The 60,948-nt window shown below is 36.0% G+C and overlaps 2 protein-coding genes and 4 long non-coding RNA genes across 7 annotated transcripts in view; all 6 read right to left on the reverse strand.

Annotated features, from left to right (window-relative positions):
- Positions 1 to 1,858, reverse strand: part of LOC110864646 — a 4,993-nt gene extending 3,135 nt beyond the window's left edge. Inside the window, exons 1-4 of the long non-coding RNA XR_004860032.1 lie at positions 1,436 to 1,858; positions 1,033 to 1,169; positions 832 to 899; positions 620 to 672 (exon numbers count right to left, since the gene is read on the reverse strand). This is a non-coding gene — a long non-coding RNA (uncharacterized LOC110864646). The remainder of the gene's footprint in view (positions 1 to 619; positions 673 to 831; positions 900 to 1,032; positions 1,170 to 1,435) is intronic.
- Positions 1,859 to 4,612: 2,754 nt separating this feature from the next.
- LOC110864640 (3-hydroxyisobutyryl-CoA hydrolase 1) lies at positions 4,613 to 11,478 on the reverse strand. Of its 2 annotated transcripts, none has more exons than XM_022113754.2 (14): positions 11,226 to 11,478; positions 9,125 to 9,205; positions 8,890 to 8,958; positions 8,716 to 8,767; positions 8,552 to 8,631; positions 8,321 to 8,404; positions 7,866 to 7,950; positions 7,596 to 7,681; positions 7,340 to 7,464; positions 7,184 to 7,244; positions 6,496 to 6,594; positions 6,259 to 6,360; positions 6,054 to 6,095; positions 4,613 to 4,938 (listed from the first exon to the last, which is right to left on the reverse strand). In XM_022113754.2, the coding sequence occupies exons 1-14, from the start codon at positions 11,241 to 11,243 to the stop codon at positions 4,801 to 4,803; spliced, it is 1,122 nt and encodes a 373-aa protein (XP_021969446.1). In that variant the 5' UTR covers positions 11,244 to 11,478; the 3' UTR covers positions 4,613 to 4,800. The 2 variants fall into 2 exon arrangements, with proteins under 2 accessions (XP_021969446.1, XP_021969448.1); XM_022113756.2 differs by having other exon boundaries at positions 4,937 to 5,071.
- A 5,605-nt stretch (positions 11,479 to 17,083) lies between these two features.
- LOC110864645 lies at positions 17,084 to 18,118 on the reverse strand. The gene is made up of 2 exons (XR_002549968.1): positions 18,080 to 18,118; positions 17,084 to 17,273 (listed from the first exon to the last, which is right to left on the reverse strand). It is a non-coding gene; the product is annotated as an uncharacterized LOC110864645 (long non-coding RNA).
- A 5,791-nt stretch (positions 18,119 to 23,909) lies between these two features.
- LOC110864644 lies at positions 23,910 to 24,944 on the reverse strand. The gene is made up of 2 exons (XR_002549967.1): positions 24,906 to 24,944; positions 23,910 to 24,099 (listed from the first exon to the last, which is right to left on the reverse strand). It is a non-coding gene; the product is annotated as an uncharacterized LOC110864644 (long non-coding RNA).
- Positions 24,945 to 45,741: 20,797 nt separating this feature from the next.
- On the reverse strand, positions 45,742 to 47,986 carry LOC110864643. The gene is made up of 5 exons (XR_002549966.2): positions 47,774 to 47,986; positions 47,638 to 47,682; positions 46,840 to 47,553; positions 45,989 to 46,082; positions 45,742 to 45,892 (listed from the first exon to the last, which is right to left on the reverse strand). It is a non-coding gene; the product is annotated as an uncharacterized LOC110864643 (long non-coding RNA).
- Positions 47,987 to 51,155: 3,169 nt separating this feature from the next.
- Positions 51,156 to 57,621, reverse strand: LOC110864641 (3-hydroxyisobutyryl-CoA hydrolase 1-like). The gene is made up of 13 exons (XM_022113758.2): positions 57,503 to 57,621; positions 57,277 to 57,345; positions 57,101 to 57,152; positions 56,939 to 57,018; positions 56,708 to 56,791; positions 55,960 to 56,044; positions 55,692 to 55,777; positions 55,172 to 55,296; positions 54,979 to 55,039; positions 54,320 to 54,418; positions 54,082 to 54,183; positions 53,877 to 53,918; positions 51,156 to 51,588 (listed from the first exon to the last, which is right to left on the reverse strand). The coding sequence occupies exons 1-13, from the start codon at positions 57,503 to 57,505 to the stop codon at positions 51,451 to 51,453; spliced, it is 1,026 nt and encodes a 341-aa protein (XP_021969450.1). The 5' UTR covers positions 57,506 to 57,621; the 3' UTR covers positions 51,156 to 51,450.
- Positions 57,622 to 60,948: the final 3,327 nt, after the last annotated feature.

Consider the following 60,948-nt stretch of genomic DNA (forward strand, 5'->3'; position numbering starts at 1 on the left):
TCCGGAACCTCTTTGTAACCTTATTATGGACCTTTGGGAACCTTTTTATAGTAAAAGTCCCAATTATTAAAGTCGTCGAAAAACTCCTTTTACGCCGAAAAGCTTCTTTTTTGCCAAAAAAAAACTCAACTTTTTGGCCGGAAAACTCAATATTTTCGTCCCAAACCTTTTTGTAATCTTAGATCGGACCTTTAGAAACCTTTTTATGGACAAAAACGGTTTTCCGGCGACCGAAGACTAACGGCGTTAGGGTTCTGTTAGTCAGGGCCCATTGGTGGCCAATGTGTAAATAGGTGGGACTGTCAGTGGTTATTTTTTAAGTTGGGACTATTGGCGGCCAACGGCGGATAGTTGGGATTATTAAAATCCAATATTCCTATATATTGAAGTTACATTTACAATGTACAGATGTATAACTACAAATACAAATTACAAATTTATGAAAACCTTGTTTATAAACAACATTAGATGTTAACTTTCAACCCACTTTACCCGTTGGAGATAAAATGTAAACAGAATCGACCAGTTCATAGTAAAGAAAAGTGGTCTGATCTAGTAACAATATGCATCTTATAATGGTAGAAAAGGAAAATAATGAATGGAATAAAAGCTTACTTACCTATGCTTTCAATTTGGATTTCTATTTGCATACAAATTCCTCCCTGTTGCAAACTGTATTAAATTTTATAATAAAAGTATATTACTAAAATAAAATATCTAAAAAAATAATGAATTGCTTATTGGGATAACAGAAGAGTCATAGTGTAGACGGTCAAATGGAACACAAAGTTAAGATACATCAGATGATTAGTCGAAGTGGTGGTACCAAACCTGTGGTCTAATAGTTTGTCAAAGGCGGTGGTATTCCCTGAAGTCGATTTGTAAAGAACCGACATAACCTGAAATCGAAAGAAAAAAGAATCAAAGTAGGGGTCGCTTGTTAAAACGAAAACAAATTTGTATATTATAAGTTGAAACTGAAACATCCTTTAAATAATCATAACCTCGTTAGGATAAATCGACTTCACTTACCTCTCGAAAACTTTGAACTTGTCCGATGAGTTTGGTACAACAACTAACTTTTCATTCTCCAACGATCTCGTTGTCTTCAAAGAAGGTTTCGCACATACGCAACACCCTTGTAGAAGCATTTTCATCTCCTATTCCTCCTTATAATGAAAAATTAGAAAAATAAACAACATATATACTATAAACATATCACTATAATCAACTATCCAAGGCCATATATCCTAATAAAATTGTCTGATAATACAGAACTTGTTCATTAGGCAAGTAAAATCGAATCGAAAACAATCCTTCAATCGACACCATGTCGGCAATTCCATTCATAACGAACAAATATATAATTAATTAAGCATACATAATTTCTCAAAAGCAAACTTAACACAATGATTGAGAAAAAAGGAAGGAGTACCGATGTTGAATACAACATTAAAGCGTTTGGGAGATGCTTTAATGAAGTGGAAAGTCTACCAGTAACGTCATCAGTATGGTTTTTTTCTTTTCCGGTCGCGTTTGGCCTGTGGTCTCCATCTCCATCTCCGTTTGGTTTCCTCAACGAAGAATCGTCAACCATTACCTGTCTTTTTTTCCTCTGGACAGAGGATGAGGGATAGGAGAAAACTGATGGAATGCTTGAGATGGCAGACGAAGATCACTAAATTAACCAAAATGAAGAACTTTAAACTCACAATGACGCCAGGCCCCACTTAATCGTACACACCTTCGCTAGGTACAGACGACTATAAAACGAATCACACCACAAAATGAATCACTGTCAACCTATGCAAACAAATATTCAATTGGAAAAAAAGTAAGAACGGAAACAAACCACTGAATGCATACCTGGATCGCATATTTTGATCGCCATCTTCTTAAATTCTAGATCAACGAAGTTCTGCGTAAAGATATAACAAAAAATTTTAAAATTGTCCTAAGTAAAAACAACATATGTTACAGGAATCAAGTAAAACCCCTAGCGATAATTTTAGATAAAACAATCTTCAAATGGACTCGACTATCCGAGCCACTGCTTGAAATATCAAATTCGTATTCATCATTTTCTTCATGACCAGTTGGTGGTTCAAGAACACTCAAAGCATTCCTTTGCAGCTTCACTTCAACTCCATTCTTCAGAACCTAGTAAAAGTTGGACTACTTATTAGTCAAATACATAAAATGGCTTTATAATAATCACACAATACAATTATCAATCTTGTTGACTAAAATTAGTACATTAATATGTGTTGACTAAAAATGTAATGTTCGATTTTCACTCACAAAAATGATCATTTATATGCAGCGTATTAACAAAATATGCAAACAACAATTTTTCAAGAATGGATCGTATCATGAAGCATAGCGTCTAAAATCATCATAGTAGTAAAGATATTACCAGTTGAATGAAGCCAAGAATCTTCAACCGCGTTCTACAAAGTTCTGAAAACATCATCAAGATTGTTGCTTAAGTAGCCCTGGCCATCATCCAACAGTTCAGATATGCTTGCTGATTATTTTATATGGTTCCCAATGTTGAATCATCATGCTTTCTTTTTCACCGTCTTTCACAAGATTTAAAGGCCTCTTACAAAATCCAAAACGCGCTTTATACAACCGATACCAGTTTAGAGTAGGCGAATATGTAAAACGAAAGTGAAAAGAGTGCAAACACATGTTGCCAAAACAAAAGCGCAGAGGCTTCACTAACAACATAACCTCTCATTGAGAATCAAATGTTGAACCCTAAAAGCGCAGAAGCTTTTAAACAATCAAAGTAATATTGTCATCATCACCTGTCCAATTACAAAATATTGAATTCAAAAAAAAAAGTTTATTTATAAGTTTAAATTGGCAAAAAAACAAACAAACAGACAAACCTCTTATAAGGCGAATTTGATGTTCTTAGTTGTGTACCCTTTAAACTTTTACTCTAAAACTTTGGTGTCAGGTGATTATTCACCGTCCGAGGCTGTCGTATTGAGCCGGAAGATGTTCCGGCTCAATGAACCCTCACCATGTTCAACCAAGTTTTTTTATCTTTTTTTGTCCTTTATTAATACTGTCAAAAAGTTCTAAAACAACTAAACAATTATTTGCAAATAATGATCATTAGAATATTAAGTTGAATAGGGTCTTGTTAATCGCCAACATCCAGGTACTGAATTCACCTATTGTAGTCTAAGAAGTCAGATGCAGGGGATTCTTCATCATCTCCGAACAACATTAGAAGCAAAGTCAACCAATATTCTTTCTTAAAACAATCATCTCACCAATCGAACTAAAATAATTTTAATTTCTGAACATTAACAAAGAAAACCTAATTTATGAAAAAAAAAAAACCCAATTCTTCATAATATCATAACCATTAAGAAAAAAAACGCTATTTTCTAAACATATTCAAGACGCTGCAACAATAAAAAAAATCAATCTAAAAACAATGTCGCGATCAATGGAATTAAAGGTGTTTGTGACATACATACCAGTTGAAATCGATTAATGGATTCCTTGTTCATAGGACTTGGTAGAATCAAAATGAGTGAAAATTAGAATAATAATCAGCGAAAAAAGAAGAGTGCTTGGTTGCTTAGCCCACAATGTTCATTGTTGTAAACCACCAAAGGTTTGAATGGTAGTGAGTCACGAGAGTTAGGCTGGTGTCGTTAACCCTAGCCTAAAATACCAATCATTGCCGCCAACAACCACCGCCTCTACAAACCTTTATCGAAACTATAAACACCACGATCGTCCTCCATGTCGGCCTCCATGTCACTGCTCCCCAATCCTCATATCGCTGCCATCGCCCCGTCACCTAGAAACCCTAATTCTTGAAAGAAAAAAGCAATCTGGTCGCACAAGTTTAAAGGGCAATCAAAGACGAATTAGAAACACAAACTTACCTCGAATCGAAGATAATCAGTAGAAGATGTTGGCGTCCCTAAAGCTGGTAGAAATCCTAGTTGAACGTCGTTGTAATGAAAGATGTTGATGAGGACCAACACAGACGATTAATGGAAGAAGATGAAAGGCACAGAACAGGGAGAAGAGAGAATGGGGAAGACAAAGATAATTAGGGTTACAAATAATTGCAAAAAGAAGCGTATGTGAGAAAATAAAAAGGAAACGCTTGAATGAATGAGAAACGTGTGAAGAAAGGGACATAAGCATCTCTCGTTTTAGCGCTCATTCTTTTCCATCAGGGAGTAAGGATTTTGGCGGTCAATTGGGAAAAAAAGAGAGTAATCAAATGCCACGTGGCAAGTGATGGGTTAAACTAATGACAAGTGGCTAAAAATTATTTTGTTTTATTAGAAGTAGTAGATATAAATTTAAAAAATTAGTAAATGCCACATGACATCCACCCATTGGCCTACAAAATTTATCAATCAATCAACAACATTCAAAAATAAATAGTAAAACAGACTCACATTGAGATTTTGGTAAATTATAGATGGGTAAATGTGATCTAATTTCCATTGACAAACATTTCGAAAACTGTGTGTGTGTTTTTTTTTTTTTTTTTCTGTTTTTATCGGCTAACATACACATCCTCTAACCCACCATGAAAATTAAACCCTCAACATCACACGGAGAATTCACACCTTAGTATCGCTAGGCTAAAAGTCCTTTGGTAGATAAAATACATGTGTATACAAATCAGATTCCAAAGATTCCAAATACAATGAGAATCATGTCAAAAGGAAGTTTACCTGATTATCCTTTTGACATCAATAATCATAATTATAGAGCTACTAACATCATAAGGTAGATCACAGGTTTCCCTCACAGCTTACAAATGACATAAGAAGTTAAGTTTGGCCTAACAGGGAGTTTGATGTCTTCCCAATCTTCATCATCAAGTGGTGCAAAGTAAGAGTCAACCATCTGCTTGCTCACAAGCTCCAGTTTTGAAGGTTCCCACTAAAACAACGAAACCGAAAGAAAGAACATATCAATAGAGGTGGCACTCCTAAACCCATTTTTTTACAAATGGGTTGCTTTCGGTCATATTATATCTCAAACGTAGGCTGTCCTTTTTTATCCGAAACCCGACCTGAATTTGAAGCCACCCGAACGCGAATTAGAGAATATTCAAAATACTCGAACCCGACCAACCCGAACCTTAAATGGGTCAGTTATCAGGTCAATTTTTCTCAACCAAAAACCTAAGCAACCTAACCCGAAAAACCTGAAACTCGAAGCCAGTATAAATACCCGAACATTAATTGTCTTTTTTTATGGATGTGATTTGATTTAGAGTGTTTTGTATTTGAAACATCAAGTTTTGAGACTTTTGAACATTATCATACCATATTGTTAAATGATGTTTAAATTGTAACTATATTTATTTTAACATGATATATTTGATGATATTTTGTGATTTTTTTTTCATTTTATATCTAAACCCGAAAACCAAACAACCCGACCCGAACTAACCTAAATAACCCATACCCGAACTTTAAATGGGCCGTTTATCGGGTCACCTTTTCCTATCAAAAAACCCGACCCGAACTAACCCGCACCCGAATAACCCATACCCGAACAACTCGAACTTTAAATGGGTCGGTTATCGGGTCACCTTTTCCTAGCAAAAAAAACCGAACAACCTGACCTGAAAAACCCGAAACCCGAAGAACATCCCTACTCAAATGGATCAAATAGATCAAAGCTAATAAATTTAACCAAAAGAGTTGAAAGTTGTTCAAAATGTATTCAAATGCATAAAACCTTCTAATTCACTTTATTAAAAAAAAGGTTTAGATTATTATCGCAACGGTATAGTTTTTTAATCATATTTAAAACAATAACATTTTTTTGTTATTAAGAAAACTTTAAACAAGAAAGTGTTTGCAAGCAGGTCCAACCTGACCTGTAATCATATCTATAACATTAACATTTTTTAAAGAACAATGAAATAAGATAGTGTTTGGTTAGCAACTTGCAAGTAGGTCTAACGTTACTTGAGCTACCTGAACTCATTTTGACCCGTTACCCAACCCGCTTAACACACCCAGATTTTCTTTACTATCTTTTACCTTCGGATTTTTATCTTTATCGACCAGCAACGCCCTACATCCCTGCATTAGAAAAAGAGTTATGGTCTCATGAAGGAAAAACTCAAGTATAGTTCCATCTATATCGGATACAGTACATGTGCCATGCATAAATATTAAGACATATGGTTGATGCTCAAATACTTTGAAGCCTTTTTATAGAACGGATAAAGTAATAAATTGGTACCTCAAAGAAATCCCTGCAGACTTTTCCTCGTATGACGGTACAACTCATTCTGTATTCACGAATAAGACATTGACCCACGCCTTGAAGTCTCCCAGTTCTAATCTGCACACCATAACTTAAGAAAGTTAGACCATAAGAAGGGCACCTAAGTTATTGTATAAAGATTGGCTTATAATCGAGATGAATTAATAAAAGTACATATTGAATATGTAAATCAAGAGCACGGTAAATACTTACAGAGCGAAGAGAAATTTTGAGACTTGTTGGTGATGCTTTCTTTAAGGTTTTGATAGTCCATGAGATCCAGTCATCCTTGTTTTTATCAGCCTCTTCCTCCTGGAAAAAGTGAAACCGTTTGATCTCAAATGAGTGGCGAGTAAATTATTCTCAAAAGTATATAATACTTCATTCATCCATTTGCTCCTTGAGGATTGGAAAATAAGAAAATTTCAAAAGCTGTAGAAACTTACAAAAGTACAAAAATGTGTATTCATGCAGGATGTCCCGCTTGCGGTATGCGCATATAATGTATATATGTGTGGGCACTCGGGGGGCAAAAGTGAAAGTGCACTAATTTTAACGTTATTTTACTAATTTCGTGAAAATAACATTAAAAGAGGGGGATGGTTAATCATGCATCATGTGGTGGCGTTGATAGCTGAAAGACAAGGGAGTACATGCACTAATCGGCCTTTGTCTTAATTGATGAGTGTTGTGTGCCTTATGTCCAAGGCTTGATACAAAACTACTATCGAGCCGTGGGTTTCACTGGAAGCAGCCTCTCTATTTCTACGGGGTAGAGGTAAGGCTGTCTACATCTTACCCTCCTCAGACCATACCTTAGCTTTGCTATTGGTGGGATTTACTGAGTATGATGATAATGATGATGCAGGAAATGAGTACATTTCATGTTTATGGAACTTACAAGTGCAGAGATAATCTCCTCAACAGTTCTGCGAGAGAAACAACTATTAATGGTTTTTAACCTGCAACATGCGGTAGCAAAACTAAAGTCATTGGTGGGGTCCCATGAGTTTTCCTAACGGGTTCTCACGGTTAAAAAATAATAATAATCACATACCGGAAAAATTGACTCTTTTCTTTTAACTTAGGATTTTTGTTCGAGAAGTCATGTATAATATTGTTGATGATTTTTGGATCGCCCGTATTTGCTTTGCATAATGCATCTTCTAATGCGGAAAATTTCTGTGCATAGATAGAATACATACATGTCAGTCAAGCATTGATAGCATATTTAACAAAAACAATATTGGGATCATTGAAACAACTTTAGGATGAAGGGAGAAATAAATCTAGAAAATCAAAATAAAATGAACCTCTAACGGGATAAAGTGGGTTGCAAGACCACATGCAAGCATTTCAGCACCATCCAATCTCGCACCCGTAAGACCCACATATTCCCCTGCCACAATATGAACTAAAATATCAACATGGTGTTGCATTCAACTTAAATTGCCCATGAATATTATAAGAACCCAAAATGTTGCAGATATATGATATTTACCCACTTAATATTCTTACATATAATTCATTAATTTATATTGTATAATCTAAGACGCAATCAGATTAAGATCAAACTCAATTACCGAAGAATCCAGGCAGTCTTGATAAGTAATAAGAGGCACCTACATCTGGGAATAACCCTAATGCAGTCTCTGGCATTGCAAAAACCTGCAAAATTCAAAAACGATTGTTGTTTTTAGAAAATTCACCATTCTTATAGTCTTATGAAACAATATACATACATGCATATTATAAAAAAATTTGATGCTTGAGACTTTCTTGAAGTTGAAGGGGCTGTTTGGTAGCCTCTGAATGGTCATTAAGAGGCTACCTCTTAATGGAACCATTAAGAATTTTACCAATGAGAAGGTAGAAGAATGTGACATGTGATGATTTACCATTCAGAGGTTACCTCTTAACCATTCAGACTTGAGGTTACCTCTTATTCATTCAGAGGTTTTAAACCATTAAGAGGTAGCATCTGAATGGTCACCAAGAGGCTACCAAACAGCCCCTAAAAATATGACAAAAGGCATACCGTATCATCTGTAACAACTCGAAATCTACCATGTACTGCAAAGGCTGCACCACCTCCCATAACAATTCCTCTAATAAGTGATACCTTCAAGTATGGTCTCAGGTTAACATAATGATTATCAATATATTATACATAAATATGAATTTGTGTTCAACGTAAGATTTTCGTACGCTGTGAACAAACAAACTTGGTATAAAGATAGCATTGGTTTTGACTTTTGAGAGCTTTTACCTGGGTTTTGGCGTAAGTTGCAATCAGATAATCCAATGTATATGCCGTATAGAATACAGTTGCAGCTTCTTTCCAGCTAACTGGTACAACAACCAAGAAAAATAAAATTAATCAGATAAGCAATAAAGCACCATCAAACTCATTGCAACAACAGTTATATATACCATTAAGAAAAACTGAAACAGCACCACCAGCACAAAAGGCCTTTCCTTCACCCTACATCCAAATTTTAGTATAAGCCATAAGTTAACAAAAACCGAATCCGCAACCAACAGAAAAAAATATTATAATTATAATAACAACTTTACCGAGAAGATTTTATTTTAAATGAAAAGTACCTTTACAATTACCAGCTTGACACTGGGATCCTCTTCATAGGTATTTAAGAGTTCCAAGATCTGGGATGCCTATAAAAGGTAAATAAGTTAATATTTTCTTTTCTTTCAAGTTACACAATATAGTTATATCATAATTAAAGGAAAACTATGGCAGTAACTAAATAAAGCATTGGAAACATGTTACATGTCATCACAATATAAACTGCGTATTAATATGATGGATCGAATAACATACCATTTCAGGGGTAAGCGCGTTTAGTTGCTGAGGGTTGTTTAATATGATGGTTCTCACATTTGATGTCTGTTTAACCAATACCTGAAATATCAAGAAAGTTACCAACTTATCTTTCAAATTCTATACTTCGCCGCCTCCTGTTACAAACATTTTCTAGCTCAAATACTGACCAGATTTTTGTTTAGCAAGGGGGCCCGGCCTATTTGGAGGCCTAAAGCGAAACTAAAATTTAAGGCCTTTTTTTCAGTAATACGGTAATTTCTGATCGTCTGAACTCATAATCATACTCCGATTTCACTACTTTCGGTTTGCTAAATCATTTCCAGGTGTCATTTTTTGAGAAATTCCAATTTTCAAGGTAAACTTTTTTTTGATATCATACAATTGATCAAATCAAAATACAAGAAAAATATGCACCTAGAAATGGATTTACCCGAGACTGCCAAACGGTAGTTTCTTAATCTCTCTAGCCATTCACCTTGAATATAACACAGTTTGAAGAGCAGTGTGAATGTGGAACAAGTGGGTTTGCATTCTTTCTTTAGGCCCATAAATCTTTATATTCACAAACCAAAATTTAAAGATGTGAAGTTTTTACTCACATCTTATACAACAAACAACAACAATCGTACCCAGTACAATCTCACCCATAGCCAAGCTACTGTTAGGGTCTAAGGAGGTGGGATGTAGAGAGATTGCTTCTAGTGAAACCCCTAACCAGGGCCGTTCCAACCTTTTTGGAGCCTTAAGGCGAAATGAAATTTTGGGGCCCTTTTTCCTTCTTTGATTATTATAAACGATTCCCTTATCCGTGTGTGAAACCAAGCAAAAATCTAACACAAGTATAACACAAAGTGGTTTGCTTGTATAAAGAATCAAACATATCTAAAAACAATAAGTTTGCACTATTTTTATAGTTAGCATACTAATTTTCTTTTAAGTGAAGACCCTAGGCCGAAGCCTAGGTTACTTGTATTGGTAAAAGATCAAATAAAAATAAAATAAACGTACGAACTGTACGAATTGAAAGAAAAGTCAAAAAGTGGCGGTGGCAATATGGTAATTATCAGCAATTTCAAAAGTACTGTACTGGGGAAAAGCAAAAAGTGGCGGTGGCAATCTGGTAATTATCAAAAACTTCAAAATTACTCTAGTAGGGTAATTTTAAGCATCTGTAGGGTAATTTTGAGCATCAATAGGGTAATTTTGAGCATCTGTAGAGTAATTTTGAGAAATGTAGGGTAATTATCAAATTACTCTAGTAGAGTAATTTTGACTTCTGTAGGGTAATTTTGGGAAATGTCTTGTAGAGTAATTTTGTTAGCATTTAGTTATGGGGTTTAGCTTTATGATTTAGTTTTTAGCTTTTAGTTTGGGTTGGGGGGGGGGGGTTAGGTTTTTTTAGGTTTTTGGGGGTGAGGGGGGGGGGGGTTAGGTTTTTTTAGGTTTTTGGGGGGTGGGGGGGGGGGTTAGTGTAGTTTTGATAATTACCCTACAATTTTGATAATTACCCTACACGACCAAAATTACTCTACTTGAGCTTTTACAAAATTACCCTACAGAAGTTCAAAATTATTGTACTAGAGTAATTTTGAAGTTGCTGATAATTACCAAAATGCCACCGCCACTTTTTTGACTTTCTTTCACTTCGTACGTTTCGTACGATAATTTTATTTTCACAAGAACTTAACTCTACTTGTATTATAGGTCCGGCTTTGCCCCTAACTCCAAATTCATATCCAGACACAAGAGTCAAATAAAAACATGTATCATATAACCACATAAAAAGGGTACCAAAGATCTTCTTAGTAAGCTACCAAACACGAAAAATGATGAAAACATATAATAGGAACAGATAACACATCAAATAGACACACATGACACGTGCAAGCTATCACACAATATCATCCGCAAAAAGCAAAAGCAGGCACCAAAGAACCACCTCTTGCATCAACTATGACAACTCATCCATGACAACCGCAAAAAGAAACGGGCTCAAAGCATACCCTTGGTGGAGGACACATTGACAGTTACGACACATGGTGATAAAAACAACCAATTTCTTTGTATAAACAACCAAATATGTCTATAAAAACAATACCTGACTTGTTGGCGCCATGATGATGATACACAGAGAACCGTAACTGTTATTTATTAACGACGAGTGTTAGCACCAGATGATCATCATCGGTAAAATGGGCTAAGACCACAACTACTTTAATTTTGTTTTATAACTTTATTAGGTTGTCCGGCGTCGATTTGTATTAAATAAATAGATGAATCAATGATTACCGCTTTTCTTTGAATTTTCAATTGAAATATCGTCTTACGTTTGGTGTAATCTGTTGGCGGATGACCCACCCTATGGCTGCTATGGTGGGTGCATAGTGGAGCAAGAAACGACAAATCTTTAAAGAATAATTAAGACAAAAACATCCACAACACATGTAAAAAAATAAAGGTGGAGGAGGAATTTCTGAAGTCACGTTCATAACATACGTGGTTCTTTGTATGTTTCCTATGGCTATCTTCTTACTAGAATAGATAATATAATTAATTAAATTCTTCATCATATAATTATTAATTAATTAAATTTTTCTATCATTCGGGAAAAGCCTAGGCGTGTAAATGAGCAGCCACTCAAAGCTACTCAATGTTGACCAGTTCTGTTTAAACATTATGGAAAACATGAATAACATACATATTACAGCAGACAGGTCAGCAGAGAATTCAGTCAGAGATGCAGCCATTGAGTTCGACATACTTGTCAGGATGATCTGGTTCCTCCTTAGGGTGTAAAGTTATGATGGTGATGAACCGAGACTAGGGAGAGAATCGGTTAGGGATAGAGAGCCGATTGTGATGTTATGAGGGTTGTGTGTATTGTGTAATTGTCTAACCCTTAAACTCTCTAATAATCTCCTTATATATACACCCAAGAGGAAACTCAATTAGTTAATAAGGGTAATATGGTCCATCAACAATTACCAACTAATTATTAATAGGTTATTAATATATTTTAATCTATATAATATAAATGATTATAATGGCTACAAGATTAAATATTATAATATTTATATATTTAATCTCACATTCTCCCACTTAGCCGAGTAATCATTTATCATGAGTATTAGATGAGCCTGGCCAGGAGTTAACACTCATTCTAGCCTTAAACCAATAACTATAGCAGAGAAATACGGCCGTTGAATCATCATTCGACTCAGGACCCCCATTAGTCATACTATAGCCTTAATTTAAAACCTAATAGTTACGATCAAAATACTTATAAGCCCTTTAGCGTCTGATTTGTATTTATATTTGTCTATATGTCATTACACCGGCAGAACATATGTTAGAGACATACAAAATCAAACTGAGGAAATTTTATTAATTAAAAACATAAGCTAGTACAATATGCCATTAAATAAGGTCTTTAGTAAGTCCCATATTCGATACATGTTCTTCGAAAACTTTAGGTGGGAGACCTTTAGTCATCGGATCCGCAAGCATATCTTTAGTACTAATATACTCAATACAAAGTTTATTTTCCTCAACTCGTTCACGTACGAACAAATATTTTGTATCGAGATATAAACCAGCTCCAGTCGAACTGTTACTGTTCGAGAAACTAACGGCAACTGAGTTATCACAGTAAAGCTTCAATGGTCTAGAAATGGAATTTACGATTTTGAGTCCAGTGATCAGATTTCTAAGCAACATTCCATGACAGGTTGCGTTGTAAACAGCAATGTATTCTGCCATCATTGTGGAAGTTGTAGTTAACTATTGTTTATGACTCTTCCATGAGATAGGTCCGCCTGCTAACATAAAGATGTAGCCCGAAGTGGATTTCTTGTCATCTTTGCATTTGGCAAAGTCAGAATCAGAATAACCTACCACTTCTAAGTGATCACTTCTTCTATATGTCAGTTTATAGTCTTTCGTCCCTTGCAGATATCTAAGGACATTCTTAGCTGCTTTCCAGTGATCTAGACCAGGATTAGTCTGATAACGGCCTAGCATTCCAGCAATATAAGCGATATCTGGGCGAGTACAGACTTGAGCATACATCAGGCTCCCGACTACTAACGCATAAGGTATCTGGCTCATTTGCTCCTTTTCAACCTCTGTTGTCGGACACTGGAATGAACCGAAAACATCTCCCTTAACTACTGGAGTGACGAAGGGTTTGCACTGTTGCATGTTGTAACGTGTAAGGACACGATCTATGTAAGTCTTTTGAGACAATCCTAAGATCCCTTTGTGTCTATCTCGGTGAATTTCGATGCCAATGACATAAGAAGCATCTCCGAGATCCTTCATGTCGAAGTTATGCGAGAGTAACCGCTTCGACTCATGCAACATGTCTAAACTATTACTTACCAATAGAATATCATCTACGTAAAGGACAAGTATAGTAAAATTACTCCCACTCATCTTGAGGTAGGTGCATTGATCCACTTGATTCTTCATAAAACCTTGCCTCTTCATGACTTCATCAAACTTAAGGTACCATTGACGTGATGCTTGTTTTAACCCGTAAATGGATTTCTTCAACTTACAGACTAGATGCTCTTGACCTTCAGGTTTAAAGCCTTCAGGTTGTTTCATGTAAACATCTTCGTCTAAGTCTCCGTTAAGGAAAGCAGTGTTAACGTCCATCTGATGCAGCTCTAAATCAAAATGAGCTACTAGGGCCATAACGATCCTTAATGAATCTTTACGAGAGACAGGTGAAAACGTCTCTTGATAATCAATTCCCTCTTTCTGAGTGTAGCCCTTTGCAAGCAATCTCGCTTTATAGCGTTCAACGTTCCCATTCGGATCCAGTTTTGTTTTGAACACCCATTTACAACCTACAGGTTTGACACCGTTGGGTAATTCTACCAAATCCCAAACGTTATTTTTCTTCATGGATTCAAGCTCATCAATCATTGCTTTGTTCCATTCAGAAGACTGATCACTGGTAATGGCTTCATTATAAGAGATAGGTTCATTGAGCTTTCCAGCATCCATTTCAGTCAGGTAGGTAACATAATCATCCCAATTAGTAGGCCTTCTTTGCCTAGATGACCTCCTGAGTTGATTATCGGGTTCAGCGTTGTCTTCGTTTTGAGCGTTTGATGTGCCTTCGTTATGAGGTATAATGGGTTTTGGTTGTGGAGATGGAATTTGTGCAGTTGCATGGGGTACAAGAGGAGTAAACGGAGTAATGGTAAGCGACGAGTCTACCCCCCCCCCCCCCCCGCGTCTTGTACTTCTTGCAATTCTTCGTAAGGGTTGGTACTACTCCCACTGACCTTGAAATCCTCCAGGAACGCAGCACGCTTGGTTTCAACAATACGGGTGACATGGGAAAGACAATAGAAACGATAACCCTTCGAATGATCAGGATACCCGATAAAGAAACATGTAACTGTTTTAGGGTCAAGTTTCCTTAGGAAAGGATTATAGAGTTTTGCTTCAGCAATGCAACCCCATATTTTCATATATTTAAGACTCGGTTTCCTTCATGTCCAAAGTTCATAAGGAGTTTTAGGGACAGACTTAGAAGGAACTCTATTGAGTATATGAACAGCTGCTTTTAACGCTTCAGTCCAGAGGAATAATGGTAAATTAGTGTTGGCTAACATACTGCGCACCATGTTCATAAGGGTACGATTTCTTCGTTCAGCGACACCATTCTGTTGAGGTGTACCAGGCATGGTGTATTGGTTCACAATCCCCTGGCCCTTACAAAACTCATAAAATGGACCAGGAGCTTGACCCACATCAGTATGTCTTCCATAATATTCACCGCCTCTGTCTGATCTCACAACTTTAATCTGACGATCTAATTGCTTTTCAACTTCAGCTTTATAATCTTTAAAGGTTGTAAGAGATTCAGACTTTTCCTTAACAAGATACAAGTACATGTAACGAGAATAATCATCAATGAAAGTGATAAATGAAGTATGTCCTGTTATGCCAGCGATTTGGTAAGGACCACTAATGTCAGTGTGAATGAGTTTTAATAAATTAGAACTCCTAGTGGCACCTTTCTTATTCGCTGATGTCATTTTGCCTTTAAGACATTTGACACGTGTTCCAAAATCAGTGAAATCGAGAGGAGGTAAGACTTCATCCTTTACGAGACAATTTAATAGTTCTCTTGAGATGTGGCCTAAACGTTGACGCCACAACATAGATGAAGTCTCTAAGTCTCGAATCTGTTTCATCTTTGTGAGTGATTCATTAATATTATATGACAACAAAGATTTGGAAAAATTATCATCTAGTTCTAATCGATAGAGACCACCATCCAGAATGCCAGTACCATAAACAACGGAATCATAGAGAATAGAGAGTTTGCGATGACCATGGGAAACAACAAAACCGTCCATGTCTAACTTTGGTCCTGATACTAGGTTCTGAGTTACCTCAGGAACATATAAGGTATCATAAAGTTTAATACATAAACCAGTTTTCAAAAATAATTGTAATGTTCCTATGGCCTTCACTTCTAATTCCCGATCATCCCCAACTTTAAGTGTTCTTTGGTTTCTTCCCAGCTTCCGGATTGAAAGGAATCCCTGAGTAGAGTTAGTTACATGAACCATAGAACCAGAATCAAACCACCAAGAATTAGCAGGAACATTTAAATTAAAGGACTCAAGTATCATGAAAAAATCGTTACCTTTCTTAGCCAGCCACTCCTTGAAGTCAGGGCATTCCTTTTGCTTATGTCATGTTTTCTTACAGAACTTGCAATAGGGTTTGCCTAAGGAGTTCTTAGAGCTGGAAGGTGCACTTGTATTAGGATTTGGCTTTTGGACCTTGGAAGCATCCTTTCTTTGATAGTTATTCTTCCTCTTCTTAGAGTTGGAGGTGGTGAAGTTAGCAACATCAGTAGTGCGATCCATCTTCATACGCTCTTCCTCCTGTACGCACATAGCGACCGGCTCACTCATCGTCCATTTGTCATTCTGAGTGTTGTAATTGATCTTGAATGCTTCATAGGACGAAGGAAGCGAAGTGATGATGAAGTGAACAAGAAAACCATCACTAATTTCCATCTCTAGCCCTTTCAGCTTATTGGCCATGTCATGCATCATCATGATGTGCTCGCGAATGCCGCTCCTCCCATCATACTTAGTCGTCACCAGCTTGAGGATAAGAGTGCTAGCGTGTGCTTTTGATGTCCCTTTAAATTGAGCCTCCACAGAAGCCAGGTAGGTTTTCGCATCTTCAGAATCAGGAATAGCGCCTCTAATAGCATTGTGAATGGATTGCTTCATGAACATGAGAGACATGCGGTTACACCTAGTCCATTTTTCATGAACTATCTGCTCAGCAGCAGCACTTTGAGTGGTAAGGTCCGCTGGCTTATTCTCTCTAAGAGCATAATCGAAGTCTAGCAATCCTAGTGTAAGCATGAGGGCATCCTTCCATTCAGCAAAGTTATCACCAGTCAAAGGTGGAATCCCGCAATTGGGTGCTGATAGTGGAAATAAGATGAGCAAGTTATGATACTAAGAAAGAAGTCCTAATGTGATCTAAGGGCATGTTATACTAAGGCAGGTATAAATAATGACCATTTTAATTATGAAGCTGTGATATTGTCTATTACTAACATTAAAATAATTGACTTAGTTAAAAATTCTACTTAAACGAAGACAAATCAGCTTTGGCCAGAAGTGTAATCATTTAAGTATGTGTGCAAACTAATCGTGACAAATCAGCTTTGGCCAGAAATGAGACAATCACTTTAGTTATGCACTTGTCAAGCATGCTAAACATAAATGAATTAAATCAGCTTTGGCCAGAATTAAGACATTTCACGTTTGTAATGCATACTCAACATAGCTTTTATAATACTTGAACAATAAATAGATGTATTAAATCAGCTTTTGTAAGACCCAGTTTAATATACCCGTTTTTAACGGCAAATAAGCTTTACATAATATACTAAAAGTAATCTTTACAAAAACTTTCAATATTCGAAAACCATTTAATAAAACATTACTTGTTTAACCTACTAACAATATTCCAAATTAAACTACTAGTGTTTACATAATAACAAAACATGGATCAAGTGCGGAAGCGTAACGTTAGGTGTTCGGTTCGAATCGATTGCTTGATCATCATCCTTCACTTGAGTACCTGAAAACTAATGTTTTAAACAGGCATTAGTGTTATTAACGATGGGGATTCACGTATTGGGATTAGGATCGATAACTTATTCAAATCAAGAAGTAAAAATTTCATCAAAACTGGGCTCCACCGTAATTTACGGTGTCACCGTAAATTACGGTGGGATCTGGGCATTTTGGGTACCTACCGTAAATCAGTAGATCCCCACCGTAACATTTTAATAGCCACCGTAAATTACGGTGTCACCGTAATTTACGGTGGGCCCTGCACTTGTTTTCTTGCTTATTGATCTTGAGCATTCAAGTTCCATTACACAGCAAAATGACTTTGAACAGGTTTATTATCCATCCAAGGCTAGTTACCCAAATTTAGGACTATCACCCGTTATCACTTTTGCTATCCCAAAAAGGGAAACACTCCCACATCGATCTATATATGCTTAAATCCAAACTTTCGTATTCGTCATCTATACAAATATTCAAAATTATCAATCAAGATCACAACTCCTATATAAGGAATTTAAACTTTACAACTATCATGGCATGTCAAAATTACGACTTACACAAAGGTTATATCCAAGCATTAAGTAATAGTGTCTAGCTTCATGTTTAATACAAGACTTGTTTTGACCCGTTTGGGTGCTGAATTAAGCACCATATAGGGCATGTAAGTGTCCATGTTTGTCACTCTTTTTGACCTATTTCGCTTGTTTAGGTCACTAATCATTTTCATGGCATTTTGGTAATCTTGATTGTCATGTTTCAGAATTTATTACATAAGCTAACAATTAGGTATAATGTAACGAAACAATAAATTTCGTACCTTTTAGAGCGCGTCTTTTCCTCGTGAACTCCCTCCGGCTTGTCCGCTAGATGAACCGGACTCTTTGCCTAGAAGATTCAGTTTTATAACATGTTTAGAACTCCTTTTTATGACCACAATCACATAATTATGGACCATTATCAAATCTGCGTTTTTATCCAAATTTCACATTTAAATCCCCACTTAGGCATTTCTACAAACACCTAGCGGGTCAGATTTTTCTACCTTCATAAACAAGTTCATGACTTTATGATTCGACATCAAATTTCACTATAATAGTAATTTTTGCATACATTTAGTATCAATATCACAGGAGTTACTTCCTATAATGAAATTTATACTAGGATTACACTCAAAATCCTAATGTTCATCATCAACATATAAAACCCATAACCTAACATCCATGGATTCATGGAACTTTCCAGAATTGGAGCATGATTTCATATATAGTTGTCTAGGTTTTACTCCTAGACACTATATCATCTTTAATCTAACTAATTACTGTCATGCATCAACAAAATTTCAGATTTGCTTAAATTCATGAGGATTTCAAGTAGTGAATTCTCATAAAATTTTACATACCTCTTAATCCTCTTGCGATGAGGATCACAATTCTAAGCTCGGATTTCGTTTTGGTTAGGATTTGAACCTCCAATTGCAAGAAATTGTGAACTTTAGGGTTTTGGAAAAATGGGGGTCACCCCTTTCTTGCTTCTGTCGACCAGACACACCAATTTGGTGTGTTTGGCTTGGTTTTGTTACTAGTGAAATTAAACTTTTGATTTTTGGCAAGATTAGTCCCTTAACTACCATTTCTTTTTAAATACTAGAGTTTTAACCAAGTGTAGGTTATTTTCAAGACTTGTAAACTTTAACTAGGTTAAAGTTTCTACATGGTTATTTCTTGTTTATGAAATCCTTAAATTTCATATATAAAGATTTATATTTTCGGGGTGTTACAAGTCCACCCCCCTTAAAAGGGTTTCGTCCCCGAAACCGAATTACGTACCAAATAATGTCGGGTGTAGACGTCGCATTTCCTCTTCGGATTCCCAAGTAGTGTCTGACCCTTTTCTGTGCTCCCATTTGACCTTGACTTGGGTTATCATTTTTCTCCTCAAACTTTTCTCCTTACGATCTAAAATCGCAATTGGTTTTACTGCATAGTTGAGGCTGTTATCCACTTCGATATCGTCGTAGTGGATATGAGCAGTTTCGTCGGCCAAACATTTTCGAAGATGTGATACGTGGAATGTGCTATGAATTCCACTCAACTCTTCGGGTAATTCAAGTCGATAAGCCACTTTACCAACCCGTTCAACGATTCTAAATGGCCCAATAAATCTTGGGCTTAACTTTCCTCTTTTTCTGAATCTAATAATACCCTTCCATGGGGAGACTTTTAGCATGACCATATCGCCAACCTGAAATTCAATTGGCCTATTCCTTTTATCCGCATATGCCTTTTGCCGGTCTTGAGCCGCTTTCAGGTGTGCCCGAACTATGTTGATTTTCGCATTTGTAGTTCGGATTATATCGGCAGGTGCTAGCCCCCCGCGGACCCACTTCTCCCCAACATACTGGGGTCCGACATTTTCTGCCATATAATAGCTCATACGGAGCCATTTTAATACTCGCGTGATAGCTATTGTTATATGCAAATTCGACCAAGGGTAAATGGACATCCCAACTACCTCCAAAGTCGATAATGCAAGCCCGCAGCATATCTCCCAATGTTTGTATTGTCCTTTCGCTCTGCCCATCCGTTTGTGGATGGTAAGCAGTGCTAAGGAACAATTTAGTCCCCATCTGTTCTTGGAATTCACGCCAGAATTTCGAAGTAAACCGAGTATCTCTGTCTGACACAATGGATATCGGTACCCCATGCCTTGCTATGATTTCATTGGTGTATACCTCCGACATTTTCTCAGATGTATAGGTTTCACGAATCGGAATAAAGTGGGCGCTTTTAGTTAACCTATCCACGACTACCCAAATAGCATCAAAACCACGACTTGTTTTAGGTAGTTTGGTCAATAGGTCCATCGTGATTTGCTCCCATTTCCAAACCGGGATTTCTAACGGTTGAAGTTTACCATATGGTTTTTGGTGTTCTGCCTTGACTTGTAGGCACGTTAAACACTTTTCCACGTATTTCATGGTGTCCCGCTTCATTCCGGGCCACCAATAGTTTTGCTTTAAGTCATGATACATCTTGGTCGCTCCCGGGTGAATGGAATAACGGGATTTATGAGCTTCATCAAGTAGAAGCTTCTTCCCTCCACATGTGTTAGGGACCCAGACCCTATTAAAACGAGTCTTTAGGCCGTGACTGCCCACTTCAAGGTCTTTAACTTGACCAATAATTCTTTCCTTTTTCCAGTTTTCCGCCTTTACAGCTTCATCTTGTGCTTCTCGAATTCGTTCTAGTAAACTTGAAGTCACAACCAGTTGCATTGATCGTACCCGTATCGGGGTATAATCTGTTTTGCGGCTCAGCGCATCGGCCACTACATTGGCCTTACCGGGGTGGTAATGTATTTCGCAATCGAAGTCCTTGACGGTTTCCAACCACCGTCTTTGCCGCATGTTTAATTCCTTCTGGTCGAAGAAATATTTCAAACTTTTATGGTCGGTAAAGATGGTAAACTTTACTCCGTACAAGTAATGTCTCCATATCTTTAAGGCAAACACCACCGCCGCTAATTCTAAGTCGTGAACCGGATATTTATTTTCATGAATCTTCAATTGCCTCGAGGCATAGGCGATGACCTTGCCTCGTTGCATTAATACACACCCGAGCCCCAATTGAGAAGCGTCCGAGTAAACCACCATGTCTTCAGTCCCTTCCGGTAAGGTCAGTACCGGAGCGTGGGTCAACTTTTCCTTGAGTGTTTGGAAAGCTTCCTCTTGCTTAATGCCCCACACGAACTTTTCCTCCTTACGAGTTAATTTGGTCAAGGGTAAGGCAATTTTGGAGAAATCCTGTATGAATCTCCGATAATATCCCGCAAGCCCTAAAAAGCTTCGGATTTCCGAGGGATTTCTTGGAGGGCTCCATTTCGACACAGCTTCTATCTTTGACGGATCTACTAGTACTCCATCAGCACTAATAAGATGCCCAAGAAACTGTACTTCCCGTAACCAGAAAGCACACTTCGTGAATTTTGCATACAACTTCTCTCGTCTAAGTGTGTCTAATATTTCCCGCAAATGACACACGTGCTCGGCTTCACTCCTTGAATATACCAAAATGTCGTCGATAAATACAATTACCGACTTATCTAGCATGGGTTTGCAAACCCGGTTCATGAGGTCCATGAAAGCCGCGGGCGCATTGGTCAATCCGAAAGGCATTACGAGGAATTCATAATGCCCGTACCTCGTACGGAAAGCCGTTTTGGGTACGTCCTCCTCCTTGACTTTCAATTGGTGATAACCGGATCGGAGATCAATTTTGGAAAACCAACTTGCTCCTTGCAGTTGGTCGAATAAATCATCAATCCTTGGGAGCGGGTATCGATTCTTCACCGTGAGTTTGTTTAAATCTCGGTAATCGATACACATGCGCATACTGCCGTCCTTCTTCTTCACGAATAAGACGGGTGCGCCCCACGGAGACACACTCGGTCGGATAAACCCCTTGTCAAGAAATTCCTGAATTTGAGACATCAATTCTTGTAACTCCGATGGTGCAAGCCGGTATGGCGCCTTGGCCACGGGTTTTGCGCCCGGAATCAATTCGATTCCGAACTCTACCTCCCGTTCCGGCGGTATCCCCGGTAGTTCTTCCGGGAACACGTCTTCATAATCTCGCACGACTGGTACATCCCCAATTTTGAGGAGTTCTTTTTCCGTTTCGCTTGCGTATACCATAAAGGCCTTGCATCCATGTTTCATGAGCTTATGAGCTTCTAGCATTGTGCATATCGCTGGGTTACCTCCTTTTTCTCCATATATCGTAACTTGTCTTCCACTAGGAGACGTTAGCTTTATTTCCTTTCGGAAACAAACCACCTTTGCGTGGTAACGGGATAGCCAATCCATTCCCACTACCACTTGAAATTCTCCCATCGACATCGGGATCAAGTCTATTGTGTATTCCTCGTCATCAATATTCATCGTGCAGTTTTCACATACATCACAGACAATAAAGCTTTTATTATTACCTATCTCTACCTCTAAAGGCATAGGTAATTTTGTTAGAACAAATGAAGGGTGTCGAATAAACCCATATGAAACAAAGGATTTATTCGCACCAGTATCAAATAACACACGTGCGGGAATTGAATTTATAGTGAATGTACCTGAGACCACGTCAGGTTCGACCTTTGCTTCAGCAGCGGTCAATTGAAAAGATCTTGCTTTGGCTTTTGCGGCTTCACCTTTTGAGTCTTGCCCTTCTTTCTTTCCCGCCAATTCTGGGCACTCCGATCTTTTGTGACCCGTTCGGTAACAGTTGTAACAAACGGTCACTTTTTCCGGGCATGATATAGCCATATGTCCCGTTTTTCGACATATAGGACAAGGCTTATCTTTGAAGCGACATTCACCCTTATGATTCTTGCCGCAGATTTTGCAACTTGATGTACCGCCCTTTGCATCTGATTTCTTCGTCGTTTCATTCGTTCTTGCTTTCTTAGTAGGGCTTGGATTTATATCCTGTGCCCTTCGTTCACCCCGCTCTATACTCTTTTTCAGCTCAATCTCCCTTTCCCGAGCGGCATTGACAATCTCGGTAAGGGTCTCATACTTTGAAGGGGTTATGAACTCCCTATATTCTGCGCTTAGCATGTTATGGTAGTAATAAACCTTCTGCTCTTCGTTCGTTATCAAATCATCACAGAACTTCATTTTGTCCATAAACATCCCCGTGATCTTGTCTATGGATTCACCCTTGTGTCTGAGTTGCATGAACTCTTCCTTGATCTTGTTTATGACCGCTTTGGGGCTGTGGTGTTTAAGAAACGGTGTCTTAAACTCCTCCTATGTCATGGCCTTGGCCGCTTCGCTTCCAATCTCCTTCTTTTTATTATCCCACCAGTCTTTCGCTTGACCTTTTAACTGACCCGTGCCATAAGCTACGTAGTCATTCTCATCACAGTGGGTTCTCTCGAATACTCCCTCGATATCGCCTATTCATCGCTGACACACGATTGGATCAACCTCCCCATTATATATAGGTGGTTTACAAGCTATGAATTCCTTGTATGAACAAGGTTTTCGTTCCCCAGATTTTTCCTTTGCTAGATTTGAATTATCTTCTAGCTTATTGATTCTCTCTTCTACCACTGATAAAACCGTATTTTGGATTTTATCAATGAAGTTCGACAAACTGTTTTCGATCGCCTTTCCAACCTCTTCGGCAATCACTATTCTCATTTGTTCGGTGACTCTTGGCACCGCATCACCATCACCTCCGCTTGCCATCTTTGATACTGAAATGTTTACATACATTGTTAAACATTTCATTTGTAATACATGTTTTACTTGTTTTGATTTGATCAAGTTCGTAACTTGACTCAATCATTATTGTTTCATGTCTTTCTTGTGTTTGAGTGTGCTTACACACTCTTGATTCTATTATTCTTGTTTCATGCTTTTCTTGTGTTTGAGTGTGTTTACACACTCTTTTCCATGCATATTTGTTCGTGAATTATTTCTATACTCCTTAAATTTTACTTAAGCAATTACTCTTACCGGATGTTGATCAAGCTTGAACCGAACACTTATTGGCAACCTTAAGCTCTGATTACCAACTTGTAAGACCCAGTTTAATATACCCGTTTTTAACGGCAAATAGGCTTTACATAATATACTAAAAGTAATCTTTACAAAAACTTTCAATATTCGAAAACCATTTAATAAAACATTACTTGTTTAACCTACTAACAATATTCCAAATTAAACTACTAGTGTTTACATAATAACAAAACATGGATCAAGTGCGGAAGCGTAACGTTAGGTGTTCGGTTCGAATCGATTGCTTGATCATCATCCTTCACTTGAGTACCTGAAAACTAATGTTTTAAACAGGCATTAGTGTTATTAACGATGGGGATTCACGTATTGGGATTAGGATCGATAACTTATTCAAATCAAGAAGTAAAAATTTCATCAAAACTGGGCTCCACCGTAATTTACGGTGTCACCGTAAATTACGGTGGGATCTGGGCATTTTGGGTACCTACCGTAAATCAGTAGATCCCCACCGTAACATTTTAATAGCCACCGTAAATTACGGTGTCACCGTAATTTACGGTGGGCCCTGCACTTGTTTTCTTGCTTATTGATCTTGAGCATTCAAGTTCCATTACACAGCAAAATGACTTTGAACAGGTTTATTATCCATCCAAGGCTAGTTACCCAAATTTAGGACTATCACCCGTTATCACTTTTGCTATCCCAAAAAGGGAAACACTCCCCCATCGATCTATATATGCTTAAATCCAAACTTTTGTATTCGTCATCTATACAAATATTCAAAATTATCAATCAAGATCACAACTCCTATATAAGGAATTTAAACTTTACAACTATCATGGCATGTCAAAATTACGACTTACACAAAGGTTATATCCAAGCATTAAGTAATAGTGTCTAGCTTCATGTTTAATACAAGACTTGTTTTGACCCGTTTGGGTGCTGAATTAAGCACCATATAGGGCATGTAAGTGTCCATGTTTGTCACTCTTTTTGACCCATTTCGCTTGTTTAGGTCACTAATCATTTTCATGGCATTTTGGTAATCTTGATTGTCATGTTTCAGAATTTATTACATAAGCTAACAATTAGGTATAATGTAACGAAACAATAAATTTCGTACCTTTTAGAGCGCGTCTTTTCCTCGTGAACTCCCTCCGGCTTGTCCGCTAGATGAACCGGACTCTTTGCCTAGAAGATTCAGTTTTATAACATGTTTAGAACTCCTTTTTATGACCACAATCACATAATTATGGACCATTATCAAATCTGCGTTTTTATCCAAATTTCACATTTAAATCCCCACTTAGGCATTTCTACAAACACCTAGCGGGTCAGATTTTTCTACCTTTATAAACAAGTTCATGACTTTATGATTCGACATCAAATTTCACTATAATAGTAATTTTTGCATACATTTAGTATCAATATCACAGGAGTTACTTCCTATAATGAAATTTATACTAGGATTACACTCAAAATCCTAATGTTCATCATCAACATATAAAACCCATAACCTAACATCCATGGATTCATGGAATTTTCCAGAATTGGAGCATGATTTCATATATAGTTGTCTAGGTTTTACTCCTAGACACTATATCATCTTTAATCTAACTAATTACTGTCATGCATCAACAAAATTTCAGATTTGCTTAAATTCATGAGGATTTCAAGTAGTGAATTCTCATAAAATTTTACATACCTCTTAATCCTATTGCGATGAGGATCACAATTCTAAGCTCGGATTTCGTTTTGGTTAGGATTTGAACCTCCAATTGCAAGAAATTGTGAACTTTAGGGTTTTGGAAAAATGGGGGTCGCCCCTTTCTTGCTTCTGTCGACCAGACACACCAATTTGGTGTGTTTGGCTTGGTTTTGTTACTAATGAAATTAAACTTTTGATTTTTGGCAAGATTAGTCCCTTAACTACCATTTCTTTTTAAATACTAGAGTTTTAACCAAGTGTAGGTTATTTTCAAGACTTGTAAACTTTAACTAGGTTAAAGTTTCTACATGGTTATTTCTTGTTTATGAAATCCTTAAATTTCATATATAAAGATTTATATTTTCGGGGTGTTACAGCTTTGGCCAGAATTAATACATCAGAAGCTCATTCAAGCTAAGCTATTTTTGGTTTTGTAAAAATTATCTGATTATGATTTAGTTAATTAAGTGTTAACAAAACCAAGTATTTAATAGCAAACCACCTGTTAGCACGGGGTTCGGGGCGGAGCCCCGAGCTGAAATTTAGTTCACATGAAATAGCCTAAGGTAATGGGGTCTCGAGTGAGGTCTCGAGTTAGGTCTCGAGTTAGGTCTCGAGTTAGGTCTCGAGTTGTGACCTTATGGTCTCGAGTCGAGACCTTTGTCTCGAGTCGAGATCTGATGGTCTTGAGTTGTAAAGATTTTAGGCCCTTTGTCGAGATCTCAGTGGTCTCGAGTCGAGACTGTTGTCTCGAGTTATAAAGTTTTGAGAACCTGATGATTTCGAGTCGAGACCTTATGGTCTCGAGTCGAGACTGATGGTCTCGAGTCGTAATCTGATGGTCTCAAGACCACTGTTAATAGCTGTCATTGTGATAATAACTGAAAACTCGAACTTTTAGGGATTGTGGGATAATGTTTCGTATTTTGTTGCTGATCTAAACTTATCAAAGATTTCGAAAATTATAACTGATTATCTTTTAACAGTTTTCGAAATTTTTAATAGATAAAATTCAGATCAAAAACAGTAAAACACCCAGTAATCCGGATTATATTCCAAAACTTAATGAATTTTCGAGTTTTCTTAGAACAATATGATGAACCCTAAAAATTTAAAACATAATTCTGGGACCCGAAACCTGAATTTTAAGATTTTTAGTAACAGATTTCGGATATCAATTTACCCATAATGATTTCGAGTGACATAATAAACCACCCTTTACTCAAACAATGATTTCGGCTATAAAAAACGAAAACAGCCGAGATTTTTAAGGCTTTAAAATTTTCTGTTTTCCAGATTATGATCCCAGAATGATGGATACGAAAACAGAACTGATTTATCAACATATGCTCTGATACCACATGTTGATCAGTTCTGTTTAAACATTATGGAAAACATGAATAACATACCTGTTACAGCAGACAGGCCAGCAGAGAATCCAGTCAGAGATGCAGCCATTGAGTTCGACATACTTGTCAGGATGATCTGGTTCCTCCTTAGGGTGTAAAGTTATGATGGTGATGAACCGAGACTAGGGAGAGAATCGGTTAGGGGGAGAGAGCCGATTGTGATGTTATGAGGGTTGTGTGTATTGTGTAATTGTCTAACCCTTAAACTCTCTAATAATCTCCTTATATATACACCCAAGAGGAAACCCAATTAGTTAATAAGGGTAATATGGTCCATCAACAATTACCAACTAATTATTAATAGGTTATTAATATATTTTGATCTATATAATATAAATGATTATAATGGCTACAAGATTAAATATTATAATATTTATATATTTAATCTCACAACAAATCGTTAAAATCTTGATTTGAATTTTTTTTTAAACGGCCAACAAACTCAATCCCGAGCGCTCTCGGGGCACCCACTGGACAAACGGAGTACTCTGAGAGTAACCCGAGTCCACCACCAATTCCGGGGAAAAACCCGGTAACCCACCCGCCCGTAGGCACGACGGTGAAATTACCGGTAAAGCCCGTTTGGCTCAAGGATCCAACTCAGGATTCCCTAGGTCTCCTATCATTGCCCACCAGTGCCTCATTCTGCACCAAGTGAGAGTCGAACCTGCATCTCTTAAGAGAAATGCAAGTCATCTACCACTTGATCTAGAGATCATTGGCAATCTTGATTTGAATTAAGCTCTAAGTCTGAGCTTCTAGTTGATTACACTAAGGATTAACAAGCCTAAAAAATCTTCCTATACACTTCCTAGTGTTTTTTTACCTTATTTTTCTATTTATCTCTCATATTAAATAATAATAATAATAATAATAATAATAATAATAATAATTTTAAATAAAAATATTAGATAAGAATAAATATTTAGATAAATATAAACATTTGTTTTTATTATGATCACATTAAATAATAATAATAATAATAATAATAATAATAATAATAATAATAATAATAATAATTTTACATAAAATATTAGATAAGAATATAAATGTTTATTTTTATTATGAGCATATTAAATAATAATAGTAACAATTTTAAACAAAAAATTAGTTAAAAATACATATTTAACAAGTAAAATGTTATAATAAGTAAATAGTCCATTAAAGTTCATTTTTTAAAAGATAAATCTTGACAACTGTATGTGTTAACATATGACATTTTATTTTATTAAACACGTGCAATATATGAGTTTTTTTTAAAGATATATCTTTTTTATTATTTATTATATAAAATCACATTTATGCAAAATAAAAAAAACAAAGTAAAATGTTATAATAAGTAAATAGCACATCACATCAATGTTCATTTTTAAAAGATAAATCTTGATGACTGTTTGTATTAACATATAACATTATATTTTATTCAACACGTACAATATACGAGTTTTTTAATATATCTTTTTATTATTTATTATATATAATTATATTTATACAACCCGTGTAATACAAAGGGTTTTTAGCTAGTATATAATATATAATTACATAGTAAATATTATTATGATTAAAAAACTATATGTCTATTGTCACACCTCGATATTTCCATGTAATACCGGTGGGCCCGGTGGGGAGTATCGTGACGTAGTTGATATCATCATAGTCAAACAACACAATTTAAATGCACAGTGGAAGCAAAAGATAAATATATTACAATCCGATATAAAGTAATATCAAAGTATTACAAACGGAATGTAAAGGATCCACAGGCGGATCAAATAAAAGATAATTGTTCAACAGATTTTAACATCTAAGCTTGCGAGACTCTTTATTGATGCTAGGAGTGGCCAGCCTATTCCGATTAGTACCTGCACTTAGCCTTTTTTTTTTGGAAAATACGTCAATTTACACTGGTAAATACAATTTAACTGACTCATTTTGAAAATAGTTTAGAAAATTGATTTGAATGCACATGGCACAAAACTTTTTATAACTTGGGATAATTATTTGAATATAAACTTATAAAAGATTTACATGTTTCTTATGCGTTCAGTAGCCCGGGTTGACACCGGGTTAAAGATCAATAGACACACCACATGGTATAGTCCCGCAGCGGTTAAACCCAAAACCGGCGGTTATACCTTAGTATTTATTTATGCACTAACGGGTGTACGCCTACACCCGCATGCTTAGGTCGTGGCCATTTCGTAAAATGATGCCAAAGATATCCGGGACATGGTCATTAACCCCCTAAAGGCTTTAAGCAAACAAAACAATTTTAATGGGTCATTTCAATGATTTAACCTTCATTTGATTAAAGATTCAATGCCCGACCAAGCGGTATTTTATATACCGTACCCCAAGCCCGTATAGGGAAAATAAGTTAAAAGTATTTACCTGAGCAAATTTGTACAATTTATCCCAGCCATATACCACCAAGCAAGTACAGATAGCTTTTATTGGGCTTCTAAATCTGGAACGAAGGTTTTTAATAACCTATTAGATTCCTAACGGGTCTTTAATTAAGCCTAAGCTTAGACCGGTTAGTTTTCAAAGGAGGATACGGTTCAATACGCATGATTATGCGAAGTCCGGATTAGAATGTGGTTTAGACCCGACAAGCTTGTATACTTGTGTAAGAAGGGTAAACTAAACACATTCTGGATTTTGAGATAAAAATGATAAGGTTTGACCCGTTTCAGCTAATTTATGCAAACTAGTTACATAAGTCGATTCGAACGCGAAAAGTGCGTAACGGGTAACCAAAAGAATCATGAACAGGTTTCCTAAGTTAATATGCCTTAAATATGTTGTGATATCAGTAGGATACCTTCCATTATACCCAAAACGAATTTAAAACCAATTTATGCCCCGTAGGGGTATTTTGGTCATTTTAAAGGTTATAAGAGAGATTAAATATTATTCTGAGTTACAGGTCTGATTTAATCAGTAAATATACTTAATTTAATAAGTTATAATAGTAGGGTATCATATATATATGAAATTTATTAATTATAACCATACTATGCACCGTAGGGGCATTTTGGTAATTTCACATAGGCTAAAAAGGTCAAAACTAAAAACCTGAGTTTAAAACTTTTCCTTACTGTTAAAATATAAAAATTTACTGAATATATCAGTAGGCATCAACCCTTATATGTTTAAAATAGTTTTGATACATACTATGCGTTAAAAACGCTTAAAAAGGCGATTTGGAGCCATTTCCGGGTTTTCAAAGGAAACCTGATGCTTTTATTATTCCATAAGTCTCAAAATATTTTATTTATCATATTAGATTAGTAGAAAAAGGTTTGGCATCAAAAGGATTTGTAAAACTCATTTTATAGCCCAAAAGGGCAAAACCGACAACTACCGAATCAAGCTTAGAACCCTATGTTATGTTCAGCCTAAAAATAAATAAAAATCTCTAAAAATCCCAAAATATTATTTTATATCGGTAGGTAAAAATTTTGGTATCAAAAATTGGGTTTAGATAAGATATATGCTAATTATGCCGTTTAATTAATAAAAACTTTTCATTTTACGCTAATGAGCATAACTCCTAATCTAGACCTCAAACTGATGTCAAATTTTAGGGACAAGTTTATAAATCAGTAATAAAGATTATTGTCCTCTCACATTTTCAAAATTCTCGTTTTAGGGTCAAAAGGCATAACGGTCAACATTTAGGCATTTAACAGAAACATGCATGAACTAGGATTTCTATGGAACCAAGTTGTATAACCTTGGAGGGTTATACTAACTTATAATATGGTCCTAATGGAATCCTAAGACATATCTAAACTAAGCTAAATCGGGTCAGAACTGAGAGTCAAAGCAAAAGTCAACTTTTGCGACTCTCGGTTCCGAACCGGGCCTATACTTAGAATTGTCGGGTTGAATCATGCTTAGGCATGTTCAACTAATATTTACCAAGTTATTAAAGTGAGAAAACTGATTTTATGACTTTTATATTAATAGTTATGTATTTTATTTAAAACTAACCCGTTTGACTTTTATTTGACCCGACAATTAAACTAAGTAAACGTGGTAATTAGGAGGTGCCCTTGTGAGGGTTAAACACCTACCTAATTACGGTCACGTATCCATGTTCGTTGCGAACAATGACTCAACCGTTTAAAAGTCAAAGCGTTTATCGATAACGCTTGACTTTTCAGTTTAAAATGCTAAATAATTAAACTAAGCATGAAGGGATTACTTACAAGAGTCCAAAGGACTGAAAGAGGTTCTCAAGAAGCTCAAGACCCTCAAAGAATTCAGAGCAAATCAAAAAAGAAAGAATGGTGCAAGTGAAACCCAAAATCAAAGGGGGTATTTATAGGATTTTGAGAGCCGTTAGGATCGTTCCTCGGTAAACGGGATTCGATCTCAGCCCTACAAGTATGCTCCCTGATTTAGAAAACCAGGGGTGTTCCAAATTCAGCCCATAGAATCAATTACGTGAGACAACGAGCAAAACCAAAGCTGGTTTTCTGATTTTCTATTACTGGGCTAAGCTTACGGACCATATAGGTCCTGGCATACGGTCCGTATGGACCTGGTCAGCAAACAGCAACTTTCACTTGTTGACAGATTTAGCCCCTGCACTTCCAAATGCCATTTCCGACACATCTGAGGCCCGTTAAACCATTTTTAAGGCTCTACAATGATGACTAAGCATAGGGAACATGAAACATGCTAAAAAATATGCCGTATGTCGGTTCTTTTGGTCGTACGGTCCCGTTGTTTGGCTAATTACGACGAAACACGGACGGACGCTAAAAACGATCCAAATTACGCGACGAATGGAATTTTATTAATCCAAACACTAAAATAAAATATTTTAGAGCTTACATAAATTTTTGGGTGTCCGGGGATATTCAGAATGTAAGATATGCGCGAAAATGCAAACTTGTGCACTTTTTGACACTTTTAGTCCCTGCATGACGTAAAAGTTTATTTTTGCGCACCAAACACCTCCAAGCCTATATCTAAGCTATAGAAAGAATAAATAGGGTATGTTTAACTCATGGACATATTCCGGAAGGTCCGTTACAATACAAATCGACCTACTTTTGCAGTTTGACGCAATTAGTCCTTTAATTGCGCAAAGTAGCGTGGAATGTCGTTTAATGACGTCCAAGCCTTACATGGCCCATAATAGGCATTCCCAAGCATATGTTTAAATATTACTACGCTCCCGTTCACTTAAATGGTCACCGAAAGGCGTAGATTCAAAAGTTGACGCTTTAGGCCCCTCTAGTGCGCAAACTTGCGCATCTCATCATTTAATAGCATTGAAGCCTCATATAATCCATATTAGGCATTCTTGAAAGTATTATTAAACATCACGATGCTTCGGGTTCGCTAAAAGGTCATTCAGAGGTACATTTAAACATATTGACACTTTTAGCCCTTCTAATTTGCAAAGTTGCGCGTAACTTTACTTATAGGCATAAAAGCCTTAGTTGGCCAATAATTGGCATTCCCAAAAGTATAATCAAATATCATGAAGCTCCCGGTTTGTTAAAAGGTCACTCAGAGGTAAGAATTAACATGTTGACGCTTTTAACCCTTGAGTATGCAAACTTTCAATTTATTCCGTAAATGGCTATACTTGATCGACAAGTGGCTCATTTGTAAATATAATCATCGTGAGATGTTATTTAGAAACTTATTTTAGGTATGCTAATACTTCCAATCCTTTCATAATCAAAGTTTTCGATTTTTCGAAAAATAAGTCCCTTAAATTCAGTATTTGACTTCATTAGGGTTTATTACACGTGTCAATACATCATTGGACGTGATTTTACGAGGTGTTACATCTATGTGTATATATTCTGTTATAATATCTTATTATAAATATATGTATAAAATCGGACCTCGTCTGCCAGCCAAAAATGGGCAATTCCAGTCAGATTCAGGCAAAAAACCTATATATTCCAGACAAAATCTCTAAATTTCGGCCATTTTCCAACCAAACCATGTGAATTCCAACAATTAATAGTGTATACTTAAAAAAATGAGTTGGGTAAGAGTTAAAACCTAGCTACCGAAAATATTTACCTATAAAAATGTGTATATGTATACATAAAACTGAAAATTACATACAAAAAACCTGATCCGATTATTCCCGAGTAATCCCGAGTAGTCGATAGTCCCCACCTTACCGGCCGACTAGCGACTAGCGAGTTCTCCAACCTTGTCAGATAGTAATGAAGTTTTTTATGTATTTTATTTATGTGACTTAACTTTTAGATAGCTAACATCTATAAAAAAAAGTCGCAGTAATGAAACAACCAATTAAACTAAGGGGCTATTTGTTTATCGAGGCTCTTGATGGTTCAGACTTCTTACTGGTTTAGCACTTGATAGTGCGAATACATGTCTGAATGGTTCAGACAATTGTCTCTGAATGGTTAAGCATTATACAGAGTCTGAATGGTTAAGACCTCTAATCTGAATTGGTTAAACATTTGTCTCTGAACGGTTAAACATTATATTGACTCTTAATGGTTCAGACCTCTCTTACTGATTCAACACTTAATGGTTCAGACCTCTTGCTAGTTCAACACTTAACCATTCAGAAGTTGTTAAACGGCCCCTAAGTGGTTTTTATAGTTAAAGTTTGTGAGTGATTATACTAGAATATTATTAACACTTGCTTATTATTTTTTTTGTGAGTGATTTTGCCCCGCTTGCGGTATACACATATAATGTATATGTGTGGGCGCTCGGGGGGCAAAAGTGAAATGATACTAACTTTAACGTTATTTTACTAATTTCGTGAAAATAACATTAAAAGCGACGGATGGTTAATCATGCATCATGTGGTGACGTTGATAACTGGAAGACACGGGGGTACATGCACCAATCAGTCTATGTACCGATTGTTTGAGTGTTATGTGTCTTAGGTCCAAGACTTGATACAAAACTACAATCGAGTCGGGGGTCTCAATAGAAGCAAGCTCTCTATTCCTACGGGGTAGAGGTAAGGCTCAGGGGCGGAACCAATGTACACTAAGTCGTAGCATGGGCTACGGCTCAACCCTGTATTCGTATTCGCAATGTATTTTTTTTCGGTTTTATACATAAGATACCCCTAAACATATACGAGGATACCCCTAAGAGAAGATTATGAAACTTTAAGATAATTAAGCCCACATTGTAATAACTAATAAAGCTCAAATAATAAAATTATCCATTTGAACAATGCCATGGTGTGTGCCTTTGAAAATGATTTTTCATAAGGTAAAAGACGACGATGTGATGGAGCGATTTCAAGCTATGAAAAAAAAAAGAAGAGGACAACGCTATTAGGTATTTGTTTTACTTTATTTATTTATTGTCGTTTTTCTAATATTGTATGATTGCACGGTAAAAAAAATTTTTGGGATACCCCTGATTTAATGGGCTAGTTATACCTAAAAATTAAATAACAAATTAGTTTGATAATAAATCAATTCAACGCGAGCTTATACCATCCTTTAGGGTGCACAATGTAGGGATCGGGAAAGGCTCGATGAAGCCCGACCTCATCTAGGAACACTCCCGGAGTTGGAGAAAAAAAGTGCCCCAGTGAGTGAGTGAGTGGAGAGTCCTCACCTATTAGCGGGAAAAGTTGGGGAGTATGGTTTTTGACCGTTGGCAATGGTCAAATGCCATTATTTAATACGCACACACCTATAAATATAACATATACTACTTAATCTTTCTCACAAAAAGCTCTCTTCATTCAACACCTTCTCTATCAAAGAAATTACTCTCTTCCACCCACATATCATATTCTACAATTTTTTCAAATATTTTACTCACTCAAAATGGATCTTTTCGAAATACCCGAACCGAACGTGCACCATATTTGTACGATTAATCAAGCTTTGATGAGGACGGCGAAGAGCAGTTACATAATGAAGGTTATAATTATATGTCTACCTTAATTGCGTTACAAATAAACGATACTCAAGACATCGGACTTCGTCGAGAAGGTATATATTAATAAATTATTTATATTTGTTTAATATTTTTGCTTATTAATAATTTTCATCGTTGTTTTCCATATTTTGTTATTGTGAATATTATTTTCAATAAAACGTTGTATATTCAATTAGGTACATTTATAGAGACGATCGTGAAGCATCTCAAGCACGACTAGTTAGAGGATATTTCAGCACAGATCAAACATTCACACCCGAGATGTTTCGCAGGAGATTTCCAATGTATAAAGATTTGTTTTTGTAATCGTAGGTGGTTTTCAGCGAAATTTTACATTCTTTCAAACGAAATATGATGCTAGAGGTCATCAAACTTTTATGTCGTAACAAAAGTGCACCTCAACTAACGACAACTACCATTATTTTTGAAATGCAAAAAAAAGGTATTTTGGAGGCAATTTAATTATTTTAAATGATACCTGCCAATAGGCAATTACCAGGCATTTCATCACCAATTTGAAATTGTCTTTGGTTACACGGTTTCTGGTTCAATACGAATTCTCACACACACGCACATATACTGGTTCTTGTTCTTGAAATTATTAGTTGTATCCGATTGAATTATTTGGGAGAACCATCAATTTGATCTGAAAGTGAAGTCACGCCTCTTGAATCATCTATTTTTTAATATTTTCCCCAAAACTCCTAAAACCACATCACAAGCTAGGAATACGCGAAATCCGAGCAGTCCAGTAATATTTGAACAGTTACTTTGGAAAGCACGTTTAACCCTCCTAAGACCATGCGTAGTCAAGCTTTTTTGGGCGTGTTTTCAAAATCAACACCCCATCACGCCACCACCTCCGCCCCCATGGGCGTTTTTCGACCCAAAATTGCCCAGAGCATTTTAAATACAACGCCGAGAGAAAGTTGTTTGGCCAATTAGCTATTTCCATTCTCCTTTTGTCCAATTACATTTTTTATGGTTTTTTATTTAATTCTATTACACCATAGTGCCCACATCCCCATTACGCCCATTTTAGAAAACGCCCCATAATGCCACATTGCTGACTGGGCTGCCACATGGCGCAAAACGCCCAAGGGTAGGGGCATTACCACCACACATGATCTAATATTATGAAATCAAGCTTCATCTCATCTCCTTTTTCAATAACTAGTGATATTAAAACAGGCGCGTTGCGCCGGTGGATTTCCCATGCTACGCGACAGGAATTTGATTGGTATCGCTTCATCTCATTATGTTACAGTACCGACGCTCGTTATAGCAACCAGAAAAGGAAAAACAAATAAATAAAATCGTGATATGACCAAAAGAATATCAACATGTAATCTACATCCACTGAAAACAATTGTTTGGTAGGAATCGGTTCGATTCGTCAGGTTACCACCACGATATTGGCATGCACTCATATAGCATATACAAAAAAATAACAAAATGTATACTCTATTTTGAATGCAACTCTGCTCTCAACAAAATTTACAACGAAACGCCTTAAAAATTAAGCAAAGTTACGAATTTAGTTTTTTTTTTTAAGTTAACAAACGCGAGTTATGTGAGAAAAATTATATAGCACAAATTAGAAAAAAAAAACAATAAAAAAAGTTGCCACGTGGCAACGTCTTACTAGTTCAACCACTATTCATTAAAACCAATAAAAGAGGTTGCCACATGGCAATGTCTTGCTAGTTCAACTACTATTCATTAGCTTGCTCTTTTAATACAAAGTCTTACTAGTTCAACCATTATTCATTAAAAAACAATAAAAAAGTTGCCACATGGCAACGTCTTACTGGTTCAACCACTATTCATTAGCTTGCTCTTTTAATATAAAAAATAATGATAATGATAATGATAATGATAAGTTGTTTAAGTTTCTTTAGAGACTTCTGTAGGTCCCTGTTTCGCGGAGGATTACGAACCTAAACCTTGTTATACAAACCTACTAGCGAGTGCGGAATCCAAGCTAGCAAGCAAACCGAGTTAGTAGCAAGTAGAGAAACAAACACACAAGTTCACCGATTAACACAACTTGTATTAATGCAATGAGGGTTCGGTTACAAGCTCAATGTTTACAGAAGTGTTCTATAAACTCTCTAAGATGTGTGTGTGAGTTTGGACAGAATGCTCTCAAAGAATACTCTCTCTTTCTGTCTGTGTGTCTGTCTCCCGAAACTCAACACATGCATGGGTATATATACCCAGCTCAGCAGGTCTGGATCGAAGGATCTGATAGATGGTCCGAAGGATCATCTATCGATCACAGTTCATACGAAAGATCAGCATGGACCTCGAAGGATCATCCTTCGAGGTCTAATGGTCGAACCATGGTCGAACCATATCTTTCGATCACCTCGAAGGATCAGGTGTATCCTTCGAGGCTATCCTTCGATCTGAACATCTTTCAAATGTTGTCCAAGTCAAACCGGAGGATGGTTGACTTGGTCAACTTACAATACAAATCAGGACATCGTTTATATCAGACCGAATACAGACAAAGTACAGACACAAGTGCACCAACAAACTCCCCCTTGGCTGTAGCTTTGTCTTTGATCTCTAATCTTTGTCTTGTTCTTCTAAAAGTGTAGACTCGTCTTGAACTTCGACGGTCTTTGGTCTTCAAGTCTTCAAGACTCTGATGTCCTATCATGTCTTCAATGTCGGAGGGTCTTCAAAGTCTTCACGTCTTGAAAGTAGAAAGTGTATCAACAAACTACCCGTATCATGTAGGAAGTGTGTTGACAAACTCCCCCTTAACATAAGCTCCCCCTTGAGTTATGCTCGTGAAATACTTTAACTTTATGAAGTAAGATCCTTGTGGTGATGATGATGGCCAGCGGCGACTCGATCACCTTCATTCATTGAGTGCCTTCGTGTCTTCATTCCAAAGCTCGTCATCGACCATGTTCTCCTAGCCTTTAGAATCTGCACATGCAAGAAATCTAAACGCGTAATGAGAACAATTGCTTGGAATATAGTATAAACAAATGACACACGAATGACCATGTCATAATCAAACACCGTCCGACAGTTTGAAAGTTTAATAAAATTTGTCAATTTTAGTTTTTAACTTTCAAAACATGCAAATTTCGACCGTTTATGAAGATTTAGTCAGTTCGGTTTTCAGTCAGGTTTCAGGTAACGAAGACTTGAGCTCCAACATCGTACGATCGAAAATAAAGCAGAAATAAAATCTTTTTGGCTTTTATAAAGTTTATATTAAAACAAGCCTAAAATCTTTTTGGTATTTTTGAAATTAAAAGACAACAATTTAAAATCCTTTGAGTGTTATCAAACGACATCACCGCTAATGTCGTGCTGATATGCACCAAACGATGAAACTGTTTAAAAGAACTAATAAAGGTTAAGCAGTAAATAAATATATACAAACATTCTTTTTGCGAGTTTCGAGGGTAAGAGAATCATATCAGTGTACGGTCATGCCAAAACACTCTTGTTGTTTAGTTAGTTAACATTAAGATAAGCATCCTATAACAATTATCGGTATTGTTGTCCACTTAAGCTCAACTTATCAGATGTAATCATGTTTAGAGGATACGTTAATGTATGATTTATACTTACCGACCGGTGTTCATCCACATCACGACACATTCCCGTATCAAGGTATGCACGAGAGTTCATCTTACCGGTGAGTATACCGATTATCATCTGTTTGACCGTATAAATTGTGAGATACTCACTTATTTTGATTTGAAAACAAGCCCTTTGTGATATAATCACTTATTGATGAGGAACTTGATTTTCGTATGCATGAGGGCACAGGTGCAAGTCCGTGAACAGGTCAGTACTTCCGTACAGCAGAGAGACGAACTTGACACCCGGATAAATGTGATATTTTATCACTTATTTGATATGGACATGTGATTGTTTATCACTTATTGAGGTCGAATGCAGTATGCAATATGTACACGTATGTATAGTATCATGGAAGATCTAGACTTGCGTCCCCGTTATTTTTCGGTAAAAGATACAACCATGATACCCAGATGATAAGCAGCATAAAGACCGAATATCTCAGAACCTCGGCAATCTATCAAACGAAATTTCGGTACTAAGACCATATGCCAATGAATGGTTCCCACCTGATCTTCAGTCGATTAAGATTTATATCACCCTGCACACTTTAAAATGATTGTGAGCCTACCGATACATCTTATATAGAGCTGCTTATCGTTTTGCATTTAAGGTTTAAAGAGGTTAGGATAGACCACTGATGTACTATCATTTTCTCTTTTGCTCGCCAGGAAACTCATTTTTGATTTTCTATTGTTTTTGTGTTTTTGAAATTTTTCGATGTTTTTGGATTTTCTGATTTTTGGATTTACTCCCCCTAAAATCAATAAACTAAGACAAATTTAAAACACAAAGTTATTTACAAAAATGATTTTCCGATGCTGGTTTTACTCTTGCTTGACCTTAATGCCGTTTACCAAAATTAAGTTTTATCAGAAAAGATTTAACAAATTTTGGAAAAATGAGTTGGCATGTCGGTAAGCGGTGCGAACCATGACAACATTGATGAGTTTCACATTGAAACAATCACGTGTGAGGTGATATCCGAGATCAACGTGTCAGGTCAAAGAGTGCTGTACGAGATAATAACAATTCACAAAGCAGCTACAATATCGACAAGTATAGGAGAGATTAAGGATTTAAAGGCGTATCCTGCAACTGTTCCGTGCATTGCAAGGAATCTAAGCACTCCCCCAACTTAATATTCACCCGGTGTGAACTTCAAGGTCGAATGTGCAGCTACTGAGAAATCTCTTGACAGCAACAAGCTCATAAACCTCCGGGTCCGGCTGGTCTTCCACATTTCACCAGCGAAGGTCTTGACTTTCTCTTTCAGAAATGGTGTGCGGATGTTCAATCCATGCAAAGGCATCGGCACACATTTCATTTTATTCGTTCCTGAGGACCCGATCAAAACCATAATGACCAACTTTTGGCACGTTCTTCATTTGGTCGAATTTTTTGCAACTTCATTCAGCCACATTTTCTTTTTCTTTCCTCTCTCTCCATCAAAGGCAACAATTTCTTCTGTCGCCTATCTTGTGCAAGGACATTCCACTATCAACAATCCTAAGACTATCAATAGTTCCTCCTGGAACTTCCTGCACACTCACTCAGAGATTAGTTGGAGAGTGGGACCCAAGCCTTCACAGACTTGGGTCGTCCGTCATCATCGAGAATTGTAACATCCATTTCCCGATGATTCGGAATTGATGTAGCTCCCCCTGAAACAGTTACCGGTTTTGGTATCCAAATCTCTTTCTGTTTTTCATGTTTAACATCTGATTTAACAGATTTTGTTTGGATAATCTCCGGTTTTAAAATCTTTTCAACTTCTTTTCTTTGTTTCTTTTTCTGTTTCTTTGCTCGCTGTTTAACAAGACGAGGATCCTGTTTTGATGAAACAGATCTTTTATGGTAATTGTTACCATGGGGGGCATCAATTTTTGACTTTCTCCTGGTGAGATATGGACAATTCTTAATGATGTGTCCATACTCACAACATTCAAAGCATGATCTCCGCTCAACAAACCTCGGAGTATCATAACTGCAATAGCCGGATGATGAGCTTCGTGATCTTGAGGTACTTGGTCCTACATCACAACCGTTTGTGTGTTGTGTATAGTTGTTTTGACTGTTTCTTTTCAAAATTTTACTTTGTTTAACAAAATCCTTATTGGATTTGTTTTTGGAAGTATCAATTTTATCAGTCCCTCTTGATTTCACGAGGTTTATCTTCCGAACCTTTTTCTTATTTTCGCCCTGTTTGCCTTTTCTATTCTCTTGGGCGGCATGATTTTGTTCACGGGGATCATCAACCTTTGCTTTCAGCTTATGAAGATATGGACAATTTCGAATGATATGTCCAATTGTTCCACACTCAAAACAATATCTTCGTTCAACAATCCCCGAAGCATCATGTGCTCGTCTTGACGATGATGATGAGCTTTGTGATCCCGAGGTACTAGGTTTTGAACAGTTTGGATCATTTCTTTTCAAAACTGTTGCTTGTTTAACAAAATCTAAGTTAGATTTGTTCTCATAAGTTTCGATTTTGTCCGTTCCCTTAGATTTCACAAAGTTCACATTCTTGTTTTTCTTTTGGGTCTGTTTCTTCTGACCCTGAGTCGGTGCCTTTCCTTTAGGTTTGGCATGATTCTGCTGTTTTTGTACTGTTGGTAATTTCTTATTCCCAAATTGTTTTCGAATTTCAGCCTTTGGAATAGGAGGACACTGTGTAACTGTAACACGTGGTCCTGTCTTTCCCAAAAATTTACTTGTCGAATCTTCAAAGACTTTACTTATTAAAGATTGATTAACATTCTTAATAGGAAAATCTTTGTCAGAGTAGATTTTATCATCACCAACAAGAGTGTACAGCAAATTCACACCCTCCGACTCTTTTGCAGACGAGGACTCGATTGCAACAGTCTTAGCGGGTTTTGCAGGAGGATCACATAGAATGTAATTCTCGAGAGGTATGTCCCCATTTTTGACTTCCGCATCAGACTTTGCTGGGATGGTATCATCAGATTCATCATCAGAAGAATCAGCATCCTCAATCACAACTGGAGGATCTTGATTCTGTTCAGCACTCACAAATGTATCTGCTGACACATCTGAATCTGAGGATACATCTTTCTTGTATCCGAGTCCTGCTGCAAACTCCTTTACATCTAGAGGAACAGATGGTTCAAAGAACACTCTATCCTCCTCGTCAGGCATCGCATCATAATTGTGTCTCACAGGTGGTGGACATTTCTTATATCCTATGCATGTGACATCCCGTTTTTCTTTCTGAACGTCAATGATGTGATCCAACACATAGCTAGAGCTCAAATAACTATCTAGCTTAAGTTGGATCGCATCACTTTCGGTTTTCACACAAGCCATTTCTTTTTGCATTGTCTCAAGACGTGAGATATACAAATTAATTTCTGTTTGTTTTCTGGAAACCATTTTAGTCAATTCAGTTTTATCTTTCTTTAACGTCTCAATCATTGACTTAAATTCTTTTTCATGGTTTTCATAAAACATATTGGCTTCTGTGCATTTTGAAAGATCCACGGTCAACTTCTGGTTGTGGATAAATGTCACATCATATTTCTCTTGCAAAGCTTCGTGTTTGCTTTGCAATTCACACCACTTGGCATTCAATGAAACATGTTTGTCTTGCAAGTCAAACAAACTAGCTTGTACAGCATCATGTTTGCCTTGCAACTCAGACATGTTTGCCTTTAATCTAGCACAATTATCACAATCTACAGCAGTTGGTTCATCAACACATACCTGACTGGAATTACTCTCAGGTGTTGGCCTTTCTGCATCAGAATCAATACCAGATCCATCCTCACTTGAACTTGAAGTTATATCACCTTCCACTGAAGTTGAAACATCTTCACCTGAACTTCTAACATGTTCAGAACTGTTATCATTCCCCGAGGATCCACCATTGCTGACATCTTTGACAATTTCAGCGTACAACGCCGTTTTTGTCTGACTACTGTTCTTGGGATTAAGAAGTGACGATTCTACAGTAGAATAATGGTGTTGTACGGAAACTGGGGGTAATGGATTTCCAAAAATGTCTGTGGTGGGAGGCGGCTTTACAGGAACTTGTATTGGATTGCCAAAACAATCGGTTGTTGTTATTTTCGGTTCACTTTGCCTTTGATTGATAACTGATGCCCACATTTCTGCAGTAATTCGAGGTGGTGTGGGAGGTTCGGCCCATAATGGAGATGACCTTGTATTCGTGTATTTTCCATCGTCTGGAGCCGGTGTACCCCACCATGAGGGAGTGACACCTGAACTTGTATATTTACCACTGTCTGGGGCAGGATTCCACCAACTCGGATTCATCTTTGACAAGAAAAATAAATTCTAAGTGAATAATCCGAGAGATCACACAGCCGAACGATCCTGTTCGAAAGATCTGAAATCACAGAAACTTGTTAACAATAAACAGACCACAATCGAAAGATCAACTACTGTTCGAAGGATCAACAGTACTCGAAGGATTACTGTTGAGTCTTGAACAATAATTTCGAAAGATTCAAGAACTCGAAGGATTCCCTTTTGAAAGATCCTTATCTTTCGAGTCAATCCCTATCTTTCGGACACTTATCTTTCGAATAGCTAACTTCCGAAGGATCACACTTGTTCGAATGATCAACAGTGTTCGAAGGATCACTGTTGACTTTCGAGCACTGGCTTCGAAAGACTCAAAATCTCGAAAGATTCACACTTGAAAGATCCTTATCTTTCGAGATAAAACAACTATCTTTCGAAAAGATTCCCTGATCGAAAGATATGTTTCGAACTTCGAAGGACTACTCGAAAGATGTTTATCTATCGAGCTGTCACTGATCGAAGGATGGTCTTTCGATGTCGAAGGATATCTTTCGATGTCGAAGGATATCTTTCGAATGAGCACTGACACACTGACACAGATGTGACGGGTTGGTGAAAAGGTGATGGGTAGGTAAGTCAACTTTCGGCAGAATGGGTATGGCAGGCTGACAACTTTCCCACCAACCACGATTTTGAAATAAAATATGCCAAAAATGGAAAACTTAACCCAGAAACCGGTGACCGGAACCTTAACCGGAATATTGCCGGAATTCACCAAATCACTCAAAAACAAGTTTTCAAGTTACCCAACCCCACTTTAAACACTCCCGGTTAGTTTAGACACGTTTTTACTCAAAGAAAAAGCAAGAAAACCAGTAAAAACAGGTGCAAAACCAAGTGTTTCAACACACCAAAACTTGTAAAAACCCGGTTTTAAACAAGGTAAAGAGCCAAGCTCTGATACCACTTGTAGGTCCCTGTTTCGCGGAGGATTACGAACCTAAACCTTGTTATACAAACCTACTAGCGAGTGCGGAATCCAAGCTAGCAAGCAAACCGAGTTAGTAGCAAGTAGAGAAACAAACACACAAGTTCACCGATTAACACAACTTGTATTAATGCAATGAGGGTTCGGTTACAAGCTCAATGTTTACAGAAGTGTTCTATAAACTCTCTAAGATGTGTGTGTGAGTTTGGACAGAATGCTCTCAAAGAATACTCTCTCTTTCTGTCTGTGTGTCTGTCTCCCGAAACTCAACACATGCATGGGTATATATACCCAGCTCAGCAGGTCTGGATCGAAGGATCTGATAGATGGTCCGAAGGATCATCTATCGATCACAGTTCATACGAAAGATCAGCATGGACCTCGAAGGATCATCCTTCGAGGTCTAATGGTCGAACCATGGTCGAACCATATCTTTCGATCACCTCGAAGGATCAGGTGTATCCTTCGAGGCTATCCTTCGATCTGAACATCTTTCAAATGTTGTCCAAGTCAAACCGGAGGATGGTTGACTTGGTCAACTTACAATACAAATCAGGACATCGTTTATATCAGACCGAATACAGACAAAGTACAGACACAAGTGCACCAACAACTTCACCTTAAATGGGCTTGAGGCTAGGGTATTGAGCAGTGACACTATTTCATCTCGCTTGAACGATTGATTCCGAAAGTGACGGTGAAGAAGATGAAGATGGTGAATTGTTATTTTTCCATACAAGAATGAGTCTTTTGAGGGTATCATTAGGAGTGACTATGTAAATTTACTATGTGTATATGTGTGGGCGCTTGGGGGGCAAAAGTGAAATTGTACAAACTTTAACGTTATTTTACTAATTTCGTGAAAATAATGTTAAAAGCGATGAATGGTTAATCATGCATCATGTGATGGCGTTGATAGCTGAAAGACACGGGAGTACATCACTAATCGGTCTCGGTCCTGATGGTTTGAGTGTTATGTGTCTTAGGTCCAATGCTTGATACAAAACTACAATCGAGCCGGAGGTCTCACTGGAAGAAGTCTCTCTATTCCTATTCCTACGGGGTAGAGGTAAGGCTGTATACATCTACCCTCCTTAGACCTTGCCTTAGCTTTGCTATTTGTGAGATTTACTAAGTATGAGATGATGATATTCATAAATTACATCAACTAGTTATAAAAACTGTCATTGCGTTGCGGCGATCTTATTTTGTTATTTAGTCTTTGTTTATATGTGTTTGAAATCAATACAAGCGCGTTACACACGGAACCGCTGACAAGAATAAAAAGAAAATGCAGAAAAAACACAAAAAAATAACCGAAAGAAAATCAACTAAAAAGTTGTATGGTAATGATGTTGTTCGATAGAAACCCGTAGTCAGAGATGAGAAAATAGTAATGGGTACCGGTACCGAATTTCCTGAATCGAAAGATCCTAAGTACCAGTTCGGTACAGACGTTTGGCGTTCCTGGTACCGGTTCGCTACCGGTTTTTACATTCATATATGATACCGTTGTTGTTCGTATGGTACCCGTGATCAGGGATGAGCAAATGGTACTTGGTAGCAGTACCAAATTTCTCGAACTAAAAGACTATCAAACTCAATCCGGTACCAACTTTTAGCGTTGAACCGGTATTTTCGATACAAGTACTGGTTGACACCAAACTTATCAAACTTAAAAAATAAAGATAATAACAATTATTATAATGTTTTATTATAATATAATATATAGAAAATTACTGTTCAAAACGTTCGTTTTTTAATATATAGGGTAATTTGTGATATTTGTAGCTAATTACAGTTATTTCTAATTTTTCAATCGACGTTGAGTTATGATGCATATTTAAATACTAGTGGGAAACCCGCGCGTTGCGGCGGAGTCAACACTTTGCAATAGAATTTATAAAAAGTTGTCAGTAGAAATCGCTAGATGCTTTCAAGTTTCAAATTATCATCCATTCAACACATACCGTAATAGTCAACACTCCTTTAACCAATTTTAAAGTACATAATGTTCGAACAAAGAATAGAAGCTATCAACAGTTGATTTCGTTACCTAGGAGCAACTATGAAATATGAACAATACTCGAATTCCTCTAATTATAAGTACATGCAAGGTAACAACACCTTCAAACATGACCCTTAGCGTATGTTCACCAGCAACATCAGTCCTAAAATTTTATAAAAATCGAACATAACAACATTATAAAATGGAGATATAAAAACAAAAATATTCAGTTGGAAACACAAACATATATCGATCTTACGTGTCCATAAGTATTCCAGCATTGGCCAAACATTAAACTCATCACAGTGTAAAATAGATGCCAGACTGCAAGGTGAGCACAGAGAAAGAAGTGCCTGCAACCCAAAAAATTTATTTATTACATCAAATCCTTATAAAAAATTTTTACTAAAGAAATGATTAACTGATGGAAGAACACTTTATCAGCATTTCGCATTCCCTTTAACATCAAGTCTTCCATTGCTGCCAATAATATTTTGTGGCTTCTACATTGAAGCGGATTGGGTCAAAGGACAAATGGATTCAGGTTGAAACGGGTCGGGTCGAATTTGTTGATCAGGATAAGATCTTGTCTCTTTTTATAAAACTTTGAATAAAATGATTAGGTGGTTGTATGTATACAAACAGACTTCAGGCCATTAATTATCAACACATTTACCCTTGCAATGAATAGTTGGTGTTGAAATGTGGCAGTGGTTCATACCCAATCTCTATAACTATCCTCAGATTACAACATGCGACACCAAAAGTCAAAATGAAAGAAACACTGTTGATGAACACCAGCATAAATGCAAGCCACCTAATGGCACATGTGAATCAAGATATCCATCTTTTATGAAATTGCAAACTAAACCAGCTAATGAGTTTTTTCATCAAAATAAGAAAGTATAAAAATAACTAATTTTCAGATGGAATTTGGCATCAATTGTCTTGAGATTTCATTGACAGGATGTATGGATGAACCGATAATTGAATAGAGAAACTCATCAAGATTCAACCTTTTTATCTCTCAAGCTGTGAAGCAGAACCGAGTAAACTACTTATTCAATCAGATAAAATAAATTATCAAGTAGGACATTAAACCACACTTACTGGGTAATCAGGTTGATGATTGAGGATGTGCGTGTAAACAAGTGCGAAAGTATATGGGCTCTCAGCTGATGCAAGCTCTCTCAAATCAATTTTCCTGAGTCTGTGTTCAACTTTCTGCATGTGTTAACGGGACCAAAAGTGCCGGACAACACGTACCCACAAAAACTTTTACGTCCATCTATCTTATAGATATGAATGTGTTGAATATAAAAAACAATTACTTAAATCTTCGATAGCAAGATTTAGAAGGTAGTTTGCGGTAGATTATCTTTGGCGGACTTTCAAATACCAATCCAATTAAGGGCAACCGGATTCGGATTTTACCGTAGATCGGGTTCGGGTTTATCGGTCCTAGTAGTTTATCGGGTCGGGTCTCTTCGGGTCGGGTTCGGTTATCGGATTCGGATAAAAAAGAACGGCCCTAATCTTTAGTCCCCAATTAAGAACACATGACCAACAAAATGACCATCATAATCATAATCATAACATGTAAAGTTCCATTTCTTAATCCCCTTTAGAATCAGTTTTGAACTCGAAGCACAGACCGTGCTATACTACTAATTAAATAATCCAAGTAGCTTCACACAAATAAACACGCTAAACTGTTTAAATCATTCAAATTTACAACAATTAGATAGAATCTTGCCACGAACTGCATGGGAAGTCAAACACAACCCAAGAACTTTTAGGGCACCAATATGGACTTTCCAAGAACTGAAAGAAGTCAACATAGAATAAAATTAGCTTCATCAAAACTTAAATTAAAATTAACTTACAGATTGATGCATAGTATTTTACAGGGATGCATAGTATTTTAGGGTTTCCAATCCAACTTCCCTAAAACTGAAAGAAGGAAACAGAAGAATCAGATTATTGAAGCAATATAGAACTAAAGAAGTACTTTCAGACTATGATTTGATGAACCAAATCGAACCTGGACATAAAGTAGTAGACATCATGTGTTGCAGGTTATGGAGAGGAATTGCAGGTGATGGAGAGGAACGGGAAGCCGAATGAAGATTCCATTGGAGATAGGGTTTGTAAATGAGCAGATCTGAAGCGTCTAGAGTAAATGGCACGTCTTAATAACCGAGGACGGAGGGCAAAATTGAGAGAAAGGGATGAAAGATTAGGAAGAAGCGAGGACTCTTCATCTCCCGTCTTAAAATTTTAATGGAAATTACCTTTATGTCCATAGGAGATGTATTATAGATTATAGATATAGATTATAGATATAGATTAAATAACCATGTGTCTAACCCATTATAATTGTGAATTCAACTTAACATTTTGTTCCATTGTTGTAATGGGTTTGATGCACATGCATAAAACGGCATGTCAAATTCATTACAAAAATTTGTTATGGGAAACCAATTGACGATGTGACTATATTACTACACAATAACCGTCTTTGATTTATTTATAATTGTAACTAGTCAGAAAAAAAAACATACAAAAATGCTCATCCATGATACTTCTTAAGATCATTAAGAAAAATCTGTTTTTACAATAATCTCCCTCATAAAAAATGTAAATACGTCATACCTTAAAAAAAAGAAATTGTGCCCAACTTTGTGCAATCATCTTAAAAGAATTTCTGATTGACGAATACATCTTCTTCTTCTTCATTTTATTTTGTAAATACATAAGTAGACTATTCAAAGTTCAAAAAAAACCAATTCAATTAGTAGACTATTCAAATAAAACTCATTTAATTAGACATCTGTTTAGGGGTGTTCATCGAATCGAATATCGAATTTTCGAATTGTTCGAATAATTTTTATTTTTCCTTGAATTCGTATTCGATTCGAATTCGATTAAAACCTATTGATTTCGAATCGAATTCGTATTCGAATAAAAAACCTGATTCGTATTCGATTAAAATTTCGAATTCGAATCGAATTCGAATAAATTCGATTTAATTCAGATTCTTTAAAACATGTAAAAATTATAAAAATGAAACATAAATTTTAAAGCAGCCATAAGACACGAATAAAGTACCACAAGTCTAAAATTCAAAACGAGAAGCCGGGAATAATCACTCCACATTATAAGTTAATATTTCTATGTTTAGAAATCTATTGATAGATTTGTTAATTAGGTTTTACTTATGGGTCATGTAATGAGTTTGGTAACGATTAATTTTAATACTTGAAAAACAATTTAAAAAAGAATTTATAGTATAGCTTAATAAAAGTTATATATTTATTATATATAAAAATAATAAATAAAAATGTATAGTTTTTATTCGAATTTCGAATCGAATCGAATTTGAAATTATAAATTCGTATTCGATTCGTATTCGATTTACTTGACTCGAATTGAATCGAATTCGAATTCGAATTCTTATAATCGAAACGAATTCTTGATAATCGAATCGAATTTAAACGAATTTCGAATTTTTCGAATTCGAAACGAATCCTGAACACCCCTACATCTGTTGACAAAATACTTATGTGAAGTATGAGTTATCTTGCTACCCATAAAGAATGATAAATGTCAAACTAAATGATGTATTTATAATTATGTTATTGCACAAAGTAAACATGTAGATGATGACATTACAAAAAATATAGTTTACAAGTAATAACCCCTTTTTAAAAATAGTATTATTGCATACTACCACTACCACTAACAATAACGATAATAATACTACTAGTGGTGGTGGTAGTATTATTGCATACTACCACTACCACTAACAATAACAATAATAATACTACTAGTGGTGGTGGTAGTAGTGGTAGTAGTCGTGGTGATGGTGGTACTACCACCACTAATAATAATAATAATAAAATAAAAAAATTTATAAAGTATAGGGTTTATCAAAATTAAAAGTAAACCATAAGGGTTATTTGGTATTTGTGCTAATACTCTAAGGAAAGATTTTTACATTTAAGAATAGTCTAAGGGAAGAAAACATAAATATTTATATGCAATAGAGATTTGTACACATAGTTATAAGACCTATATATATATATATATATATATATATATATATATATATATATATATATATATATATATATATATATATATATATAGGTAAAGAGTAAAATACAAATGCGCTTATCGTACGATACGTACGCGATCATCCCAGCCGTTCGATCAGGTGCAGATCTGGTGCGAATTCAATACATATCGCATGTGAAAAAATGGTTAGCATGGGGTAGTATGAAAAATGGCATGGGGTGTGTAGATGGACAAAATCGCATGTGGAAGATTTGATTATCGCATGTGAAAAAATGACATGGGGTAATGTGAAAAATGGCATGGGGTGTGTAGAATCGCATGTGGAAGATTGAATATCGCATATGTGAAAAAATGGCTAGCATGGGGTAATGTGAAAAATAGCATGGGGTGTGCAGAATCGCATGTGGAAAATTGAATATCGCATGTGAAAAAATGGCATGGGGTAATGTGAAAAATGGCATGGGGTGTGTAGAATCGCATGTGGAAAATTGAATATCGCATGTGAAAAATGGCATGGGGTAATGTGAAAAATGGCATGGGGTGTGTAGAATCGCATGTGGAAAATTGAATATCGCATGTGAAAAAATGGCTAGCATGGGGTAATGTGAAAAATGGCATAGGGTGTGTAGAATTGCATGTGGAAAATTGAATATCGCATGTTAAAAATCTGTGTGTGTGTTACTGTTCATCTTCTTCGATTGTTGGTCGATTATTGTCAGTCTTCTTCCGTTTGACCCTTACAACTCCCAAATTAGTAGTTCTTATTATCGATATCGCACTAATAGGAACAAAGGGAGGTTGGGGAAGAAGATTTTCAGGTTTTTGAATTTGATTTAGGGTTTGATTTTGAACTATCATCGGTCAATTACAGAGATTTATGACCTCGCAATGACGTTTAACCTTCCTGGTATGATTTAGATATATTAAAATGATTAATTTAATCATTTAAATTAGTTTCGCTCGCGTTTGATCGATTGAAGATCGTACGACTGAAGATCGTACGACTGAGGGCATCGCGTACATAATGTAGGATAAGAGGTATTGTACGTTAACTGACCTCTATATATATATATATATATATATATATATATATATATATAAATTTAAAAAATTAGTGAATGCCACATGACATCCACCCATTGGCCTACAAAATTTATCAACCAATCAACAACATTCAAAAATGAATAGTGAAACAGACTCACATTGAGATTTTGGTAAATTATAGATGGGTAAATGTGATCTAATTTCCATTGACAAACATTTCGAAAACTATGTGTGTTTTTTTTCTGTTTTTATCGGCTAACATACACATCCTCTAACCCACCATGAAAATTAAACCCTCAACATCACACGGAGAATTCACACCTTAGTATCGCTAGGCTAAAAGTCCTTTGGTAGATAAAATACATGTGTATACAAATCAGATTCCAAAGATTCCAAATACAATGAGAATCATGTCAAAAGGATGTTTACTGGATTATCCTTTTGACATTAATTGGATTAATCAGATTACAATTGCGTGATTATCAAGCTATATATAGTTATTGCACATAAGTAGTACATATACCTGATTATCCTTTTGACATCAATAATCATAAATATAGAGCTACTAACATCATAAAGGTAGATCACAGGTTTCCTTTACAGCTTACAAATGGCATAAGAAGTTAAGTTTGGCCTAACAGGGAGTTTGATGTCTGTCCAAGCTTCATCATCAAGTGGTGCAAAGTAAGAGTCAACCATCTGGTTGCTCACAAGCTCCAGTTTTGAAGGTTCCCACTAAAACAACGAAACCGAAAGAAAGAACATATCAATAGAGGTGGCACTTCTAAACCCATTTTTTTACAAATGGGTTGCTTTCGGTCATATTATATCTCAAACGTAGGGCTGTCCTTTTTTATCCGAAACCCGACCCGAATTTGAAGCCACCGGAACGCGAATTAGAGAATATTCAAAATACTCGAACCCGACCAACCTGAACCTTAAATGGGTCGGTTATCACTTATCAGGTCAATTTTCCCAACCAAAAACCTAAGCAACCCGACCCGAAAAACCTGAAACTCGAAGCCAGTATAAAAACCCGAACATTAATTGTCTTCTTTTTATAGATGTGATTTGATTTGGAGTGTTTTGTATTTGAAACATCGAGTTTTGAGACTTTTGAACATTATCATACCATATTGTTAAATGATGTTTAAATTGTAATTATATATTTTTTTAACATGATATATTTGATGATATTTTGTGATTTTTTTTCATTTTACATCGAAACCCGAAAACCGAACAACCCGACCCAAACTAACCCGAATAACCCATACCCGAACTTTAAATGAGTCGTTTATCGGGTCACCTTTTCCTAGCAAAAAACCCGAACAACCCGACCCGAACTAACCGAACCCGAATAACCCATACCCGAACAACTCGAACTTTAAATGGGTCAGTTATCGGGTCACCTTTTCCTAGCAAAAAAACCGAACAACCCGACCCGGAAAACTCGAAACTCGAAGAACATCCCTACTCAAATGGATCAAAGCTAATAAATTTAACCAAAAGAATTGAAAGTTGTTCAAAATGTATTCAAATGCATAAAGCCTTCTAATTCACTGTATTAAAAAAGGTTTAGATTAGAGTTAATTACACAAATGGGTCCTGTGGTTTATAGCTAGTTTCGCCTTTAGGTACTAACTTTTTTTTGTAACAAGTTTAGGTTCTATTGTTTTAATTTTGTAACACCTTTGGGTATTAACACCAAAAATGACTAAAATACCCCTGCATTTTTTTAAGTTTATCAATGTAACACATTTGGGTACTAACACCTAATTTTATTTAAGTTTAAATCAGTTTTACAAAATCTATTTATTTTTTTTTTATTTTCATCTTTTTATTATATCTCTTAATTAACATAAAATCTATTTATTTTTTTTATTTTCATAATTTTAATGATATCGAATTCGATTTCAATGATATCGAATTCTATTTCAATTATTATGCAAATTTATATTTTTGATTTTTTTAATTCAATGATTTTTAGTCTAAATAACTTTATCATATTACTACCACTTTATTCGTAAATAAAGTCAATGAGACCTTATAATTATTTTTTGGCATCTTGCCTTGATAGTAATTTATCGGTATTTTTTTAATTTATCTGAATGACGGAATTTTGTATGTGCAGTGTGGTGTATGACGGATTTTTTTTTATTTTAAAAGTAGTTGTGAAATAATAATATATATAATTCGATGTAGCGACATACCCAACCATAATTGTGAAATAATTCGATATCATTGAAATCTTGTTCCATACCAAATACTAATTCGACATCATTGCACGAAACCTTGGTACGTCATTGCATTAAAACGGGTAAGAAATTTAATTTACATAAAACTATGTAGCTAGTAGATTTTATTTAAAAAATCTATTTAAAAAAAATACTGGTGTAACTAGTAGATTTTATGTTAAATAAGAAATTTAATAAAAATATGAAAATAAAAAAATAAATAGATTTTATGTTAATTAAGAGATATAATGAAAAGATGAAAATAAAAAAAATAAATAGATTTTGTAAAATTGATTTAAACTTAAATAAAATTAGGTGTTAGTACCCAAATGTGTTACATTGATAAACTTAAAAAAATGCAGGGGTATTTTAGTCATTTTTTGGTGTTAATACCCAAAGGTGTTACAAAATTGAAACCATAGACCCTAAACATGTTACAAAAAAAAAAGTTAGTACCTAAAGGCGAAACTAGCTATAAACCACAGGATCCATTTGTGTAATTAACTCTTTAGATTATTATTGCAACAGTATAGTTTTGTAACCATATTTAAAACAATAACATTTTTTTGTTATTAAGAAAAAACAAGAAAGTGTTTGCAAGCAGGTCCAAGGTCCAACCTGACCTGTAATCATATCTATAACATTAACATTTTTTAAAGAAAAATGAAATAAGATAGTGTTTGGTTTGCAACTTGCAAGTAGGTCTAACGTTACTTGAGCTACCTGAATCCATTTTGACCCGTTACCCAACCCGCTTAACACACCCAGATTTCCTTTACTATCTTTTACCTTTGGATTTTTGTCTTTATCGACCAGCAACGCCCTACATCCCTACATTAGAAAAAGAGTTATGGTCTCATGAAGGAAAAACTCAAGTATAGCTCCATCTATATCGGATATAGTACATGTGCCATGCATAAATATTAAGACATATGGTTAATGCTCAAATACTTTGAAGCCTTTTTATAGAACGGATAAAGTAATAAATTGGTACCTCAAAGAAATCCCTGCAGACTTTTCCTCGTACGACGGTACAACTCATTCTGAATTCACGAATAAGACATTGACCCACGCCTTGAAGTCTCCCTGTTCTAATCTGCACACCATAACTTAAGAAAGTTAGACCATAAGAAGGGCACCTAAGTTATTGTATAAAGACTGGCTTATAATGGAGATGAATTAATAAAAGTACATATTGAATATATAAAATCAAGAGCATGGTAACTACTTACAGAGCGAAGAGAAATTTTGAGACTTGTTGGTGATGCTTTCTTTAAGGTTTTGATAGTCCATGAGATCCAGTCATCCTTGTTTTTATCAGCCTCTTCCTCCTGGAAAAAGTGAAACCGTTTGATCTCAAATGAGTGGCGAGTAAATTATTCTCAAAAGTATATAATACTTCATTCATCCATTTGCTCCTTGAGGATTGGAAAATAAGAAAATTTCAAAAGCTGTAGAAACTTACAAAAGTACAAAAATGTGTATTCATGCAGGATGTCCCGCTTGCGGCATGCGCATAGAATGTATATATGTGTGGGCGCTCGAGGGGCAAAAGCGTTATTTTACTAATTTCGTGAAAATAACGTTAAAAGAGGGGAATGGTTAATCATGCATCATGTGGTGGCGTTGCTAGCTGAAAGACAAGGGAGTACATGCCCTAATCAGCCTTTGCCTTAATTGCTGAGTGTTATGTGCCTTATGTCCAAGGCTTAATACAAAACTACTATCGAGCCGTGGGTTTCACTGGAAGCAGCCTCTCTATTCCTACGGGGTAGAGGTAAGGCTGTCTACATCTTACTCTCCTGAGACCCTACCTTAGCTTTGCTATTGGTGGGATTTACTGAGTATGATGATGCAGGAAATGAGTACATTTCATGTTTATGGAACTTACAAGTGCAGAGATAATCTCCTCAACAGTTCTCCGAGAGAAACAACTATTAATGGTTTTTAACCTGCAGCATACGGTAGCAAAACTAAAATCAAAACCCTACAATGTACGTTGTGCTTAACAATGTATTGGTGGGATCCCATGAGTTTTCCTGATGGGTTCTCACGGTTACACCAAAAAAAAAAAAAACACATACCGGAAAAATTGACTCTTTTCTTTTAACTTAGGATTTTTGTTCGAGAAGTCATGTATAATATTGTTGATGATTTTTGGATCGCCCGTATTTGCTTTGCATAATGCATCTTCTAATGCAGAAAATTTCTGTGCATAGATAGAATACATACATGTCAGTCAAGCATTGAAGGCATATTTAACAAAACAATATTGGGATCATTAACGCTCTGTTCCCGAGTTAACTTAATGAGGGATAAAAAAAGAAAGCAAAAGTGAGAAAGGAAAGGACGAGAAAGGAAAAAAAAGACGTCTTTCCCACCGTTTCCTCCCAAATCGGAAGGAAAGAAAAATTAAAGAATTTAGCCTAGTTTTCCTGTCACTTCCTTTCTTTTCCTTCCTTAAATGAAACTCGGGAACACAAAATATTTTTACTTTCTTTTTGTTTCCTTTCCTTTCCTTCGGTTAGTAAACTCTGGAACACAGTGTAAAACAATTTTAGGATGAAGGGAGAAATAAATCTTGAAAATCAAAATAAAATGAACCTCTAACGGGACGAAGTGGGTTGCAAGACCACATGCAAGCATTTCAGCACCATCCAATCTCGCACCCGTAAGACCCACATATTCCCCTGCCACAATATGAACTAAAATATCAACATAGGGTGCTGCATTCAACTTAAATTGCCCATGAATATTATAAGAACCCAAAATGTTGCAATGATATTTACCCACTTAATATTCTTACATATAATTCGTTAATTTATATTGTATAATCTAAGACGCAATCAGATTAAGATCAAACTTAAATTACCGAAGAATCCAGGCAGTCTTGATAAGTAATAAGAGGCACCTACATCTGGGAATAACCCTAATGCAGTCTCTGGCATTGCAAAAACCTGCAAAATTCAAAAACAATTGTTGTTTTTAGAAAATGCAAATTGGATTTAAATAATCCCAACTCAGTTATTGGCTGATAATAATCCGAACTGGTCCACTTTTGGCTGATAATAGTCCGCCGTTAAAAATAGCTTAACGGAGTTAAGTTTTTTTCCGAATTATAAACCGATGTTTTATGGATTTTGATCAGAACGAGGATAGGATTCGATTTATGTAAAACTTACCTCGAAACGGTGCTTCAAAAGACTTGATTTTTGTTAATTGGAAGTTTAAACACCCGAATTGAAGCACCGTTTTCGTCGTTTGGGGCAATATTTTAGGGCAAATTTTATATCAATCAATTCGTATCCTCGTTCTGATCAAAATCCATAAAACATCGGTTTGTAATTCGGAAAAAAGCTTAACTCCGTTAAGCTATTTTTAACGGCAGGCTATTATCGGTCAAAAGTGGACCAATTCGGATTATTATCGGCCAATAACTGAGTTGGGATTATTATCAGCCAAATTGAGCAAGTTGGGATTATTTAAATCCAATTTGCCTTTAGAAAATTCACCATTCTTATAGTCTTATGAAACAATATACATACATGCATATTATAAAAAAAAAAAAAATTTGATGCTTGAGATTTTCTTGAAGTTGAAGAATATGACAAGAGGCATACCGTATCATCCGTAACAACTCGAAATCTACCATGTACTGCAAAGGCTGCACCACCTCCCATAACAATTCCTCTAATAAGTGATACCTTCAAGTATGGTCTCAGGTTAACATAATGATTATCAATATATTATACATAAATATGAATTTGTGGTCAACGTAAGATTTTCGTACATTGTGAACAAACGAACTTTGTATAAAGATAGCATTGGTTTTGACTTTTGAGAGCTTTTACCTGGGTTTTGGCGTAAGTTGCAATCAGATAATCCAATGCGTATGCCGTTGAGAATAGAATTGCAGCTTCTTTCCAGCTAACTGGTACAACAACCAAAAAAAAATAATAATCAGATAAGCAATAAAGCACCATCAAACTCATTGCAACAACAGTAATATATACCATTAAGAAGAACGGAAACAGCACCACCAGCAGAAAAGGCCTTTCCTTCACCCTGCATCCAAATTTTAGTATAAGCCATAAGTTAACAAAAACCGAATCCACAAACAACAGGAAAAAGAATATATTATAATTATACTCCTATATTACTGAGAAGATTTTATTTGAATGAAAAGTACCTTTATAATTACCAGCTTGACACTGGGATCCTCTTCATAGGCATTTAAGAGTTCCAAGAGCTGGGATACCTAGAAATGGTAAATAAGTTGATATTTTTTTTTCTTTCAAGTTACAAAATATAGTTTTCATAATTAACTATGGCAGTAACTAAATAAATCGTTGGAAACTTGTTACATGTCATCACAGTATAAACTGCATATTAATATGATGGATCGAATATCTTACCATTTCAGGGGTAAGGGCGTTTAGTTGCTGAGGCCTGTTTAATATGATGGTTCTCACATTTGATGTCTGTTTAACCAATACCTGAAATATCAAGAAAGTTACCAATTAATCTTTCAAATTCTATACTTCGCCGCCTCCTGTTTCAAACATTTTCTAGCTCCAATACCGACCCGTTTTTTGTTTAGCAAGAGGGGCCCGGCCTATTTGGAGGCCTAAAGCGAAACTAAAATTTAAGGCCTTTTTTCAGTAATACGGTAATTTTTTATTGTCTAAACTCATAATCTCCGATTTCACTACTTTCGGTTTGCTAAATCATTTCCGGGTTTCATTTTTGAGAAATTCCAATTTTCAAGGTAAACTTTTTTTTTTTTGATATTATATTATACTATTGATCAAATCAAAATACGAGAAAAATATGCACATGGAAATGGATTTACCCGAGACTGCCAAACGGCAGTTTCTTATTATCTCTAGCCATTCATTCACCTTGAATATAACACAGTTTGAAGAGCAGTGTGAATATGGAACAAAGTGGGTTTGCATTCTTTCTTTAGGCCCATAAATCTTTATATTCACAAACCAAAATTTAAAAGATGTGAAGCTTTTACTCACATCTTATACAACAACAAACAACAATCCCACCCATAGCCAAGCTACTGTTAGGGTCTGAGTAGGTGGGATGTAGGCACGCCTTACCTCTATCCTGAGGGATAGAGATATTGCTTCCAGTAAGACCCCCAACTCCAAATTCATATCCAGAGACAAGAGTCAAATAAAAATATGTATCATATAACCGCATAAGAAAGTACTAAAGATCTTCTAGGTAAGCTATCAAACACGAAAAACGGTGAAAACATATAACAGGAACAAATAACACATCAAATAGACAAACATGACACATGCAAGCTATCACACAATATCATCCGCTTTGCTACCGGTTCCTTTATATTAACCGATTTTAAATTATCAAACCCATTTTGGGGTGTTAGAGGTCTCACTGGAAGAAGTCTCTCTATTCCTATTCCTACGGGGTAGAGGTAAGGCTGTATACATCTACCCTCCTTAGACCTTGCCTTAGCTTTGCTATTTGTGAGATTTACTAAGTATGAGATGATGATATTCATAAATTACATCACCTAGTTATAAAAACTGTCGTTGCGTTGCGGCGATCTTATTTTGTTATTTAGTCTTTGTTTATATGTGTTTGAAATCAATACAAGCGCGTTACACACGGAACCGCTGACAAGAATAAAAAGAAAATGCAGAAAAAACACAAAAAAATAACCGAAAGAAAATCAACTAAAAAGTTGTATGGTAATTATGTTGTTCGATAGAAACCCGTAGTCAGAGATGAGCAAATAGTAATGGGTACCGGTACCGAATTTCCTGAATCGAAAGATCCTAAGTACCAGTTCGGTACAGACGTTTGGCGTTCCTGGTACCGGTTTGCTACCGGTTTTTACATTCATATACCGATACTGTAACCGGGGTATCAGTTGGTACCGAGCTCATCCCTACCCCTGAAACTAAAAAAAAGGTGTACGATACCGTTGTTGTTCGTACGGTACCCGTGATCAGGGATGAGCAAATGGTACTTGGTAGCAGTACCAAATTTCTCGAACTAAAAGACTATCAAACTCAATCTGGTACCGACTTTTAGCGTTAAACCGGTATTTTCGATACAAGTACTGGTTGACACCAAACTTATCAAACTTAAAAAATAAAGATAATAACAATTATTATAATGTTTTATTATATTATAATATAATATATAGAAAATTACTATTCAAAACGTTCATTTTTTAATTTAAATAAATATATATAGGGTAATATATAGGGTAATTTGTGATATTTGTAGCTAATTTATATACTATCAATTTAGAAAATATTTGTGCAATGATAGTTGTAAACTATGCTTTGTTATTTGTTAATGCATTTGTGGGTTGTATTTTAAGCTAATATGGTTTATTTATATACTATTAATTTTAAATATTTGTGTGCATATTTGGTTATAAGTTGTGCTTAAATAGTTGTACCTTAATCAAATATAGGTTGTAAGTTGTGCTTAAGTGGTTGTATCTTAATCAAATAATAATGGTTTCATTACCTTACCAAATTCAATCTGTTTTGTATGCATGTATGGTTGTAAATTGTACTTAAGTGGTTGTACCCTAATCAAATAATGGTTTCAATATCTTACCATATTCATTCGGTTTGATTCATTCAAAGTTGTGTTGTTTTATTTGTAAATTATTATTATTTATAATAATCTAATTAATTTAGCCAAAATCTTGTATAAATATAATTTGCAACATATTGATGCAATGGTTTTTGTAATGTATGCATTATTGTTTGTATAGTGGTAATGATATATATTATATATAGATTACGATAGACCTGTCAAACGAGAAAAAATTGACGCGCGTTCATCGTAACGCGCGAGTCCTAGATCAACTTAGTTATTTTATTCTATATTTTACGTTTCGACATTTCGGTTTAATTTATTCGCATTAACACCGCAACTTCAGTGTCGGTGGTCACTGACAGTAGTGTGGCATTAGTGCTCGCCCCCGCCGCAACGTGGGGGGTGTTTAATACTAGTTACAATTATTTCTAATTTTTCAATCGACGTTGAGTTATGATGCATAATTAAATACTAGTGGGAAACCCGCGCGTTGCGGCGGAGTCAACACTTTGCAATAGAATTTATAAAAAGCTGTCAGTAGAAACCGCTAGATGCTTTCAAGTTTCAAATTATCATCCATTCAACACATACCGTAATAGCCAACACTCCTTTAACCAATTTTAAAGTACATAATGTTCGAACAAAGAATAGAAGCTATCAACGGTTGATTTCGTTACCTAGGAGCAACTATGAAATATGAACAATACTCGAATTCCTCTAATTATAAGTACATGCAAGGTAACAACACCTTCAAACATGACCCTTAGCGTATGTCCACCAGCAACATCAGTCCTAAAATTTTATAAAAATCGAACATAACAACATTATAAAATGGAGATATAAAAACAAAAATATTCAGTTGGAAACACAGACATATATCGATCTTACGTGTCCATAAGTATTCCAGCATTGGCCAAACATTAAACTCATCACAGTGTAAAATAGATGCCAGACTGCAAGGTGAGCACAGAGAAAGAAGTGCCTGCAACCCAAAAAATTTATTTATTACATCAAATCCTTATAAAAAATTTTTACTAAAGAAATGATTAACTGATGGAAGAACACTTTATCAGCATTTCGCATTCCCTTTAACATCAAGTCTTCCATTGCTGCCAATAATATTTTGTGGCTTCTACATTGAAGCGGATTGGGTCAAAGGACAAATGGATTCAGGTTGAAACGGGTCGGGTCGAATTTGTTGATCAGGATAAGATCTTGTCTCTTTTTATAAAACTTTGAATAAAATGATTAGGTGGTTGTA

Source organism: Helianthus annuus, chromosome 6 (genome assembly GCF_002127325.2).
Source record: "Helianthus annuus cultivar XRQ/B chromosome 6, HanXRQr2.0-SUNRISE, whole genome shotgun sequence".
In the NCBI taxonomy this organism is placed as follows: Eukaryota; Viridiplantae; Streptophyta; class Magnoliopsida; order Asterales; family Asteraceae; genus Helianthus; species Helianthus annuus.

Excerpts from the sequence above, each read along its gene's own strand:
- LOC110864640 (XM_022113754.2), bottom strand. Across the intron at positions 8,768-8,889 it reads TCAAGCTGGTAATTGTAAAG|GGTGAAGGAAAGGCCTTTTG; the intron begins GTACTTTTCATT and ends ATTTGGATGTAG. Across the intron at positions 6,361-6,495 it reads TCAAAATTTCTCTTCGCTCT|ATTAGAACTGGGAGACTTCA; the intron begins GTAAGTATTTAC and ends TATGGTGTGCAG.
- LOC110864641 (XM_022113758.2), bottom strand. Across the intron at positions 57,153-57,276 it reads TCAAGCTGGTAATTATAAAG|GGTGAAGGAAAGGCCTTTTC; the intron begins GTACTTTTCATT and ends ATTTGGATGCAG. Across the intron at positions 56,792-56,938 it reads CAACTTACGCCAAAACCCAG|GTATCACTTATTAGAGGAAT; the intron begins GTAAAAGCTCTC and ends CCATACTTGAAG.